At 45.5% G+C, this 71,455-nt stretch overlaps 3 protein-coding genes and 1 pseudogene across 6 annotated transcripts; 3 read left to right on the top strand and 1 right to left on the bottom strand.

The window, feature by feature from the left end:
• The first annotated feature begins 29,800 nt into the window (after positions 1-29,800).
• LOC119277790 (EKC/KEOPS complex subunit bud32-like) lies at positions 29,801-35,554 on the top strand. Of its 3 annotated transcripts, XM_037559116.1 has the most exons (8): positions 30,001-31,477; positions 31,883-31,941; positions 31,985-32,074; positions 32,152-32,265; positions 32,575-32,853; positions 32,964-33,077; positions 35,016-35,088; positions 35,196-35,554. In XM_037559116.1, exons 1-8 carry the CDS (start codon positions 30,058-30,060, stop codon positions 35,231-35,233), a joined length of 2,187 nt encoding a protein of 728 aa, XP_037415013.1. In that variant the 5' UTR covers positions 30,001-30,057; the 3' UTR covers positions 35,234-35,554. The 3 variants fall into 3 exon arrangements, with proteins under 3 accessions (XP_037415012.1, XP_037415013.1, XP_037415011.1); XM_037559115.1 differs by lacking the exons at positions 30,001-31,477; positions 31,883-31,941 and adding an exon at positions 29,801-29,969; XM_037559114.1 differs by lacking the exon at positions 31,883-31,941 and having other exon boundaries at positions 31,452-31,567.
• Positions 35,555-36,092: 538 nt separating this feature from the next.
• Positions 36,093-36,277, top strand: LOC119282861 (annotated as a pseudogene).
• Positions 36,278-36,582: 305 nt separating this feature from the next.
• Positions 36,583-38,571, top strand: LOC119277788 (DNA repair RAD52-like protein 1, mitochondrial). The gene is made up of 4 exons (XM_037559113.1): positions 36,583-36,933; positions 37,632-37,669; positions 37,765-37,859; positions 38,230-38,571. The coding sequence occupies exons 1-4, from the start codon at positions 36,644-36,646 to the stop codon at positions 38,371-38,373; spliced, it is 567 nt and encodes a 188-aa protein (XP_037415010.1). The 5' UTR covers positions 36,583-36,643; the 3' UTR covers positions 38,374-38,571.
• A 980-nt stretch (positions 38,572-39,551) lies between these two features.
• LOC119277787 (RNA-binding protein 24-B-like) lies at positions 39,552-46,280 on the bottom strand. Of its 2 annotated transcripts, none has more exons than XM_037559112.1 (6): positions 45,903-46,280; positions 45,567-45,699; positions 44,546-44,690; positions 44,100-44,136; positions 41,361-41,634; positions 39,552-40,942 (listed from the first exon to the last, which is right to left on the bottom strand). In XM_037559112.1, the coding sequence occupies exons 1-6, from the start codon at positions 46,083-46,085 to the stop codon at positions 40,917-40,919; spliced, it is 798 nt and encodes a 265-aa protein (XP_037415009.1). In that variant the 5' UTR covers positions 46,086-46,280; the 3' UTR covers positions 39,552-40,916. The 2 variants fall into 2 exon arrangements, with proteins under 2 accessions (XP_037415009.1, XP_037415008.1); XM_037559111.1 differs by having other exon boundaries at positions 39,552-40,922.
• Positions 46,281-71,455: the final 25,175 nt, after the last annotated feature.

Here is a 71,455-nt window from a genome sequence, read left to right as displayed (position 1 = left end):
TGTTGGAATTATATTAGCAGTTACTGCATGATTTATGAAATCTTGCAGATAGGATGTCAAAACATTGTTTCCTCGATGATATTCTTGAGGAAAGGTTGTATGTGATACAACCAAAAGGTTTTGTCAATCCTAAAAGATCCTAACAAGTATGCAAAGCTCCAGCAATCCTTCTAAGAACTGGAGTAAGCATCTCGGAGTTGGAATATACGCTTTGATGAGATAATCAAAGATTTTGGGTTTATACAAAGTTTATGAGAAACTTTTATTTCCAAAGAAGTGAGTGGGATCACTATAGAATTTCTGATGAGTATATGTTATTAACATATTGTTGATCAGAAATGATGTAGAATTTCTGGACAGCATATAGGGTTATTTGAAAAGTGTTTTTCAATGGAAAACCTGGATTAAGCTACTTGAACATTGAGCATCAAGATCTATAAGGATAGATCAAAAATGCTTACTAGTACTTTCAAATAAATACATACCGTGACAAGATTTTGAAGGAGTTCAAAATAGATCGGCAAAGAAGGAGTTCTTGGCTATGTTATAAGGTGTGAATATTGAGTAAGACTCAAGACATGACCACGGCAGAAGAGAGAGAAAGGACGAAGGTCGTCCCCTATGCTTCAGACGTAGGCTCTACAGAATGCTATGTTGTGTACCGCACCTGAAGTGTGCCTTGCCATGAGTCAGTCAAGGGGTACAAGAGTGATCCAGGAATAGATCACAGGACAGCGGTTAAACTAATCCTTAGTAACTAGTGGACTAAGGAATTTTCTCGATTATGGAGGTGGTAAAAGAGTTTGTCGTAAAGGGTTACGCCCATGCAAACTTTGACACTAATCCGGATTATTCTGAGTAGTAAACCGGATTCGTATAGTAGAACAGTTATTTGGAATAGCTCCAAATAGAGCGTGGTAGCTGCATCTAGGAGCTGACATAGAGATTTGCAAAGCACACACGAATCTGAAAGGTTCAGATCCGTTGACTAATAACCTCTCTCACAAGCGAGATATGATCAAACCCCATGGGTGTCGATTCATTACAATCACATAGTGATGTGAACTAGATTATTGACTCTAGTGCAAGTGGGAGACAGTTGGAAATATGCCCTAGAGGCAATAATAAAATCATTATTATTGTATTTCCTTGTTCATGATAATTGTCTATTATTCATGCTATAATTGTATTAACCGGAAACCGCAATACATGTGTGAATACATAGACCACAACATGTCCCTAGTGAGCCTCTAGTTGACTAGCTCATTGATCAATAGATGGTTATGGTTTCCTGACCATGGACATTGGATGTCATTGATAACGGGATCACATCATTAGGAGAATGATGTGATGTACAAGACCCAATCCTAAGCATAGCACAAGATCGTGTAGTTCGTTTGCTAAAACTTTTCTAATGTCAAGTATCGTTTCCTTAGACCATGAGATTGTGTAACTCCCTGATATCGTATGGAGTGCTTTGGGTGTACCAAACGTCACAACGTAACTGGGTGGCTATAAAGGTGCACTACGGGTATCTCTGAAAGTGTCTGTTGGGTTGGCACGAATCGAGACTGAGATTTGTCACTCTGTGAGACGGAGAGGTATCTCTGAGCCCACTCGGTAATGCATCATCATAATGAGCTCAATGTGACTAAGTAGTTAGTCACAGGATCATGCATTACGGAACGAGTAAAGTGACTTGTCAGTAACAAGATTGAACGAGGTATTGGGATACCGACGATCGAATCTCGGGCAAGTAACATACCGATTGACAAAGGGAATTGCATACGGGATTGCTTGAATCCTTGACATCGTGGTTCATCCGATGAGATCATCGTGGAACATGTGGGAGCCAACATGGGTATCCAGATCCCGCTGTTGGTTATTGACCGGAGAACATCTCGGTCATGTCTGCATGGTTGCCGAACCCGTAGGGTCTACACACTTAAGGTTCGGTGACGCTAGAGTTGTTATGGGAAATAGTATGTGGTTACCGAAGGTTGTTCGGAGTCCCGGATGAGATCCCGGACATGAAGAGGAGCTCCGGAATGGTCCGGAGGTGAAGATCAGTATATTGGACGAAGGATATTGGAGTTCGGAATTGTTCCGGGGGTACCAGGTGATGACCAGCGTGTCCGAAAGGGGTTTCGGAGGCCCCGGCAAGCGTTGGGGGGCCTTATGGGCCAAGGGGAGAGGGCACATCAGCCCACTAAGGGGCTGAGCGCCCCTCCCACCCCATCTCACATAACTAGGAGATGTGGGGGCGCCACCCCTAGGGCAGCCGCCCCTCCCGGCTTGGGGGGCAAGTTTCCTAGGGGGTGGGGGCGCCAAAACCCAACTAGGGTTTCCCCTATGGCCGCTGCCCCTCCCCTAGGGAACCGTAGGGCGCCTCCCCCTCCTCCATTCCCCCTATATATAGTGAGGGAGAGAGAGGGCAACCGCACCCTTCCCCTGGCGCAGCCCTCTCCCTCCTCCAACACCTTCTCCTCCTCCGTAGTGCTTGGCGAAGCCCTGCCGGAGAACCACGAGCTCCATCACCACCATGCCGTCGTGTTGTCAGAGTTTTCCCTCAACTTCTCCTCTCCCCTTGCTGGATCAAGAAGGAGGAGACGTCCCCGGGTTGTACGTGTGTTGAACGCGGAGGCGCCGTTGTTCGGTGCTTAGATCGGATTCGGTCGCGATCTGAATCGCTTCGTGAACGACTCCACCGACCGCGTTCTTGTAACACTTCCGCTTAGCGATCTTCAAGGGTATGAAGATGCACTCCCTCTCTCTCTCGTTGCTAGTATCTCCATATATTGATCTTGGTGATGCGTAGAAAATTTTGAATTTCTGCTACGTTCCCCAACAATGATGTGATATGGCCAAGACATGATGTGATATAAATATTGGAGCCATATGGTTGTCACTTTATTGTATGAAATACAAGAGCTATGTAATTGCTTTACTTTATCACTAAGCGGTAGCGATAGTCGTATAAGCAATGGTTGGTGAGACGACCACGATGCTACGATGGAGATCAAGGTGTCAAGTTGGTGACGATGGAGATCATGACGTTGCTTCGATAACGGCGATCAAAAGCACAAGATGATGATGGCCATATCATGTCACATATTTTTGATTGCATGTGTCTTTTATGCATCTTATTTTTCTTAGTACGGTGGTAGCATTATAAGATGATCCCTCACGAAAATGTCAAGGTATAAGTGTTCTCCCCGAGTATGCACCGTTGCGAAATTTCTTCGTGTTGAGACACCACGTGATGATCGGGTGTGATAAGCTCTACATTCAAATACAATGGGTGCAAGCCAGATTTGCACACACAGAATACTTGGGTTAAACTTGACTAGCCTAGCATATACATATATGGCATCGAAACATTGGAGACCGAAAGGTCAAATGTGAATCATATAGTAGATATGATCAACATAGCTAGTGATGTTCACCATTGAAGACTACTCCATCTCACGTGATGATCGGACATGGTTTAGTTGATTTGGATCACGTATCATTTAGATGACTAGAGGGTTCTCTATCTAAGTGGGAGTTCTTAAGTAATATGATTAATTGAACTTAATTTATCATGAACTTAGTCCTGATAGTTTTTGCATATCTATGTTGTAGATCAATGGCTTGTGCTACCGTTCCTTTGAATTTTAATGTGTTCCTAGAGAAAGCTAAGTTGAAAGATGATGGCAGCAACTACACAGACTGGGTCCGTAACTTGAGGATTATCCTTATTGCTGCACAGAAGAATTATGTCCTTGATGCACCGCTAGGTATACCACATGCGCCAACAACTACAGACATTGTGAATGTCTGGCAGTCGCGTGTTGATGACTAATCGTTAGTTCAGTGTGCCATGCTTTACGGCTTAGAATCGGGACTTCAAAGATGTTTTGAACGTCATGGACCATATGAGATGTTCTAGGAGATGAAGTTAATATCTCAAGCAAATGGCCGAGTTGAGAGATATGAAGTCTCCAACAAGTTCTATAGCTGCAAGATGGAGGAGAACAGTTATTTTAGTGAGCACATACTCAGAATGTCTGGGTACCATAATCACTTGACTCAGCTGGGAGTTAATCTTCCAGATGATTGTGTCATTAACAAAGTTCTTCAATCACTGCCACCAAACTACAAAGGCTTCGTGATGAACTACAATATGCAAGGGACGGAAAAGACTATTCCCGAGCTCTTCGTGATTAGGGCTGGACCAAAAGCTCGTAGCTCGCGAGCTTAACGAGCGCTCGATAGTTTGGCTCGTTAAGCTCGTAGCTCGCTTCTTAATGAACAAAGCCAATCATTGATTTTAGCTCATTAAGCTTAACGAGCGAGCTAATGAGTTTCACGAGTAGCTCGTTAAGCTCGTTAGTAACAACTCAACACATATTTTCATATTACATGACAAACTTTTTGTAGCACCTCAGCCCATCTATTTAATCTAATCGACATATGAGGCAACAAACTACTTTATTTCTTTTTGTAGTCACCATATTTCATCTTGAAAACTATACCTACACATTCATCATGTATATCGTAACACATTATAATTTGTTAACGAGCGCTCACGAGCTTAACAAGTTTAAAACGAGCCGAGCCGAGCAGGGTTTTCTGCTTGTTAATCTTAACGAGCTTAACGAGCCGAGCCTTAACGAGCACAAGCTTAACGAGTACGAGCTTAAAGAGCCGAGCTGCTCGTTAGTCCAGCCCTATTCGTGATGCTAAAGGCCGCGAAGGTAGAAATCAAGAAGGAGCATCAAGTGTTGATGGTTAACAAGACCACAAGTTTCAAGAAAAGGGCAAGGGTAAAAATAAGGGGAACTTCAAGAAGAATGACAAGCAAGTTGTCACTTCCGAGAACAAACCCAAATTTGGACCCCAAGCCTGAAACTGAGTGCTTCTCCTACAAAGGGACTGTTCACTGGAAGCGGAACTGCCCCAACTATTTGGTGGATAAGAAGGATGGCAAAGTGAGCAAAGGTATATTTGATATACATGTTATTGATGTGTACCTTACTAATTCTCATAGTAGTACCTGGGTATTTGATACCGGTTCATTTGCTCATATTTGTAACTCGAAGCAGGGACTACAGATTAAACGAAGATTGGCTAAGGACGAGGTGACGATTGCTACGTCTTGAGCTTGCGTTGGTTTTCCTCGAAGAGGAGAGGGTGATGCAGCAATAATAGCGTAAGTATTTCCCTCAGTTTTTGAGAACCAAGGTATCAATCCAGTAGGAGGCTTCTCAACAAGTCCCATGAACCTACACAAACAAATAAAGAACTCGCAACCAACGCGACAAAGGGGTTGTCAATCCCTTCACGGCCACTTGCGAAAGTGAGATCTGATAGAGATAGTATGATAAGATAAATATATTTTTGGTATTTTATAATATATATGCAGAAAATAAAGATGCAAATAAAAGTAGATTGGAAGCAAATATAATAAGAGATAGACTCGGGGGCCATAGCTTTCACTAGTGGCTTCTCTCAAGAGCATAAGTATTACGGTGGGTGAACAAATTACTGTCGAGAAATTGATAGAAAAGCGAATAATTATGACGTTATCTAGGCATGAACATGTATATAGGCATCATGTCCATAACAAGTAGACCGACTCCTGCCTGCATCTACTACTATTACTCCACACATCAACCGCTATCCAGCATGCATCTAGAGTATTAAGTTCATAAGAACAGAGTAACGCATTAAGCAAGATGACATGATGTAGAGGGATAAACTCAAGCAATATGATATAAACCCCATCTTTTTATCCTCGATGGCAACAATACAATACGTGTCTTGCAACCTTTTCTGTCACTGGGTAAGAACACCGCAAGATTGAACCCAAAGCTAAGCACTTCTCCCATGGCAAGAAAGATCAATCTAGTAGGCCAAATCAAACCGATAATTCGAAGAGACTTGCAAAGATAACTCAATCATATAAAAGAATTCAGAGAAGATTCAACTATTATCCATAGATAAATCTAATCATAAACCCACAATTCATCGGATCTCGACAAACACGCCGCAAAAAGAGATTACATCGAATAGATCTCCACAAGAGAGGGGGAGAACATTGTATTGAGATCCAAAAAGAGAGAAGAAGCCATCTAGCTAATAACTATGGACCCGTAGGTCTGTGGTAAACTACTCACAACTCATCGGAGGGGCAAGGATGTTGATGTAGAAGCCCTCCATGGTGGATTCCCCCTCCGGCAGAACATCGATGATGGCTCCAAGATGGGATCTCGCGGATACAGAAGGTTACGGTGGTGGAAATTGTGTTTCGGGTGCCTCCTAGATGTTTTCGGGGTACGTAGGCTTATATAGGAGGAAGAAGTACGCCGGTGGACGCCCGAGGGGCCCACGAGACAGGGGGAGCACCCTATGGGGGGGCGCCCTCCTATCTCGTGGAGGCCTCAGCTGCTTCTTGACTTGCACTCCAAGTCCTCTGGATCATGTTCATTCCAAAAATCACGCTCCCGAAGGTTTCATTCCGTTTGGACTCCGTTTGATATTCCTTTTCTTTGAAATACTGAAATAGGCAAAAAAACAGCAATCCGGGCTGGGCCTCCGGTTAGTACGTTAGTCCCAAAAATGATATAAATGTGTAGAATAAAGCCCATAAACATCCAAAACAGATAATATAATAGCATGGAACAATCAAAAATTATAGATACGTTGGAGACGTATCAAGCATCCCCAAGCTTAATTCCTGCTCGTCCTCGAGTATGTAAATGATAAAAAAGAAATTTTTGATGTGGAATGCTACCTAGCATAATTCTCAATGTAATTTTCTTTAATGTGGCATGAATGTTCAGATACAAATGACTCAAGATAAAAGCTTATAAAACATAAAAATAATAATGCTTCAAAGCATACTAACAAATAATCATGTCCTATCAAAATAACATAGCCAAAAAAGTTTATCCCTACAAAATCATATAGTTAGGCCATGCTTCATTTCCATTACACAAAATACTCCCATCATGTACAACCTCGATGACGAGCTGAGCAATTGGTTCATACTTTTTAGCGCGCTTCAGCTTTTCAACTCTTACGCAATACATGAGCGCAAGCCATGGACATAGCACTATGGTGGTCTAATATGGTGGTTGTGGGGACAAAAAGTGGGAGAAGATAGTCTCACATCAACTAGGCGTATCAACGGGCTATGGAGATGCCCATCAATAGATATCAATGTGAGTGAGTAGGGATTGCCATGCAACGGATGCACTAGAGCTATAAATATATGAAAGCTCAACAAAAGAAACTAAGTGGGTGTGCAACCAACTTGCTTGCTCACAAAGACCTAGGGCATTTTGAGGAAGCCCATCATTGGAATATACAAGCCAAGTTCTATAATGAAAAATTCCCACTAGTATATGAAAGTGACAACATATGAAACTCTCTATTATGAAGATCATGGTGCTATTTTTGAAGCACAAGTGTGGAAAAAGAGATAGTAGCAATTGTCCCTTCTCTCTTTTTCTCTCTTTTTCTTTTTTTTCTTTTTCTCTTTTTCTCTTTCCTTTTTTTTCTTTTTTTTCTTTTTTTTCTTTCTCTTTTTTTTATTTTGTGGGCTTCTTTGGCCTCTTTTATTTTTATAAAGTCCGAAGTCTCATCCCGACTTGTGGGGGATAGTCTTCATCATCCTTTCCTCACTGGGACAATGCTCTAATAATGAAGATCATCACGCTTTTATGGATTTACAACTCAAGAATTACAACTCAAAGCTAGAACAAAATATGACTCTATATGAATGCCTCTGGCGGTGTACCGGGATATGCAATGAATGAAGAGTGACATGTATGAAAATTATGAAGGTGGCCTTGCCACAAATACAATGTCAACTACATGATCATGCAAAGAGCAATATGACAATGATGAAACCTGTCATAATAAACGGAACGGTGGAAATTTGCATGGCAATATATCTCGGAATGGCTATGGAAATGCCATAATAGGTAGGTATGGTGGCTGTTTTGAGGAAGGTAAATAATGGGTTTATGCTACCGGCGAAAATTGCGCGGTAAAATAGAGGTTAGCTAAGTGGAAGGATGAGTGTGCGTATATCCATGGACTCACATTAGTCATAAAGAACTCATATACTTATTGCAAAAATTTACTTCGCCCTCAAAGCAAAGTACTACTACGCATGCCCCAAGAGGGATAGATTGGTAGGAAAAAATTCCATCGCTCGTCCCCGTCTGCCACTCATAAGGAAGACACTCAAAAGAGCACCTCATGCAACAAATTTGTCACACAACTTTTACCATACGTGCATGCTACGGGACTTGCCAACTTCAACAAAAGTATTTCTTAGTTTCATAATTATCCACTAGCATGAACTTAACATTACTACCTTTATATCTCAAAACAATTATCAAGCATCAAATTGATCCTAGCATCCAATTCATTTTCAATGATAGTTTTTATTATACCCAACTTGGATGCTCATCATTCTAGGACCAAATTTGTAACCATAGCAGATACCATGCTGTTCTAAAAGACTCTCAAAATAATATAAGTGAAGCATGAGAGACTAGCAATTTCTCCAAAATTAAGACACCACCGTGCTCTAAAAGATATAAGTGAAGCACTAGAGCAAAAACTATCAAACTTAAAAGATATAAGTGAAGCACATAGAGTATTCTAGCAAATTCTAATCAAATAGGCTTCTCCAAAAAGGTGTGTACAGCAAGGATGATTGTGGTAAACTAAAAAGCAAAGACTAATATAATACACGACGCTCCAAGCAAAACACATATCATGTGGCGAATAAAAATATAGCTCCAAGTAAGTTACCAATGAACGAAGACGAAAGAGGGGATGCCTTCCCGGGGCATCCCCAAGCTTAGGCTTTTGGCTATCCTTGAATATCTTGGGGTGCCTTGGGCATCCCCAATCTTAGGCTCTTGCCACCCTTTATTCCATAGTCCATAAAAGCTTTACCCAAAACTTGAAAACTTCACAACACAAAACTCAACAGGAAATCTTATAAGCTCCGTTAGTGAAAGAAAACAAAACCACCACATAAAGTACTGTAATGAACTCATTCTTTATAAACTATTTTACTAGCCATAGATGCATCAAAATAAGCAAACAACACACAAAAAACAGAATTTGTCAAAAACAGAACAGTCTGTAGCAATCTGTAACTAACACACACTTCTGGAACTCTAAAAATCCTACCACAATAGGAAGTACTGGAAAATTTGTTTATTGATCAGCAGCAAAAAGAATAAATGCAAAATCTCGTTTCTATGATTTATTGATTTTTTTTCTCATGAGCGCAAAGTTTCTATTTTTCAGCAGAATCAAATCAACTATCATCATAGGTTATCCTATAGGTTCTACTTGGCACAAACACTAAATAAAACATGAAAACACATCTAAACAGAAATTAGATGCAAAATTTAACACTAAACAGGAATAAAAACAAAGAACATAAAGAAAATTGGGTTGCCTCCCAACTAGCGCTATCGTTTAACGCCCCTAGCTAGGCATAAAAGCAAAGATAGATCTAACGAGTGCCATCTTTGGCACTTGATTCATAAGTAGCCCGCATGATAGATTCATCAGGTAATTTGACTTTCTTTCTTGGAAAGTGCTCCATGCCTTTCTTTAAAGGAAATTGGAATCTAATATTCCCTTCCTTCATATCAATAATCGCACCAATCGTTCTAAGGAAAGGTCTACCAAGAATAATAGGGCAAGAAAGATTGCAATCTATATCAAGAACGATAAAATCAACGGGCACCAAATTTCTATTTGCAACAATTAGAACATTGAGGGAGTCCTGGATTAGGGGGTGTCCGGATGGCCGGACTAAGACCTTTGGCCAGACTCCCGGACTATGAAGATACAAGATTGAAGACTCCGTCCCATGTCCGGATGGGACTTTCCTTGGCATGGAAGGCAAGCTTGGCGATACGATATGAAGATCTCCTCCCATTGTAACCAACTTTGTGTAACCCTAGCCCTCTCCGGTGTCTATATAAACCGGAGAGTTTTAGTCCGTAGGACGAACAACAATCATACCATAGGCTAGATTCTAGGGTTTAGCCACTCCCATCTCGTGGTAGATCTACTCTTGTACTACCCATATCATCAATATTAATCAAGCAGGAGTAGGGTTTTACCTCCATCGAGAGGGCCCGAACCTGGGTAAAAACATTGTGTCCCTTGTCTCCTGTTACCATCCGCCTAGACGCACAGTTCGGGACCCCCTACCCGAGATCCGCCGGTTTTGACACCGACATTGGTGTTTTCATTGAGAGTTCCTCTGTGTCGTCGCCTTTTAGGCCCGATGGCTTCTTCACTCGTTAACCGCGACGCGGTCCGGGATGAGACTTTTCTCCCCGGACAGATCTTCTTATTCGGCGGCTTCGCACTGCGGGCTGACTCGTTCGGCCATCTGGAGCAGATCGAGAGCTACGCCCCTGGCCATCAGGTCAGGTTTGGAAGCTTGAACTACACAGCTGAAATCCGCGGGGACTTGATCTTCGACAGATTCGAGCCACAATCGGGCGCGCCGCATTGTAATGATGGGCACGATTTAGCTCTGTCATTGGACAACGCCCAAAGCATCGCTCAGGTGTCCGCTCTGACCATTAGCTCGGAGCCCACTACGCTAGTCAGGGACGGACAATTAGACGCCACCCCGGAAACTGCAATCTCTACGGCGATAGAGCCGGATACCAGCCTAGTCCCTCGCAAGGCCCGTGACTCCGAGGTGCCGGACTCCGATCCGGACTCCGTAAATCCCGCACCTCTCCCGGTTAAGCCCGATTGGGCTCCGGTCATGGAGTTCACCACCGCGGATGTCTTTCAGCACTCACCTTTCGGCAACATACTGAATTCGTTAAAGTCTCTCTCTTTGTCAGGAGAGCCCTGGCCGGACTACGGCCAACACGGTTGGGACACGGAAGACGAAGAAATTTGTAGCCCACCCACCACCCACTTTGTAGCCACTGTCGATGATTTAACCGACATGCTCGACTTCGACTCCGAAGACATCGATGGCATGGACACCGATGAAGGAGACGATCAAGAACCAGTGCCTATAGGGAACTGGAAAGCCACCTCGCCATATGACATATACATGGTGGACACCCCTAAAGCGGGGGATGGCGAGGAGAAAACGGAGGATGACCCCTCCAAGGAGCAACCCAAGCGCCAACGTCAGCGGCGCCGCTCTAAGTCCCGCCAAAGCAAAAACAGCGATTCCGGCACCGGAGATAACAATACGCCGGATAGTGCCGAAGACAACCCCCTCCAGCAGGATTCAGTGCAGGAGAATGAAGAAGCCAGCCCTCGTGAGAGAGCGGCCGACAAAGAGGATGAGGACGACAATTACATGCCTCCCTCCGAAGACGAGGCAAGCCTCGACGACGATGAATTCGTTGTGCCAAAGGATCCCGTCGAGCAAGAGCGTTTCAAATGCAGACTCGTAGCCACGGCAAGCAGCCTCAAGAAGAAACATCAGCAGCTTAGAGCTGACCAAGACTTGCTAGCCGACAAATGGACCGAAGTCCTGGCGGCCGAAGAGTATAAACTAGAACGCCCATCCAAGAGCTACCCGAAGCGCAGGCTGCTTCCCCAACTTGAGGAGGAAGCAACTAAACCTACATCACCAGCGTACGATGCGCCCGATCGGCCACCCCGTGGCCGCGATAGAGAAGCCTTCAGGCCCTCGACCCAAGCCGCACCCCGACACCGCTCAAAACATACCAGAGTACGGGGAGACGCAACAGACCTGCGAGACATCTTGGAGAATAAGGCAAGGCAAACAAGATCGATCTACGGATCGCATGGACGCCCCGCTTCACGTGACGCTAGCCGTCACGCCGGACATAATAAGTATGGCCCGGCCGAATACAACAGACCAAGCTCGTCCGAGCTGCGTCGCGATATAGCTTAGTACGGGGGCGCCGCACACCCACTATGCTTCACAGACGAAGTAATGGATCATCAAATCCCCGAGGGCTTCAAACCCGTAAACATCGAATCATACGATGGCACAACAGATCCCGCGGTATGGATCGAGGATTATCTCCTTCACATCCACATGGCCCGTGGCGATGATCTACACGCCATCAAATACCTCCCGCTCAAGCTTAAAGGACCAGCTCGACATTGGCTTAATAGCCTGCCAGCAGAGTCAATCAGTTGTTGGGAGGACCTGGAATCAACATTCCTTGACAACTTCCAGGGCACGTATGTGCGACCACCAGACACCGATGACCTAAGCCACATAATCCAGCAACCAGAGGAATCGGCCAGACAATTCTGGACATGGTTCTTGACAAAGAAAAACCAAATAGTCGATTGTCTGGATGCCGAGGCCCTCGCAGCCTTCAGGCACAACATCCGAGACGAATGGCTTGCCCGGCACCTAGGACAGGAAAAGCCGAAGTCTATGGCAGCCCTCACGACACTCATGACCCGCTTTTGCGCGGAAGAAGACAACTGGCTAGCTCGTAGCAATAACATAAGCAAAAGCCCCAGCAATTCGGACAACAAGGATAACAACGGCAGGTCACGCCGCAACAAGCATAAGCGCCGCATTAACGGTGACAATACTGAAGATACGGCAGTCAATGCCGGATTCAGAGGATCTAAACCGGGTCAGCGGAAGAAGCCATTCAAACGAAACCCTCAGGGCCCATCCAACTTAGACCGGATACTTGATCGCTCGTGCCAGATACACGGCACCCCCGAACAGCCAGCCAATCACACCAACAGGGATTTTTGGGTGTTCAAGCAGGCAGGCAAGATAAGTGCCGAGACCAGAGACAAGGGGCTACATAGCGATGACGAGGAGGGGCCCCGGCCGCCGAACAACAAAGGACAGAAGGGATTTCCCCCGCAAGTTCGGACGGTGAATATGATATACGCAACCCACATCCCCAAAAGGGAGCGGAAGCGTGCTCTCAAGGACGTCTATGCGCTGGAGCCAGTCGCCCCAAAGTTCAACCCATGGTCCTCCTGCCCGATCACTTTCGATCGACGGGACCATCCCACCAGCATCCGTCACGGCGGATTCGCCGCACTGGTCCTAGACCCAATTATCGACGGATTTCACCTTACCAGAGTCCTAATGGACGGCGGCAGTAGCCTGAACCTGCTTTACCAGGACACAGTGCGAAAAATGGGCATCGATCCTTCGAGGATTAAACCCACAAAGACAACCTTCAAAGGTGTCATACCAGGGGTCGAAGCCAGTTGTACAGGCTCAGTCACACTCGAGGTGGTCTTCGGATCACCGGATAATTTCCGGAGCGAGGAGTTAATCTTCGACATAGTCCCATTCCACAGCGGCTATCACGCCCTGCTCGGACGAACCGCATTTGCAAAATTCAATGCGGTGCCGCACTATGCATATCTCAAGCTCAAGATGCCAGGACCTCGCGGAGTCATCACGATAAATGGAAACACAGAACGCTCTCTCCGAACGGAGGAGCACACGGCGGCCCTGGCGGCGGAAGTGCAGAGTAGCCTCTCAAGGCAGTTCTCCAATACAGGCGCCAAACGTCCGGACAACGTCAAGCGAGCCCGAAGTAACCTACAACAAATCCGGCTGGCACGTTCTGAGCAAGCATAGCAGTGCAGCCCCGACCCCAGCCCCCGCCAAACGACAATGCTGGTACCACGCGTACATAATTACGCCTTAGAGATACCATGGGCATAAGGGGAGGGGCACAACAACGGCACGCCCAGAATGCGGCTTAACCGCACTAGGGGGCTCCCTATTTCGCCGTTTTCCTTTTTTACACACTTTCAGGACCCAACTATTCGGAAGGCCTGTCCGGCAATACTATCACCGAACCAACGATGCAATAGCCAGGGAGGAAGCAAGCTACGTCAAAAGTCAAGGTGGTCTCTATAACGAGTTTAATACCTGTTTCTCTTACAATCCTGCAGCTTGCCCCTGAAGGGGAATATGTCAAATACTCCCATCTCTTGCTTACCGCACTTTTTGTACCGTTCTGCTTTCGCAGCAGCCCTTTTTAATAAACAATACATAGCTCTTACCTATTATTGTACTTATCTATTTTTATATGCAAACATGTTAAGTCATGACACTATGCAACCGTACACTTTGGCACGGATAATACACCAGGGGCTTACAACACCCCATAACGTGGTGTGAGAAGACCGAACACTCTAACAGGTGCGGCACCCCGAACTTATAGCACTATATGCATCGGCTCTGAATCATGTCTTTGGTCAATAGTTGGGTTTGCCCGGCTCCCATGTTTTGGTACCTTACGTTCCACATTGTTGGCTAAGGTAGCGCTGGGAGAACTACTGCGATTGTGCCCCAGTTGAGCTGGGTTAACACCTTAGTAGAGAAAGCTAAAACTGACTGTCATGATAGTGCGAGAGACCGGTCGATGTTCGCAAGGTTTTTTCGAGTCCTTAAAGACTTATGCCGCTTCAAGCGAGGAACCGGACTTATCCGGCCTAGGCGTGGATAGCGCCCCAAACTCGGTCTTCCGAATACTAGGGGCTTCGCCGAAATTTAAAATTATAGAATTCTATGGCTAAGTGAGAGTGATAAAGCATTATAAGTCCGACGGCCTGATTCGCTGAGCTGAACGCCTCCCTAGATGGACCCAAGAATGGGAACAAGAGCGCTCAGGTTTATCCCGAACACCCCATCACTCGTGGCATGGGGGTCGAAGCCGACGACTTGCATCTCTCAGATTTGATAAACGGCCGCACAGAAGGCAATATTTTAAATTAACAAGCGTTGCTTAACGCATATGAACAAAGCTTCAGCGTACAGGATAACAAATGCGAGTTTACTCAAAAATTACATCTTTGGAGCACTCATCCGCTATGCAGCGAGCACCCTTCAGAACGCCATTGTAATACATCTCGGGCATACGATACTCCTTGCCTGGCGGTGGCGCGTCAGTCAACAGCTTCTCCGCGTCTAGCTTGCCCCAGTGCACCTTAGCACGGGCAAGGGCCCGACGGGCACCTTCAATACAAGCGGAGTGCTTGATGACCTCAATCCACGGACACGCGTCCACCAGCCGCCACACCAGACCGGAGTAGCTCCCAGGCATGGCTTCTCCAGGCCACAGCTGAGCTATGAGGCCCTTCATGGCCTGTTCGGCCACCTTGTGGAGCTCAACCAGCTGCTTCAGTTGGTCGCTCAAGGGCACCGGATGTCCGGCCTCAGCATACTGAGACCAGAACACCTTTTCCGTCGAGCTCCCCTCTTCGGCTCGGTAGTATGCGGCGGCATCAGACACACTACGGGGCAGATCGGCAAACGCTTCTGGAGAGCTCTGGATTCGGGTAAGTAGCAGATAATTAACTTTTATATTTTTGCTTTGCATAAAGAATGCCTTACCCGCCGCTATCTTCTTCATCGCCTCGATCTCCTGAAGGGCCTTCTGGGCTTCGGCCTTAGCGGTCTTGGTACTCTCAAGAGCCAAGGCAAGCTCGGACTCTCGAGTCTTCGAGTCATGCTCCAAACTCTCGTGTTTTTCCACGAGAGCCTGGAGCTCTTGCCGCACCTCCGCCACCCGTGCCTCCTGCTTCTCTCGCTTGGTGCGCTCCAAGGCCACACTCTTTTCGGCCTTGGAGACCGCCTCTTTCAGGGTCGCCACCTTGGTCGTGGCTCCTGCAACATTAATGTTGGTCCTGTTATTATTTTGCAACCTAGTATTTCTATATACATTTACAGGAGGTACTATGTACCCTCTTTATCCTCGAGCTGGTTCTTGGCACGGCCGAGCTCGCTCTCGGACCGCTCGAGGCTTTCCTTCAATACATTGACCTTCGCAGTCAGTGCGGCAGAGGTCAGCAGCGCAGCCTACATTCCCATATTGACATATTTCTATTAGACTCCTGCATGTATCTTTTTCGATCCTCAGCTCGGCTTTTCTTTCCAAACACCGAACTGAGCATGAGGGGCTACTGTCTATGCGGTAATATTTTTTATATGTTTTTGAACACATACCTCAAAGCCCGTTAACAGGCTTGTACAGGCTTCCGTCAGCCCGCTCTTAGTGGACTGAACCTTCTGAATCACCGCACTCATAACAGTGCGGTGTTCCTCGTCGATGGAGGCACCGTTAAGCGCCTCCAGCAAATTGTCCGGCGCCTCTGGATGGACGGAAGTTGCCGGCGTCGCAGGCTCGCCATTCTTATGGAGGCGCCGCCTGTCAGACTCTGGAACAGCTGATGGTTGAGCAGTGTCCGGCCTAGGGCCGGACTTAGATCCCTCCGGGGCTTTACCCCCTTGGGCCTGGAGTCCGGGAGATCGCCTTGTGGCGCCTCCAGGACCACCTCCTCCTGGTTTAGTCCCTTTCGGGACCCCACCTCGGCGTCGTCCGCAGGGAGCGGGGAGGAGGCCGTCGGAAGCGAAGCGCTGTTCACATCCGACGAATTCAGGGAGCCGCTCGACGAATCACCGAGCTGAGCTCTGGGCGGACTACATGATTAAAATTCGGCGTTAGACATTACCAAGTAATAGAAGAGCGACGTGAGTCATTCGGGTAACCGGACACTTACGACTTTGCCAGGGGCTTGACCCTGGATGGCCATTCCTCCCCGCCGTCTTCGGCATCGGAGGCGTAGTCCGGCAGATGGGTCTTCCCCTTCTTGGACCCTCCGGCCTCCCCAGTTGGGGCGGCCTTCCTTTTCTTTCCTCCCCCCTTTGGAGGGGGAGAGGCTTCTTCTTCTCCTTCCTCCTCCTCGTCTTCCGAAGCGGAGGGCGTGTCGGGGTTGTCGGACGATGAATCCAACACCACCGGGCGCCGGGAACTCTTTCGGGTCCCCGTGGCCTTCTCCTTGGCCTTCTTCTCCGGCACCACGTGAGGTGCCGGAATCAGTAGCTCCGCTAGGCGTGCGTCTGCTGGGCCTTCGGGCAAAGGGGCCGGACAGTCAAACTGTTCGGATGTCCTCTTCCAGTCCTGTCAAAGGAACGGGAGTTTAGATCCCACATAAAGTCACACTATGAAATTCGGGTAGCCCGTAAGGGACTAAATGTAAGCTTACTTCGGAGGCTTGACGTTTGGTGCAGAATCCGCGATCCTCGGTGACGGGAGGGGAGACCTCGGAACTCTTGAAAAGCACCTTCCAGACGTCCTCGTGCTTCGTTTCGAAGAGCCGGGATAGAGTCTGGTGCTGGGCCGGGTCGAACTCCCACAAATTGAAGTCCCGTCATTGACACAAGAGGATCCGGCGGAAGAGCATGACCTGGACTATGTTGACAAGCTTGACCTTCTTGGTCACCAGGTCTCGGACGCAGGTTTGGAGTCCGGTCACCTCTTCCGGATTGCCCCACGACAGGCCCATCTCTTTCCAAGATGTGAGCCAGGTGGGGATGCCGGATCAAAATTCGGGGCCGCTGCCCACTTAGGGTCACGCGGCTCGGTGATATAGAACCACCCCGATTGCCACCCTTTGATGGTTTCCATGAAGGCACCCTCGAGCCAAGTGACGTTGGCCATCTTGCCCACCATAGCACCTCCGCATTCTGCTTGTCGGCCTTTCACAACCTTCGGCTTGACGCTGAAGATCTTCAGCCATAGGCCAAAGTGAGTCTGGATGCGGAGGAAGGCCTCACACACGACGATAAACACCGAGATATTGAGGATGAAGTTCGGGGCCAGATCGTGGAAGTCCAGGCCATAGTAGAACATGAGCCCCCGGATGAACGGGTGAAGAGGAAAACCCAGTCCGTGGAGGAAATGGGGAAGAAAAACAACCCTCTCATGGGGCCTGGGAGTGGGGATGAGTTGCCCTACATCCGGAAGCCGGTGCTCGATGTTGTCAGACAAGTATCCGGCCTTCCTCAGCTTTTTGATTCGCCCCTCCGTGACGGAGGAGGCCATCCATCTACCTCCCGCTCCGGACATGGTTGGAGAAGGTTGAGGTGGGAAGTGCGGGCTTGGGCGCTGGAGCTCGAGCGCGCGGGGACGGATAAGCAAAAGAGGAAGAAGGCGTGAATGGAAGGGGTGGATTCTTATCCCCTTATATGGGCGGCCAAAACTACGAGCCCCCCACCGGCCTAATAAAACTCGCTTATCCCCCAAGCGCCGCGGTTAATGGCGCGGTTGGGTTACCCACACCCATATTGATGAGAATCCCGGAATAAGGGGACACGATCTCTGCTTTGACAAGACGTGCCAAGGAAACCGCCTCGCTAAACGCGCTGAGGTGGAACAATAAAATGAATAAAAGCCTGGCCGTGGCATGATGTCACGTCGCGGAATACGTCAGCAGATCCGATTAACGCAAATATTATTCTCTCTACGGTGGAATGTGGAACTTATTTTGCAGAGCCGGACACTACCCTGGTGTTCAACATCTTCTATGAAATATTCGGAGGAGGAACCCGCATTGCAATGCCGAAGACAACTTGCGCGCCGGACTCGTCGTCATTGAAGCCTGGTTCAGGGGCTACTGAGGGAGTCCTGGGTTAGGGGGTGTCCGGATGGCCGGACTAAGACCTTTGGCCGGACTCCCAGACTATGAAGATACAAGATTGAAGACTCCGTCCCATGTCCGGATGGGACTTTCCTTGGCGTGGAAGGCAAGCTTGATGATACGATATGAAGATCTCTTCCCATTGTAACCGACTCTGTGTAACCCTAGCCCTCTCCGGTGTCTATATAAACCGGAGAGTTTTAGTCAGTAGGACGAACAACAATCATACTATAGGCTAGATTCTAGGGTTTAGCCACTCCGATCTCGTGGTAGATCTACTCTTGTACTACCCATATCATCAATATTAATCAAGCAGGAGTAGGGTTTTACCTCCATCGAGAGGGCCCGAACCTGGGTAAAAACATCGTGTCCCTTGTCTCCTGTTACCATCCGCCTAGACGCACAGTTCGGGACCCCCTACCCGAGATCCGCCGGTTTTGACACCGACAAACATCATTGATCCTTCCCATTGGCTTTTTAATGGTGGAATCCGCAAGGTGCAAATTTAACGAGCAATCATCAAGATCATGGAAGCCTAGAATATCACATAAAGTTTTCGGAAGCGTGGAAACACTAGCACCCAAATCACACAAAGCAAAACACTCATGATCTTTAATTCTAATCTTTATAGTAGGTTCCCACTCATCATTAAGTTTTCTAGGTATAGAAACTTCCAAATTAAGTTTTTCATCATAAGATTGCAACAAGGCATCAACGATATGTTTGGTAAAAGCTTTATTTTGACTATAAGCATGTGGAGAATTAACAAGGGATTGCAACAAGGAAATACAACCTTTTAAAGAACAATTATCATAATCAAATTCCTTGAAATCCGAGATAGTGGGTTCAATACTATTTAAAGTCGTGACCTCTCCAATCCCACTTTTACCAAATTTAGCATCAAAATCTAAAGACTCCGAATTCTTGGGACGCCTTCTAGGCAAAGTTGATTCATCATCAGTCCCATAATCATCAAAATTCATATTGCAAAACATAGATCTAATAGGGGACACATCAATAACTTTAAGATCCTCATCATTATTTTCATGGAAACTAGAAGAACACGCTTTTATAAAGCTATCTTTCTTAGCACACAATCTAGTGGTTCTTTCCTTGCACTCGTCAATGGAAATTCTCATTGCTTTGAGAGACTCATTGATATCATGCTTAGGAGGAGAGGATCTAAGTTTGAGAGAATCAACATCAAGTGAAAGTCTATCAACGTTCCTAGCCAAATCATCAACTTTGAGCAATTTTTCTTCAAGCAAAGCATTAAAATTCTTTTGAGAAATCATAAAATCTTTCACACTATTCCCAAAATCAGAGGGCATCTTATTGAAATTACAATAAGAATTATTGTAGGGATTTCCATAATTATTAGAGGAATTGCTAGGGAACGGTCTAGCATTAAAGTTTCCTCTATAAGCATTGTTTCCAAAACTATTCCTACCAACAAAATTCACATCCATAGATTCATTCTTATTCTCAATCAAGGAAGATAAAGGCATATCATTGGGATCAAGAGGAGTGTTTTTAGTAGCAAAAAAATTCATAAGTTCATCCATCTTTCCATTCAAAACATTGATTTCTTCTATAGCATGCACTTTTTTACTAGAAGATCTTTCGGTGTGCCATTGAGAATAATTAGCCATAATATTATCAAGAAGTTTTGTAGCATATCCTAACGTGATTTACATAAACGTGCCTCCCGCGGCAGAATCTAAGAGATTTCTAGAAGCAAAGTTCACACCGGCATAAAATTTTTGTATGACCATCCATAAATTCAAACCATGAGTAGGGCAATTGCGAAGCATCAATTTCATTCTTTCCCAAGATTGGGCAACATGCTCATGATCAAGTTGTTTAAAATTCATAATATCGTTCCAAAGAGTGATGATCTTAGCGGGAGGAAAATACTTAGAGATAAAAGCATCTTTGCACTTGTTCCAAGAATCAATACTATTTTTAGGCAAAGACGAAAACCAAACTTTAGCATGATCTCTAAGCGAAAATGGAAATAACTTCAGTTTAACAATATCATTATCCGTATCTTTCTTCTTTTTCATATCACACAAATCAACAAAATTGTTTAGATGAGTAGCGGCATCTTCACTTGGAAGGCCGGCAAATTGATCTTTCATAACAAGATTCAGCAAAGCAGTATTGATTTCACAAGACTCAACATCATTAAGAGGAGCAATTGGAGTACTAAGGAAATCATTATTATTGGTGTTCGAGAAATCACACAATTTGGTATTATCTTGCGCCATGGCAACAAGTAATCCAACACACAAGCAAACAGAAAATGGCAAACAGAAAAGAGAGGAGATTGGGAAAGAGAGGGCGAATAAAACGGCAAGGGTGAAGTGGAGGAGAGGAAAACGAGAGGCAAATGGCAAATAATGTAAATGCGAGGGAGATGAGTTTGTGATGGGTACTTGGTATGTCTTGACTTGAGCAAAGACCTCCCCGTCAACGGCGCCAGAAATCCTTCTTGCTACGTCTTGAGCTTGCGTTGGTTTTCCTCGAAGAGGAGAGGGTGATGCAGCAATAGTAGCGTAAGTATTTCCCTCATTTTTTGAGAACCAAGGTATCAATCCAGTAGGAGGCTTCTCAACAAGTCCCATGAACCTACACAAACAAATAAAGAACTCGCAACCAACGCGACAAAGGGGTTGTCAATCCCTTCACGGCCACTTGCGAAAGTGAGATCTGATAGAGAAAGTATGATAAGATAAATATATTTTTGGTATTTTATAATATAGATGCAGAAAATAAAGATGCAAATAAAAGTAGATTGGAAGCAAATATGACAAGAGATAGACCCGGGGGGCATAGGTTTCACTAGTGGCTTCTCTCAAGAGCATAAGTATTACAGTGGGTGAACAAATTACTGTCGAGCAATTGATAGAAAAGCGAATAATTATGGTGTTATCTAGGCATGATCATGTATATAGGCATCACGTCCATAACAAGTAGACCGACTCCTGCCTGCATCTACTACTATTACTCCACACATCGACAGCTATCCAGCATGCATCTAGAGTATTAAGTTCATAAGAACAGAGTAACGCATTAAGCAAGATGACATGATGTATAGGGATAAACTCAAGCAATATGATATAAACCCCATCTTTTTATCCTCGATGGCAACAATACAATACGTGTCTTGCAACCTTTTCTGTCACTGGGTAAGAACACCGCAAGATTGAACCCAAAGCTAAGCACTTCTCCCATGGCAAGAAAGATCAATCTAGTAGGCCAAACCAAACCGATAATTCGAAGAGACTTGCAAAGATAACTCAATCATATAAAAGAATTCAGAGAAGATTCAATTATTATCCATAGATAAATCTGATCATAAGCCCACAATTCATCGGATCTCGACAAACACGCCGCAAAAAGAGATTACATTGAATAGATCTCCACAAGAGAGGGGGAGAACATTGTATTGAGATCCAAAAAGAGAGAAGAAGCCATCTAGCTAATAACTATGGACCCGTAGGTCTGTGGTAAACTACTCACAACTCATCGGAGGGGCAACGATGTTGATGTAGAAGCCTTCCGTGGTGGATTCCCCCTCCGGCAGAACGCCGACGATGGCTCCAAGATGGGATCTCGCGGATACAGAAGGTTACGGTGGTGGAAATTGTGTTTCGGGTGCCTCCTGGATGTTTTTTGGGTACGTAGGCTTATATAGGAGGAAGAAGTACGTCGGTGGACGCCCGAGTGGCCCACGAGACAGGGGCGCGCCCTATAGGGGGGCGCCCTCCTATCTCGTGGAGGCCTCGGCTGCTTCTTGACTTGCACTCCAAGTCCTCTGGATCACGTTCGTTCCAAAAATCATGCTCCCAAAGGTTTCATTCCATTTGGACTCCGTTTGATATTCCTTTTCTTCAAAATACTGAAATAGGCAAAAAAACAGCAATACGGGCTGGGCCTCCGATTAGTACGTTAGTCCCAAAAATGATATAAATGTGTAGAATAAAGCCCATAAACATCCAAAACAGATAATATAATAGCATGGAACAATCAAAAATTATAGATACGTTGGAGATGTATCAACGATGCGCGTGAGAAATGGTTCCAAGGTTGATGTGATTGCCGTAGGCACGCTACCTCTACATCTACCTTCGGGATTAGTTTTGGACCTGAATAATTGTTGTTTGGTGCCAGCGTTGAGCATGAACATTTTTTCTGGATCTTGTTTAATGCGAGATGGTTATTCATTTAAATCAGAGAATAATGGTTGTTCTATTTATATGAGTAATATCTTTTATGGTCATGCACCCTTGAAGAGTGGTCTATTTCTGTTGAATCTTGACCGTGATGATACACACATTCATAATATTGATGCCAAAAGATGCAAAGTTGATAATGATAGTGCAACTTATTTGTGGCACTGCATTTGGGTCATATCGGTGTAAAGCGCATGAAGAAACTCCATAAAGATGGACTTTTGGAATCACTTGATTATGGATCATTTGATACTTGTGAACCGTGCCTTATGGGCAAGATGACTAAAACTCTGTTGTCCGAAACAACGGAACGAGCTAGTGACTTATTGGAAATAATACATACCAATGTATGCTGTCCAATGAGTGTTGATGCTCGTGGCGGGTATCGTTATTTTCCGACCTTCATAGATGATTTGAGCAGATATGTGTATATCTACTTAATGAAACACAAGTCTAAAACATTTGAAAAGTTCAAAGAATTTCAGAGTGAAGTGGAGAATCATCGTAACAAGAAAATAAAGTTTCTACGATCTGATCATGGAGGAGAATATTTGAGTTACGAGTTTGGACTTCATTTAAAACAATGTGGAACACAACGTAATGGTGTGTCCAAACGTCATAACCGCACTTTATTGGATATGGTGCGATCTATGATGCCTCTTACCGATTTACCACTATCGTTTTGGGGTTATGCATTATAGACAGCTACATTCACTTTAAACAGGGCACCATCAAAGTCCGTTGAGACAACACCATATGAACTGTGGTTTGGCAACAAAACTAAGTTGTCATTTCTTAAAGTTTGGGGATGCGATGCTTATGTCAAAAGGCTTCATCCAGATAAGCTCGAACCCAAATTGGAGAAATGTGTCTTCATAGGATACCCTAAGGAAACAATTGGGTACACCTTCTACCACAAGTCTGAAGGCAATATTTTTCTCGCTAAGAACGGAACCTTTCTAGAGAAAGAGTTTCTCTCGAAAGAAGTGAGTGGGAGGAAAGTAGAACTTGATGAGGTAATTGTACCTGCTCTCAATTTGGAAAGTAGCTCATCCGAGAAATCTATTCCCGTGATGCCTACACCAACTAGAGAAGAAACTAATGATAAAGATCATGAAACTACAAATCAAGTTGCTACAAAACCTCGTAGGTCTGGCAGAGCACGATCCGCACCAGAGTGGTACGGTAATCCTGTTCTGGTGATCATGTTGTTGGAAATATGCCCTAGAGGCAATAATAAAATGGTTATTATTGTATTTCCTTGTTCATGATAATTGTCTATTATTCATGCTATAATTGTATTGACCGGAAACCGCAATACATGTGTAAATGCATAGACCACAACATGTCCCTAGTGAGCCTCTAGTTGACTAGCTCGTTGATCAACAGATGGTCATGATTTCCTGACCATGGACATTGGATGTCATTGATAACGGGATCACATCATTAGGAGAATGCTGTGATGGACAAGACCCAATCCTAAGCATAGCACAAGATCGTGCAGTTCGTTTGCTAAAAGCTTTTCTAATGTCAAGTATCATTTCCTTAGACCATGAGATTGTGCAACTCCCGGATACCGTAGAAATGCTTTGGGTGTGCCAAACGTCACAACGTAATTGGGTGGCTATAAAGGTGCACTATGGGTATCTCCGAAAGTGTCTGTTGGGTTGGCACGAATCGAGACTGGGATTTGTCACTCCGATGACGGAGAGATATCTCTGGGCCCACTCGGTAATGCATCATCATAATGAGCTCAATGTGACTAAGTAGTTAGTCACGGGATCATGCATCACGGAACGAGTAAAGTGACTTGCCGGTAACGAGATTGAACGAGGTATTGGGATACCGGCGATCGAATCTCGGGCAAGTAACGTACCGATTGACAAAGGGAATTGTATATGGGATTTCTTGAATCCTTGACATCATGGTTCATCCGATGAGATCATCGTGGAACATGTGGGAGCCAACATGGGTATCCAGATCCCGCTGTTGGTTATTGGCCAGAGAGCTGTCTCGGTCATGTCTGCATGATTCCCGAACCCATAGGGTCTACACACTTAAGGTTCGGTGACGCTAGAGTTGTTATGGGAATTAGTGTGCAGTTATCGAATGTTTTTCGGAGTCCCGGATGAGATCCTGGATGTCACGAGGATTTCCGGAATGGTCCAGAGGTAAAGATTTATATATGGCAAGTCCTATTTTGGCCACCGGAAAATGTTCGGGATCTTTCGGTATTGTACAGGGAAGGTTCTAGAAGGTTTCGGAGTGGGGCCCACCTGCTTGGGGGGACCCACATGAACGTGGATAGTGGGGGCAAGGCCCCACACCCCTGGTCAAGGTGCACCAAGATCCCCCCTTAGAAGGAATAAGGTCATATCCCGAAGGGATAAGATCAAGATCCCTAAAAAGGGGGGATAACAATCGATGGGGAAGGAAATGATGGGATTTCTTTCCTCCCACCTTTGCCAATGCCCCAATGGACTTGGAGGGCAAGAAACAGGCCCCCTCCACCCCTATATATAGTGGGGAGGTGCATGGGAGCTTCACCCTTGCCCCTGGCGCAGCCCTCTCCCTCCTCAACACCTCATCCTCCTCCGTAGTGCTTGGCGAAGTCCTGCTGGAGAACCACGAGCTCCACCACCACCACGCCGTCGTGCTGTCGGAGTTCTCCCTCAACTTCTCCTCTCCCCTTGCTGGATCAAGAAGGAGGAGACGTCCCCGGGCTGTACGTGTGTTGAACGCGGAGGCACCGTTGTTCGGTGCTTAGATCGGATTCGGCCGCGATCTGAATCGCTTCGTGAACGACTCCACCGACCGCGTTCTTATAACGCTTCCGCTTAGCGATATTCAAGGGTATGAAGATGCACTCCCTCTCTCTCTCGTTGCTAGTCTCTCCATAGATTGATCTTGGTGATGCGTAGAAAAATTTGAATTTCTGCTACGTTCCCCAACACATGTTACTAGACCATGACGAACCTACGAACTATGAAGAAGCTATGATGAGCCCAGATTCCGATAAATGGCTTGAGGCCATGAAATCTGATATAGGATCCATGTATGAGAACAAAGTGTGGACTTTGGTGGATCTGCCCGATGATCGGTGACCCATAGAGAATAAATGGATCTTCAAGAAGAAGACTGACGTTGATGGTAATGTTACTGTCTATAAAGCTCGACTTGTTGCAAAGGGTTTTCGACAAGTTCAAGAGTTGACTACGATGAGACTTTCTTACCCGTAGTGATGATTAAGTCTGTCCAAATCATGTTAGCAATTGCCGCATTTTATGATTATGAAAACTGGCAAATGGATGTCAAAACTGCATTCCTTAATGGATTTCTTAAAGAATAGTTGTATATGATGCAACCAGAAGGTTTTGTCGATCCTAAAGGTGCTAACAAAGTGTGTAAGCTCTAACGATCCATTTATGGACTAATGCAAGCATCTCAGAGTTGGAATATACACTTTGATGAGGCGATCAAAGCATATGGTTTTATACAGACTTTTTGAGAAGCCTACAAGAAAGTGAGTGGGAGCTCTATAGCATTTCTAATATTATATGTGGATGCCATATTGTTGATTGGAAATGATGTAGAATTTCTGAATAGCATAAAAGGGTACTTGAACAAGAGCTTTTCAATGAAAGACCTCGGTGAAGCTGCTTACATATTAAGCACCAAGATCTATAAAGATAGATCAAGACGCTTGATAGGACTTCTACAAAGCACATACCTTGATAAAGTTTTGAAGAAGTTTAAAATGGATCAATCAAAGAAAGGGTTCTTACCTGTATTACAAGGTGTGAAGTTGAGTCAGACTCAATGCCCGACCACTACAGTAGATAGAGAGAAAATGAAAGTCATTCCCTATGCTTCAACCATAGGTTCTATCATGTATGTTATGCTATGTACCAGACCTGATGTGTGCCTTGCTATAAGTTTAGCAGGAAGGTACCAAAGTAATCCAGGAGTGGTTCATTGGACAGCGGTCAAGAACATCCTGAAGTACCTGAAAAGGACTAGGGACATGTTTCTCGTTTATGGAGGTGACAAAGAGCTTGTTGTAAATGGTTACGTCGACGCTAGATTTGACACTGATCCGGATGACTTTAAGTCACAATCTGGATACGTATTTTTATTGAATGGTGGAGCTGTCAGTTGGTGCAGTTGCAAGCATAGCGTCGTGACGGGATCTACGTGTGAAGCGGAGTACATAGCTGCTTTGGAAGCACCTAATGAAGGAGTCTGGATGAAGGAGTTCATATATGATCTAGGTGTAATACCTAGTGTATCAGGTCTAATGAAAATCTTTTGTGACAATACTGGAGCAATTGCCTTGGCGAAGGAATCCAGATTTCACAAAAAGACCAAACACATCAAGAGACGCTTCAACTGGAGACATAGAGATTTGCAAAATACATACGGATCTGAATGTTGCAGACCCGTTGACTAAGCCTCTTCCACGAGCAAAACATGATCAACACCAAGACTCCATGGGTGTTAGATTCATTACAATGTAATCTAGATTATTGACTCTAGTGCAAGTGTGAGACTGAAGGAAATATGCCCTAGAGGCAATAATAAAGTTGCTATCAAATGTCACAACATAACTGGGTGATTATAAAGATGCTCTACAGGTATCTCCGAAGGTGTTTGTTGGGTTGGCATAGATCGAGATTAGGATTTGTCACTCCGAGTATCAGAGAGGTATCTCTGGGCCCTCTCGGTAATGCACATCATATGAAGCCTTGCAAGCAACGTGACTAATGAGTTAGTTATGGGATGATGCACTACGGAATGAGTAAAGAGACTTGTCGGTAACGAAATTGAACTAGGTATGAAGATACTGACGATCGAATCTCGGGCAAGTAACATACCGATGACAAAGGGAATAACGTATGTCGACATTGCGGTTCGACCGATAAAGATCTTCGTAGAATATGTGGGAACCAATATGAGCATCTAGGTTCCGTTATTGGTTATTGACCGGAGAGGTGTCTCGGTCATGTCTACATAGTTCTTGAACTCGTAGGGTCCACACGCTTAACTTTCGATGATGATATGTATTATATGAGTTATGTGTTTTGGTGACCGAAGGTTGTTTGGAGTCCCGGATGAGATCACGAACATGAAGAGGAGTCTCGAAATGGTGAAGAGGTAAATATTGATATATTGGAAGGTTATATTCGGACACCAGAATGGTTTCGAAAAGGTTCGGCTATTTTCGGAGTACCGGGAGGTTACCGGACCCCCCGGGGAATTGTTGGGCCTACATGGCCATAGGAGAGAGGGGAGGTAACCCACAAGGGGTGGCCGCGCCCCCTCCCATGGGGAGTCCGAATTGGTCTAGGGGAGGGGCGCACCCCCTTTCCTTCTCCTCTTCCCTCTCACTTCCCCTTTCCCCCCTCCACGAGAAGGAAAAAGAGGGGGGGGGGCGAATCCTACTAGGAGTGGAGTCCTAGTAGGACTTCCCACTCCTTGGCACGCCCTTGTGGTCGGCCTCCTCCCCTCCTCCTTTATATACGGGGGCAGGGGGCACCCCAAATCACATCAATTGTTTAGACGTGTGTGGTGCCCCCTCCACCGTTTACTCCTCCGGTCATATTGTCGTAGTGCTTAGGCGAAGCCCTGCGCGAATCACATCACCAACACCATCATCACGTCGTCGTGCTAACGGAACTCATCGACTCCTTCGTGCCTCTACTGGATCAAGAGTTCGAGGGACGTCATCGAGCTGAACGTGTGTAGAACTCGGAGATGCCGTACATTCGGTACTTGATCGATTGATTCGAGAAGACGTTCGACTACATCAACCGCGTTAAGTTACCGCTTCCGCTTTTGGTCTACGAGGGTACGTGGACACACTCTCCCCTCTCGTTCCTTTGCATATTCTAGATAGATCTTGCGTGAGCGTAGGAATTTTTTTAAAATTGCATGCTACGTTTCCCAACAATTTATATCATAAGGATCATAGTACAAGCCACATACAAACCGACCTGGCAAAACTGAAAAGACAACAAAACGCTAGCCTTTGCACAAAGAAACAACATCCAAGAAGTAAAATTACAATCAAGACTGAAGAAACCTCTGAACTTGACACCAACGCCCGTCACCTGCCTCTGGAACCACAATAGCAGCCACCAAAGGAAAAAAATGACAGATCACCTTCACACCCGAGCTCGAAGTGGCTCCATCGCTGATTTGCAGCTTTGCAGACCTCCAAGGTGGTTCACCAAAAGCGAAAACCATTACCGTTGAATGAATCATACCGAAGCAACACCTCAGACACGTCATCGAACTCTAGATCTGGCACCCCCACACGACTAAGACGCCGGAGGAGAAAACCACACCTGCCATTCACGAACCACAAAACGCAGCACACGATCCACCATGTTCCAGATGCCGCTGATGCAGACCACAATCTGCATCCGCTCCTGGACTACCTCCCAAACTCCGAGCTGGTGCTAGAGCAAACGTCGTTGCAACGACGGAGCCCGAGGACACATGTCCACCACGGGGATGTTGTCGCCGCCACGCCATCCTTACTTGAACAGACTGATTTCCAAATCCATCCCAACCATAGGATTGATCGCCTCGTCAGAGTAGGATATGAAGAAACCTTATTCAGTGCCGCCATCGACGCCGCCGAAGCCAAGATGATGATTAACCTAAAAATCTAAACTACGAGAGTAAAAAAGATCCACACGCGTGGATCCTGCGACCCCCCTCACCACCGATGACTGAGGCCGCTGATGTAGGGGCGGCCACCGGCGTAGGGGAGCCACCGGAGGGCGGCGGTGGGGGAGACTCTTGACGGCAAGTTCACCTTTTCTTTCTTCGAGCGGAAGAAAGAAAAGCGAACCGTTTGTTTCTGTCTCTTCTAATCTTAATCTATGTGCAATGGCTCTTATGGCAATTGTTAGCACAAATGTGGTGATTTTTCTACTGTTTTTTTAGTTTAATATACACTCACCTGTAGGTTTTTTAAGTCTCATGTATTTTTTTAGGAAATTGTGAACTCTTGTTTTTTTGAAACTCTTGTGTGAAATAATTTTTTTCTCTGCACGTGGTTGGATTTGCTACGGGTTACCGGCCCAGTTACCCACCCAAAGGCCGTGTGGCCTAGGTTCTCCTGGTTGGCCAGCAGTGCTTCTGTTCCGAAATCCGAACCCCGCCGCCGCCGCCGCCGCCGCCTCCGCCCTCCTCCTCCGTCAGCCTCGCCCCGGAGCAGCGCGTCGTTGGCGGCGGAGGCCGTGTAAACCCATAAAGGTCAGTTCTCCACGACCCACCACTCCCCCTCCCTCTCTGCTCCAGACCAAATTGTGACCGTATTGGGTTGGGGATTCACCGGGCCGTGATGGCGACGGTGATGAGGAGATCAGTAACGGCGCTTAGCCTGAGCCAGAGCTCCCTTGCGCCATGCTCGAGGCTGGGACGCTGCCAAATCCGTCGCGCTATGTGCTCCGGCGCGTGGCAGGAGGGGGAGTCCGAGGCGGCGGTGCGCGATGTCGTGTGCTTGGGCTCCGGGAGCCTGGACGAGGTGGGAAGCAGGCTGGATCGCCTGAACTTTGCCATATCGCCGGCCCTGGTCAGGCGGGTGATCGACTCGTGTAGCGAGAGGAGTGATTCGGGGAGGAGGCTGCTGCGGTTCCTGTCGTGGTGCCGCTCCAAGGATCCTGCCGGATTGGGGGACGAGGAGCACGACAGAGCGGTTGCGGTGCTTGCACGGATGGGTGACCTCACTGCGATGAAAATCGCCGTTGGAGATGGGGAGAAGGATGGCCGGAGGATGGCCCCCGAGACGTTCACCGCTGTGGTCGAGGCTCTTGTCAAGGCAGGGAAGGAGGATGAGGCTGTTAGGTTGTTCAGAGGCTTGGAGAGGCAGAAATTGCTGCCTCAGCAAGGCCCGGGTGCTGGAGGGGAAGGCATATGGTGCAGCAGCCTTGCCATGGTCCAGACATTGTGCATGAAGGGCTATGCTCGTGAGGCACAGGGCGTTGTGTGGCACCATAAGAGCGAACTCTCAGCTGAGCCAATGGTCAGCATCGTTCAGCGTAGCCTCCTCCATGGATGGTGTGTCCATGGAAATGCTAAGGAAGCTCGGAGAGTCCTTGATGATATCAAGTCCTCAGGCTGCCCATTGGGATTGCCGTCATTCAACGACTTCCTAAACTGCGTGTGCCATAGAAACCTCAAGTTCAATCCTTCTGCACTTGTTCCTGAAGCTATGGATATCTTAACAGAGATGAGGTCCTATGGTGTCACCCCTGATTCGTCCAGCTTCAACATCTTACTGTCTTGTTTGGGACGAGCAAGAAGAGTGAAAGAAGCATACAGAATCCTCTATTTGATGAGGGAAGGAGAAGAAGGGTGCTCACCTGACTGGGTTAGCTACTATCTTGTAGTTAAGGTCCTCTATTTGACCGATAGAATTATCAGAGGGAAAAGGCTTGTAGAAGATATGCTTGAAAGTGGGGTGCTTCCGACAGCAAAGTTTTTCCATGGCCTCATTGGCATCCTTTGTGGGACAGAGAAAGTTGATCATGCTCTTGACATGTTCAGAATTATGAAGAGTTGTGAGTTAGTGGACACTCCTACATATGATCTGCTTATAGAAAAGCTTTCTAGGAACGGTAGGTTCGAGGTTGCAAAGGAGTTATGGGATGATGCTACTAAGAATGGCATTGTGTTAGGGTGCTCATCGGATCTGTTGGATCCCTTGAAGACAGAAGTATTCAGACCAGTTCGTCCTGCACAAAGACAGGCCTCTCAGAACTGTAAGAGCTTGATTCGAACTAAGAAGGGTACTGCTGCTGGAGCAATAAATAAGTAGGATACTCTGTCCCAGGACAAAGCAGGGAGTCTAGGTACTATGGGACTAGTCAACTTATCCGAGCATATTTGCTTCTAATCCTTTGGTTTGGAACTATGTGATGATGAGTTGATGACCCTTGTTTCTGTTGTTACTTAATAAACTTAATTAATCAGTTGTCAAATCTTTCCTGAAACTTACATGTAATTACCCTATTTTTATGTGGAATTCCATGACTACTGTTTTAATAAAGTCAAGTGAACTTACTATAATTCAGTGAAGCTGTTACTTTTGCTTTTAGTATTTTATTGCCGTTCTGACCATTATAGTAGTTTGCAAAAATGACTGGCACTCTGGCAGTATTGTATAGCAACTGTCCTTATGTTGAAGTTCTCTATCATAAAGTATACTGTTATGATTAGTTTTTTTGTTTGCTGACCTTTCCCCCTTTTCTTTATTGTCACTGTTACAGTTCTGTTTTAAGCGCATATCGAATTTTATGGACATATCTCAGGAGCAACAACAAGATTTTGGTGTGCTACTAAAGCAGGGGGCTGAAGGAGTGAGTCAAAACTCCAGACTTATATAGTTTTAGTTTCTCCCTTACCTGTTTTCAATAGTTTGTTTGCTTGTTTGCAGAGGGTATTTGTTTCTACATTTGTTGGACGAAAATGCGTAATCAAAGAGCGCTTCTCAAAGAAGTATCGACACCCATTGCTGGACTCAAAGCTGACTCTAAAACGCTTAAATGCTGTTAGTCTCCTTAACCTATGTGCTTTTCTTTTGAGATAATCTACCCCTAACAGTTTTCTTTACGTTAAGATTAATTTTACAAACATTCTTTCAAAGATGAATAGTATTGATACCAAATTTCTTTCTTATTTTGTTTATCAAGCAGCAAAGAGTTTCATATGCTTTTCAGGATAGAATTATAACTCTTGTACAGTTTCGTAATGAAAGAGAATGATAGAATCATAGAGTGATCTGTGTTCACGTGTTAGGTTGTAACATGTACAAATGATATTAAAACTCGGCTTACCTCGGTCTCCCTTCCATTTGTAGGAAGCTAGATGCATGACGAAAGCAAGGCGGCTTGGTGTTCCTACACCAGTTCTGTATGCTGTGGACCCTCTTCCACATACGTTAACCTTTGAGTTTGTGGATGGCTTGTGCGTCAAAGATATTCTTCTTGGATTTGGGTCAAATGGGATAAATGAAGAACGTCTTAATGACATTGCCATACAGATAGGGAATGCAGTTGGCAAACTACACGATGGAGGTCTTGTTCATGGTGATTTGACAACTTCAAATATGATGATCAAGAACAGCACCAATCAACTGGTATGCACAACATTCTTTGTTTTTCCCTGTTTTAGTTCATCTATTTACTGTGTTAACTTAAAAGTTTGCATCTGGCTATCAATTTACCACGTTATATTTTCATTTTGCAGGTTCTTATTGATTTTGGTCTGAGCTTTACATCAACTATTCCTGAGGACAAGGCAGTGGACCTATATGTTCTTGAGAGAGCCTTGATTTCCATGCATTCTTCATGTGGGGATGTGGTAAGCGAATTGTGTAAATCATGTACACTAGGATATTTTGTGTCTTTGTTTACTCCAAGTCATGACTCTTACCACATCAATGATGTCCTAAATGTGTCCAAAAACTATTAATTACTTCTTTGTGGAGCAAAAGGTATATAGGGGCTATTTTTGCAAGTAGCTCCTCCATATATAATTGCATATATTTTTGCACAAGGTGTAGCCCTTTTTTGTGGAAATCACCATTCGTGCTATTTATTCATAGAGTTCAGGGATCTGAGCAGAAAACAGTACCCAGAATACAGTCTGGTGGAGCATGAGCCCACACCTTACACAAATCATTATTCACTCCCTCTCTTACTAAAGCATGAGCAAGTACCATTAGCCGATCGCCGAACCTAGCTAACTTTGAAGTCCATTCGAGTGCGCAGCAACTCTTTCAGCTCCTGATTGATTGGCCCAGCGGCTGACAAGTTCTTCGTAGGATCATTTAGCATACTTACCACAGCCTTGCAATCCATCTCGACATGAAGTTTCAGAATGTTCATCTCCATTGCAAGCTTGACAGCACGCCGGCACGCGAGAAGTTCAGCAACCTCGGGGTTGGAAACCGAAGGGAAGACATGGCAGGCACCCCCTTTGAATGCGCCGTCGTGATCCCTGAAGACCATGCCACCGGCCCCTTTGTCCCCAGCTTTTGATATTGCACCATCCACATCGGCTTTCATCCACCCGATCTCAGGTGGTCGCCATCTTTCCGCTGTCGCCTGATGCATTTTCCTCTCCTTGTTTCCATGGACTGACTTCCAGTCCTCCATATGGGCCATCACCAAACCTGCTATCGCATGTGCATCTGCGATCTTCTTGCCTTCACGCGTATCATTCCTTGCTAGCCAGAGTGCATAAACACCCTGCACCATTGTGGCTCTGTCCTCTTCTGAAGTGCCAGCAAACCACAATGGCAGCCATCTAGATAGTGCACTCTGAGAGCCTGCCGAAACCGGCAGGATCGCCACCGGAGCTCCCAATTCCGAGCGCATGAATTTCCAGAACAGTGCTGAGGACATTCCCAAAACCTATGGTACAGCGTTTCCTCCCTACCACATGCAGCACAAAGCACACCCATCTTGATACGTCGATGAAGGAGCTTGGCTCCAACAGCGAGCTCATTCCGCATTAGTCGCCAAGTATGAATTTTTGCTTTATTTGGAGTGCCTGTGTCCCAAAGGGCAAGCCACTCCTTGTGGTCGGCGACTATCGAGGAAGATTCCGGTCATCCAGTCTTCACACGGTTCTTTGCTATGCTCAGGTGGTGCTGACTTGACAGTAAACTGTCCATTTTTGAAACACTTCTAATACTATATTCTATAAATAAAAAATATGATGGTAAAAACATGAGAACTGATTATATTGAAACTTGAAAGTATGTATATATAATGATCGACATACTCCCTCCGTCCCAAAATTATTGTCTTAGATTTGTCTAGATACGGATGTATCTAATACTAAAACGTGACTTGATACATCCGTATTTAGACAAATTTAAGACAAGAATTTTGGGACGGAGGGAGTATTAGCATTACTTTCAGTCGGTCAACATAGATATACTTGCTCATACTAGTATGCAAGTTGCCTCATGTACACCATGCAGTGTCTGAAATGACATACATATTCAGAGACCACAAGGTTAAATTAATTTGTCAAAATTGTTATTCTGCAATTGTTAGTACACCTGCTCCATTTATCTTAAGGAAATATTCATGTCTTGTGTGTGACTTCCTAGCCGGTTTTCACACCCTGCCTTAGAAGAATGGTGTTCCAAAATAACACGGGGTTTGACAAATCAGAACATATTAGCAGTTAGTCCGATGCCATGGGATTTTCCCTGCTCGGCATGGACTGCCTTTATTACTATTCCAGTTTTGTGGATAACAGCCACCCATTTTTGCTTTGAATTAGATGGAGAAGATCCTTGCAGCGTACCGAAAAGCTTCAAGGCAGTGGTGCGCCACTACGAACAAGCTAGCTCAAGGTACGATACATGGTCATGGCCCTTCTGCAAAGTATGATGTCCATTTGCTGTCTTGTGTTAACCTAATCCCTTTTGGCCTGTTTCTGTTCTTCGCATGGATTTTTCAGTCAGGCAGCGGGGCAGAAAACGAACAATGGTTGGGTAAAACTTGACCCGGAGATGCTGAATGCAACGAATTGAACCTGCATTACCATCCATTGTCTGTGTTATTAGTTTGCACGTAGTGGTTCAGCGGAATTGGCTCTTGCAGAATTTAAATGGACGTCAAGTGAATCATTTGTAACACTGCTTGTTGTACTTCCGTTAGGAATCATATATCTCCCAACTCTTTAACTTGTGAGTTTTGGATGATCGTTGTGTATCTTAGTGAACCGATGCGTTTACTTTGTTGCGGTGCATCTCGTGAAATGTGAATTGATGTAATTTATTGAAACTACAACTATGTGTGTTCTCCGCGTTAGCCAAAGTTTGGACGAAAGTCAATCTCTGCCGCACCAGTGTTATACTGCCAAATCACTTTGCGCCGAGCAGCAGCTTGAATCATAGTGATTTTCCCACGAATTTTCTGCGTCAGAGAAAAATTTCCGCACCACTTCAACTGTTTTTTTTTCGGTGAGGAAATCATCACTTTTTTTAACGGACAGGAAATCATCATTTTTTCTCAAATACGCAAATCATCGTCACTTTTTTTGGAGACACAGGAAATCATCACTTGAATTGTTTTTTAGGCAAACTTTGAATTGCTAAAAGCCTAAGTTACTCCAACCTGATTGCCACCGGGGCCCACAACTACTGTTTTTCCTTTCTAGACGAGAAGAGGTGCCCGGAACTGGTGTCCAGAAAGGCCCAATTCAGCAGGATATTTGCCCAACCCGGAGGCCCATGTGAAGTCACGCGTAGCCAGTTCACCGTCCTCGCGACTCGTTTAGTACCACATGGCCTAGCGAGGAGGAAGCGCAGCGCAGCGAGGCTATAAAGAGCTGGGGTGGCCACCTCTACAACTCATACCTTTCTCGGCCTTTTGGCTAAGATCAAGTGTAGTATCTGTTCTTATCAGTTTAATATCTGATATGTGGGTCATGTGCCCACAATGATGTTAAATTTATTTTTTATGGGGAAGGGTCCACCACAACGGCTTGCCATTGGGATCCTCGGGTGTTGCACTACAGTCTGGGCTGGCGCACCCCAACCAAATCAATTTAAATTTTATATTTAAGATTTTCAAACAGAGTTTGATCTAATAATGATTATTAGGCAGCATTATTAAGATGTCATGGGATTAGCTGGTGAAGAGCAGCACAAACTTTGCAATTAATGTTTCAGTCGGTTTAATTTAATTTGTTGCACAAATAACAGGGCCAAATTTGTTCAAAAACGATTTGGATTTGTAAATCTCACGAAGATTTGACACCAAAATCAGATTCTGGCACCAAAGTCGACAAAACTTGGTGGGGAATTTCCAAGTTCCGATATATCTGGGACCCATCTTTCCCCATTCCCAAAACCCAACCAAACCCCTCTTCCTCCTCGCCTCTCCCCCTCCGCCTCCCCCACCATGGCCCCCGGTGCCCTAGCCCGCCTCATCATCGGCCGCCGCGCAGCGTCCCCGCTCCTGGCGCGCCCCTTCGCCGCGAAGGCCCGCGCGCCGCAGCGGGCGCCGGAGCCTGAGCCCCTGTCGGAGGAGGACGACGACTTCACCAGCGGCGGGGAGGCAGCCCCCATCCCCACCGAGGGCATCAGCAAGCCGCTCGCCGGTATCCTCAAGGAGCTCGGGAAGAGGGTTCCCGAGTCCCTCCTGAAGACCCGCCTCGAGGACAATGGCTTCGCCCTCAAGTACATCCCATGGTGAGCCTCCTCCGTCAGTAGTGATCATTCACGGAACGCTAGCTTCTAGTGCACGGTGCGATTTAGGTCTGGTTAATTTGGGGATTCCTGCTTGCTTCTAGAATGATGATTTGGTGGTAGTGGTATATGCAGATTTATGCATAATCATTAGGTTATGTTGAGCACTGTCCTTTACTCCGCAGTTTTGTGTTAAGATATGGAATTGCATCTAAGGTCAAACTCAAAGTGTCGCTTACATCTGTAGTTATTTTCCCAGTGTTGCAGTTGGTGATTTTTCAATAGAGGTAAAATCAATTTGGATGCCGACGAAACCTAGTTAGGGCGAGGTTCATCAGAAAAACTTGTGATCAATTAATGCGCACTGGCTATTGTTGTCATTCGACTGTGCTTGCAGCAGAAAATCAAGAGGACTGTTATGCATAGCACAATGCCTTTCAGTTTGTAGAACGATAACTGTATTAATATAACTGGAGAGCATTTCCTATCAGATAAATAAACTGAACGCCGCATCATTTTGGTGTTTGTTTGTCCTCCTGAGAACCTTAGAACCCTTGGAAGACTAATTTAACCCGTCATTTTTCTATTTATTGTTTGATGAAATTGCTTCAATTCACATGATCATGAACATACATGCTGTATATGTATTTTTAATCTTGTGTACTTGTGAGTTGTGACCTCACTTTTTATGCCTTGTGCAGGCACCTTGCTAACAAAATTCTGAATGCACACGCTCCAGGTAAATTTCTTGACATACTATATCTATATGTCCTTTTTAGGAGGACGTAAAATGCATTCCCTATTTTCCTTATACCATTTTGTAACCCTCTGCAGAATGGTCTGGGGAGGTTCGCAACATTGTCTACTCATCTGATGGGAAATCTGTATCTGTTGTCTACCGTGTGACTCTCTATGGAACTGATGCAGAGGTACCCTTCTTTGCCTGGGAGTTATAATTGGTTCAGTTTGTTGGATCTTGGTTTGGGTGTACACTGATCTTGTCTACTCGGTTTTGGCGTGTATAATCAGTTCTTTGATCATGGACTATGCATGCTGGAAAAGTATAGATGGATCATATGATTTGTATGTGGAGTGATGTAGTGAGCGGCCTAGCTATCACTCAATGTTCGATTATTGATACAAACTCATCTCTATTTTTGCATTACATAAACTGATAGTTTAAGTATTCTACATTCCAGTTGGTGACAGATTCTTGTGATAAACTGCTGTAAATGTACGTGGTTTTTCTCAAGTAAGGGCTACATCTAATGTATTTTTTTTGGATATGCTTATTTTCAGATCTACAGAGAGGCTACTGGAACTGCTTCTGTTGAGGATAAAGGCTTTGGAGATCCTGTTCAGAAGGCTGAAGGAATGGCTTTTCGCCGAGCTTGTGCCCGCCTTGGTCTTGGACTTCATCTCTATCATGAAGATATGTCATAGATGTTTGTGGTCTGGACTTCTGCTTCATGTCTCTTAGTGCGCAGACACTTGTCGTTCAGTAGGCTACCCTTTTGTGCTGAACATGATATGAATGTGCCAGCATATAAAACTAAGTATTCTAGGTTATCGTTTAGGTGACTAATGTAAGCTACTAAGGTGGTTGCTGCTCTGAATGGTATGCTTATGATTGAACCAGCATGTTTCATCTTCTAAATTTCTTTCTCCACCAATTTTCAGGGAAGCTTGATTTCTATGTTTTCTGATAATATTCTTTATCTGGATGCTCATATACGTGCTAGCAGGTTGCTTATTGAGGGGATACATTATGCATGTTGTTCATTGCTCCTTTAGTTGCTAAATAACTATTTGATCCCACATTGTCCTATGGCCATATCTTCTATTTGTTGTCAGGTCAAAGCTTATATTTTCGTTGACCTTATATTAAGGACTGGTGACTTGTTTCCTTTTTCAAAAGAACAATTCGTTTCATGATATAACATGAAGCCATTCGGGGCCATGCCGTCTGTTCTTGTCATCTTAACATATAACTTCAGAATGTCTTACTAGCACCCTACAGGTTGCTAAGAATGTACTCCCTCTGTCCGGAAATACTTGTCCGAGGAATGAATGTATTTAGATGTATTTTAGTTCTAATTACATCCATTTATATCCATTTCTACGACAAGTATTTCCGGACGGAGGGAGTAGTTATTATAAGCTTTTTTGCGTCATTGTCATAGAACTGTAGAATTTGGCATGTAGTTATTATAAACTGGTTATTGCCATCTTCAAACTGAATTGGGCACATGAATGGTCTACATTGGTGCGTAGCTGTCAATGGACATGTTTTTCTTAATATCGTAGACTCGTAGTACTCTGAACATATTGTCTATTCAGCATGGCTTCCTGTAAAGTCCTTACTCTTGTGGGAACGTTGGTACAATCTCTATAGCTGAGAAGGTGCCTGGATTGATTTTCTTCGAAAGGAACCGATGACCAAACGATTAGCTCACCAATGTCTGGAATTCGTACATCTAAACTACTACTGGACAGGTATGAATTTTGCTTTGAAACTCTCAACCGTCAAGTCTGCATCTGATGCATCATATAAAGTGAAGGGAGAATGTTGTTAACACATTTCACATTATTTCTTTCATTTACTATGTAAGCAGACAAAATTAGATAAAAGACCATTGAATAAGAAATGTGCAACATAACAGGTAGATTTTACATTGCATTATATGGCGAGCTACCATGTCGATAGAGAAGGTACTGTTTATAGACTGACAGAATATTTAGCTAGATCCGACTGATAAAACAGTAAAGTGTTCCTGCCCTAGAAGTGGCGTAGTACTACTTTATTATTACAATCACCGTGACCGATAATATTACATTAAAAAGCATCAAAGCCTCTCTGCACACAGAGAGAAAGAGAGTGGGTCCCGGACCTAACCATGGTAATGACATTGGGGAAGATGAACATCTAGATGAGTGGGTGACCCAAGACAATAAAAATATGCCTGGGTCCATTGGGGTTATTGAGTTGCACAGCAGTGCTTTGGTATCTCCAAAGCCTTCTTTGGAGTCCCATCACTGTGTTACAAATGGCAGGAGGTAGTGCCAAGTGCCAAAAACTAACATTAGCACTCCTGAACCTGTCTCTCATGAGGGGCACAGGCTCTCCTTAGAGCCTGAACCACCTGATGCAAGCTATAAAGTGAAGGATAAAGAACTGTTAGTTGATGCATCTACTCAGTGCATAGAAAAGTTAGAGTGGTTGGTTACACAAGAAGTTATCACAGGATGTTGTTGTGAAGTTGCTGGTGGTGGTGGGGAGGGGGGTGCGACTATGCGTGGAAATGAAGTTATAGACTGGTCAGATGTCAAATTTTATTTGCTCTAGATAACACCCATGAATAGAATATTAGGATCTGCTAAATGCCTCATGCTTCAGCCAGAAGCACTTGGCCTAAGCTAAATACAGTATGAATTCCACTGATGAAGTTTTGGAGTGGCATGCTAGCTCAATTGGTTGTCTACATGTCAGTTTTGTCCAATTTGGATTGTATCAGCATGAACCCTCCCTGGGGTCATGCTTGATTGTTAGGGTTGCCTTTTACCGTAGCCATCTCTTGCTAGGGCTCAAATTAACTCTCTTGGATGAAGTCCTTCCTTGGACTGGTTAAACGGCTGGTTTGCGCCCGACTGTTAGTACATCCCCTTCCTTGGGGCATCAAGCTTTGAGCCCATCCTGGGGCTCAAGCTGGTCTCCAATCATCACATAACCATGTGGGATATGGAGAGAGAGGGGCACTTACGTGATCCACATGGGATCAACATTGGTGACACCCTTTGGTGTTAGAGATGGATGCATGGACTAACACATAGGAAATAAAAAAGAGACGGTGACGATGAGGATGGAGACCGTGGTTAGGCCAAGGATTGCTCTGGAGCAGCAGACACAGCAAAGTGCGAGGGGACGAGCCGGTAAGGATGAGCAGCCTGAGTTGGACTTGGCAAGGTTGGTGCTGTGAGAGCCATAGTCATGCCTGTTTAATGGGGATACACACTGTCAAGATATTAGTACCAGAACTGAGCAGAAAGAAAGTAAATCTACTAATTGCTGAGAATATAATGGGCTATCTTTGCAAATGGATTATATTGCCGACAAATCCATACCAAAAGCTAACTTGTTCTTAGTAATTCGCTAGAGCAGACTGAGATATATTATATTGCAATATAAGCTACTACCTCCGGTTCATAATAAATGTTGCAGTTTTGAACTAAACCCAGTTCAAAACTGCGACAGTTACTTTTGGATCGGACGGAGTAATAATATTTTGGGTAGCATTTTCTTTATCAAGAGATATACGTCATTAACTCTATATAGTTCTACTTAGCTTTATTTAGCTAGCCATGGTAGGGGATTGAATAATGAAAGCCAAACATTTAGAAAGTACTAGTTGTATACAAGATGCTAGTAGTACCTGCTTGGGCTTGAGGACTCGCTGCAAGTGACAATGGCCCTCCATATTGCTGTGCAAAGCCAGTTACAGCAGCAGCTGTAGAAGCCACAGTTGAGAAGGGGAACATCTGTGGGAATTGCATGTTGTAGCCCTGTCCACTTGCATAGTTGGGCGTAGTGCTTCCGGACTGCCCAAACTGGAAGTATGGATAAAAGGGACTGGTTCCAGTCACCATGCCAGTTCCTGCTCCTCCGTAAAACGGGTACTGGTTTCCTCCATAGATGTTGTAGTAGTTCTGATGAACAGAAGGAGAAACAGACATAAGTATTATGCCATGATGTCTGTTAGGATATCTGTTATGTACAGGTTAAGTAACCCTTGAATTATGTTTGTATGCAGTTTGCATTTGTTTAGCTTACAAATAGATTTTAATTTAAGTATTCATGCTGTTACATTTCTGTCAATTTGCTTGCTTACCGCCCAAAGTTTCACCAGATAGTGCTTTGTGTTAGTGTTTCTGATATTGTCGCATTCGGCACATAACAGTAGTATAGCATCTATTGATTAGAAAAAAGATTTGTGGTCTAATTTTCCCAACTTTAAGCATTCTCAGAGGCCAATAGTGCTGTGATAATTACCAAGGGATCTTATTCCCGCTATCTTAATATAGTTGCTCATAAACCATGCTCTGTTACACAATGCCAGTATATATACTATCCTGCTATATTAAAATCAGTACCATCTCCCTCCTTCCCTCTAGTTCTATTGCTGTAGTGATATGCCCCAGATCTTTTGTCTACCTCACACCTATTGAAATTCCTAGATTTATACATCTTTCTATTTGACTCCAAACTAACAAAAACACTGGCCTGTAGAACAGAGGGGCTGCTGGCTGGCTGGCTGCCTGCCTCTGCATGTGCCATCTGCGCTGGATCCAACTGGGCCAGAGGCATAGCTGAGTGTCGCAGGCACTAACTGTAAACCTGTGTGCACTGGCCTACAGGCCGGTCCAAGATTCACAAGATTCAGAGTCCCAGCTGGTAATTTGGGTCCTTTATATGCAGCCAAACAGAGGTAAGAGGTTGCGGTTTGGATAGACTCGGGGCATGGGGACACTAGCATGTGCCGCCATAAGTTTATTGGGTTAACAGGGCGCGCTGTTGATGGAAAGATGGATCAAGTGTTTAGCAGGTTCGGTCTAGACAGCCAGGGCCCATGCCATGTGCGGCTGTACAAGGTAAGATGGAAGTTGATAGGACCACAAGGCACTATATGTACCTTTAGCACTGCACCTTTGATCATATGCAGCCATTTTTGGAGGGAAAATAGAAAAACAACCATCTATCCTTGTGTAGAAGTTATACTTAGCATGGCAACCATACCTGTTTGAAGAAAGGGAATGGTTTGGAAGGGTGGTTAAGAGGCTATCCGGGTATATTACTGTCAAACAACATGGAGGGCAGCTAGGCATAAGATGGATATCTTTTACGAGCAGTTGCCTCATGTTTGTTTGTTTGTGCTAAGAAGTACTCTCTGTCACAAGAGTTTTTGCAACTAAAAATTGCTTCAGTAGCACTGTGCTGGTTGTACACTTGTGCTAGCCTATGCTTTTCATTTTACTGTGCTCCTGGGTCAAAGGAAAAAGGAAATCTATACTTTTCATTTTCACCAAAGGAAGAAAGAGAAATCAGTATCAGCAACAGAACAAAACGAGTAGGCCATGCATCATTTATGTTGAGGATGTGACAGTTGTAATGGTTCAGTAACATCCAAATCACAAGGAGAGTTGAGATTTTCCAATAGGAAAGTTGAGACATGACTGTGGATATGACATCACTGTTATTTTATCTCCAGGTAATTGTGATATTTATCTAGTGGTAGAGGGTTACTACGATTTATTATGCATGCTCAAGCCATTGCTGGTGATAGCTTACTGTTAATTCTGGGGTTTCCATTAATATAGAAACAAAGCACGCATTCTGTTTTAAGTTAAACCTGTGCAGGGCTTATTTGCAGCACAGACAAAGGGTGCTAACACCAATCCTCCAGTTTGGCTTGAAAGTTAGCAGTTGCAGAGGCAAAATGGTCAGCATTTTTCTTTCTTTCTTTGGTTATGGCACATCATTGCATTTTATGATCCTGAAGCATATCTTATGTAACATGAATACATGATGCTCACTCTTAGCCAAATAGCAATTATGTAGTGCTATTTTTCATACATCCCTTTACCACATATAGTATCATGGTTCTCATGATAAAATGCATGATGCATGCATTCTACTCCCTCCGTTTCTAAATATTTGTCTTTTTAGAGATTTCAAATGGACTACCACATACGGATGTATATAGACATATTTTAGAGTGTAGATTCACTCATTTTGCTCCGTATGTAGTCACTTGTTGAAATCTCTAGAAAGACAAATATTTAGGAACGGAGGGAGTAGGAAACAGTTAAATATACTGGTATGACGAAATGCAAACTAAATAGTAGAGCCGTATGTGCTTTATCTTTTCTTTTTCTCGTCTTCACAAATCAACCTCACTGAAATTAATGATAGAACTTCAATTTAATATTCCCTCCGTTTCTAAATACAAGTCTTTCTAGAGATTTCAATATGGACTAAATACGGATGTATATAGACATATTTTAGAGTTTCACTCATTTTGCTCCGTATGTAGTACATATTGGAATCTCTAAACGGACTTATATTTAGAAACGGAGGGAGTATAACTTATTACTTATGCAAAGATTGAACTTACTGCAGGATAACCGTAATCTGGAGAATAAGGAGAGTACCTGCAGCAGTGAAGGAGAAAGAAGCATTAGTTATGTTTTTACAAATTAATCATGTTGCATTAAATTATGTATACTTGATAGAACCAGCTAGCTTAGCGTGTGTGTGTGTGTGTGTGTGTGAGAGAGAGAGAGAGAGAGGAGCAAGAGTGTGAGACTGAGAGGTCATGTACAGACGTGCAGGGGCACTAGTGCACGCTCTGCCACTTTTATGAGTGAGTATGTGTATGAGAGAAGTGTTTGCAAGCTAAAAAGTTACACGCCAGTCGCCATTGACCAAAGATAGCATGGTCACAAACTCACAATGCACATGTCATGCATGTGATTAGCCCCTCGTCACAGCTGGTCCATAGACACTTTCCATAGGTTCCTCACCACATGAGAGAGAGAGAGAGATGAGAGAGAAACTTACCCATAGACATGGTAAGGGAGGCCTTGTGGGATGGCATAATGAGGGAAGGTGGCCTGCGAAGGAAAAGCTGCGCCCAGCGCACCTTGGATCCCCGCAGCCTGCTGCTGCCCAAAGGACTTCATCACTCGAAAGCTCCTAGCGCCTCCTGTAGTAAAATCATCAGCAAAACAAAAGTTAGTACTCCCTCCGTTAGGGAGTAGCCCTAATTTTTTTAATTACCCACATTACTCGCTAACATCATCAGCAAAGAGACACACTTCTGTAAAAGCAAGGGATGCACACTTGTTCCGATGCACCTCTCATGAAATTTATATTCACGGTCATGCCATGGCTCGGTCTTCTGAATTGCAAGACGACATAATAGAAGTAAAAGATTCTCGAATCTGGCATTCATCTCAGTTGGATTTTATTATTTAACCCTAGGGTTTTCTAATTAACTTTGCACATTATCCGAAACGAGGCACTTGTTCCGAGGATAACTAACAACTTTGCACCTCTAATGTTATTTCGCCTTTATCTACTTTCTGCAGCAAGTAAATGCTCAGAGGATATCCTGTTAAGGCCACTATTTAATTTTCCAGCTGCAAAGCAAATGGCAGCGACGTTGTTGTGCTTAGGAAAATCAGGTTGCACTGAGCTAAAGATAGCCATTTTAAGCCACTTATTCTCTACTAAATGCCAGAATAAGATCCTTATGGACCTAATTGAGCTCCTTTATACTAATTGCACGAAGGTGCTTTTGCGCATAAAATCATAACAGCTAAGCTGGTTATCATGAAACTATATACTAGCTAGAGCTCACAGAGAAATGAAAAGAGGTGCCAGTGCATCTATAATGATGACGATTACTTTTCCTTTTCAAAAGCTTTTAGCTAGTGATAGTTGAACTGCGCTCAACTAATTAAAGAGAGGGTGTCATCAAATAAAGGCTTTCAATTAGGATACCTAGCTATTAACTCTTCTCTAATGTTACTTTGTGTATGTAGCTAGCAGCTGGTAGAGAGAATGGGAAATGTCTAACCGTGCTGTGGGGTTGGAGGCCTGGATCTCTGCACCCCAAGGGAAGCCAGATTGCAGTTCGCCCTCCTCCCGTCGATCACCGGCGCGGGGTCGACGCAAGACCTCATCGCCGATTCCGGGTCCCGGAAGGTAACCTACAAAACCACCAATTCACAGTGCACCCATTCATACTGCAGCTCAAGCAAACAGAAAAAGTATGTGTAGTGCAGCAAAGAGAACACTTGCACCAGCTAGAAGCTTAATTCTGCTCCCAAGCTCAACTGCACTGAAACTGGAAGGGAAGGGAAAACCAGCGAGAGTGTGTGTGTGCATAGTAGGAGGTATAGAAGAAGCTTACAAATCCGTAGCCCTTGGATCTGCCGGTGTTCTTGTCGGTGATGACGACGGCCTCGAGGATCTCCCCGAACTGCTCGAAGTACTTCCTCATGGTCTCCTTCTGCGTCTCCCACGCCAGCCCCCCCACGAACACCTTGGTGTAGGTCGTGTCCCCGAACTGCCCCATCACACTCGGCGGACTCATGGCGATGCTGCTACCTTCTCCTTCTTCTACCTCAGCACCAGAGGGGAAGCAACTAAAACCAGCTGCAACTAAGGATCTGAACTGGGCTAGGACACTAGCGGCTCTTGTTAGAGGAACGGAGGGAGGGAGTGAGGAAAAGCTAAAGGTTAGAGGAGAAAGGGGTGGGGTGGGGGAGAGAGAGGGGAAGGGGGTGTACAGGGGAGGAGGGGCAAATATATACTGGCGCTGGCTATAATGCACCATCCATCCTTGTCCTTTTGGTCCAAGCCATGCTACCCCTCCCAGTATAATAATACTGCGCGCCGGGAGACACACCCACCCCCGCCCGCCAGCCCGCCAGCCGACGGCGGAATGACCGGAACGCCCCTGTCCCAGTGAACAGCTGTTACAGGGTGTCGTTAGGCTGTCCCTGTCCACGGAGTGGCAGAAACGGAACGGAGCGGCTCGGGCGCGGGATTCTGACGGGAATTTGGGGGCCTCGCCCGCTCGGTCGGTACCTGGAGGTGCTGGTCTTTGCGAACTTATCCGATTCTCTTCTTTTTGGGAGTATTTGGTTGGACTAGCTACGAGTCGATCGTCATGGCTAGATGGAGGATAATCATGGGTGATCGGCCGGTGACACGAACGTGAGGGGAGCAAACTTAGCAGGGTTCTTGCTCGCGTCCAATAGAACAGGGCGTGGGGTGGGTGGGGTTGGCCGATGCGAAATTCCGTGCTGTTCTGTGACACAACACAGGAGGTTTGTATAGGTTCGCCACTGCGACAATGACATGTCTGCGGCTCCAGGTTAGTTCTTGGCTATGCTATCCACGTATCGTTTATGAGTACTCCTTTATTAATGTTTATACGTAATGCTTTGCTTCCGTGTTACTAGTTCTTTTTGTTGTCGCCCTTGGCTCGTCTCTCCGACCCGCCAATATCCTAATCCACTACACACAACGTTGGTCCACCAATCGTCGAAAGTTAGGTTGTTTTCAGTTAAAGTTTAATAGGCGTGTACTATCCATCTGCGAATGAAAATCAGTACTAGAACAAATGATTGGAAATTATCGTGAGAGCTCGTACCCCTAGCCACTCCGAGAGCAAGAGCTGATGTGCACTGGCTGGCAGCCCGAGGGGGAACGCATGATGTGCCATCAGATCTGATCTGGAGATGGACGGCTGGGGCTGCCCAGACCAGTTGGAGTGGCCGGGGACAAGGACGCTGTGCCAAAGCTTTTGCGCGGCCTATCAATCTCTATTCTCTAGTGTCTAGCTCCTACAAACTATTTATCTCCCTTGGCCTTGAAGCCACCCCTGATAACAACAGCGCTGTCCATCCATCACTTGTGTCAATATCTCAGACAGCAACAATACAATCTCCGACGCCCGTGTGTATGCATATATGTACCTGTCCATGCAATATCTTGATCGCTGCTGACTAATGGTTGTGCCTTCCTTTTCACAGACGATTAGACGAATTATGGGAGAATACACGGAAATATGACAGTTTGTTGCTTGTGGTGAGTGGTGACAGTAGTAGTAGTAGGAGCTGAATTATTGAATCATTTCACGTGCAACTCCTGCATTGATCCGAAATGGCCAATTACTGTGTCTAGACAGAGAGATTCTCCCCTGAGTTGGAGAATGTATATATGATAAAGTTGCTGATTGGGAATATTACGGAAATCAATGAAGAAAGGTGGAAAGTCCTTGTCTGCTTTAAGAAGGTTGGCAGACGATATGAATATGAATATCAGTCTGGCTCTGGCGGCGATGTATGTATATATATATATATATGGCCTGGCTTTTAGCCGACGGAGAGTGTAGACTTGGGAGTGACTTGTGGCCGCCCAGCTTACAATTCGGTACAAAGTGCACACCTTATTTGGGGACTGCATTTGGTGGCAAATATTTCTTTCCGGGAAGGCAATCATGGTCCTTTTGATTTAATAACGCCCAAAGCAGTGGAGAGCTTCCTGAAAGCAGTGGAGGAGAAGAAATCATTTTGTCATCCCAGCTTAAATCAGGGAAGTATACTACGTACTTGTGTGTGTTATGTTGTTATCAGTTCAGTACTTATTGGTACTGCATTTAGGATATGGCGACACTTGCAGTATTCCAGAGAACCTAGAAACTCCTTTTCGTCCACCCATTGTATATATGCTTATCCCGCCTAATCATTTGGCCACCTGCTCTCACTGCAAAGGGAATCTTTTTATACGCTATCTGCTGGAGTATTTTTTTTCCCTCTCGGAGCAAGGGAGGAATCTACTAGGTTAATGGTCCAAGTTTACATAACCTCTGACGTGCTTCAGAGTGTTGGATTAACTACTCTGTACGTCTTTTGTTGACCGGTTTGACCGGGACCGGCCTGGAACAGGGAGGGACCCCGGCGTAATTTTCAGCTTGCTGTTGTTGCTGCAGTTGCGGTTGCGCTTGGACCGGACTGGACTGTTGCTTCGCACCCAATTTATCTCTTTGCAGCAGCTTGGAACTTTGGATGCTCTGAGCCTCAAGCAAAGCAGGATCCTGACCTCACCTCACTGTTCATCTTCGTGTGGTTGCATCACCGGTGCGGACGCGCGCGTGCTACGCAAGGCCGAAAGCCTTTCGAACTCAAAAGCTCCCTGGCTTCTTGCATGAGATGAACTAACATTTTTCCTGTGATCAGTTATGCATCGCATATATAGACTCTCAAGTCCTAACTGTATTTACCGGCATGCATTTTTTCGTTTGGAATTTGGTCACGGTCCAGCCGGTGAACAAAGAAAAAGAGCACTGGCGCTCGGCGGCCAAATTCACTGTTTTGACCATTTTTCTTAACTTAAGCATGATTTGACCTTATGTGCAAAAGTTTTTCGGATCTGACCCTTTTTCTACCGCCATTGTCTATGGCGGTAGGGTAACACACCCTACCGCCAAGGCCTTTGGCGGTAGGACTTACTTACACCATCACGCCCGTTCGATGTGAAAAGGACCTTACCGCCATGGTCTTTGGCGGTAGGGGCATGCATGTAATTACAATAAGGGCACGCATGCAATAAAAGATTTATTTTTTGCAAAAAGGACCCTACCGCCATAGGCTATGGCGGTAGGGTTACACGTCCTACCGCCATTGACTGCGGCGGTAGGGTCGAGGGTGCAGGTAAGTCCTACCGCAAAAGGCCTTGACGGTAGGGTCAGATCCAAAAAACTTTTGCAGATAGGGTCAGATCGTGCTAAACTAATGAAAAAGGGTCAAAACCGTGAATTTGGCCGCGCTCGGCGGCAATGAAGTCTGCAGCCCTGCAGCATGGAGAAAGGTGGCACACCATATGCGTCCATGCTGCGCATGCGCAGCGCTTCGGATTCCACTGGCGCTCGATTTTTGGGCGGTGCCACTGACGTAGGAACGGCGGGCATGATAGTCTTCCCGGCGAAAGAAAAGGTTGCCTTGTTCGAAGACAGATTCGCCTCAACTTTTTCTGTAGGGGGAGCAATGAATTCTTGGCTGTCCCTTTCATTTGGTAGCACCCGGATGGCCTAGCACCGGTCAGCGTCTGGTCTAGCCAATTCTGTTGCCTGGTACAGCTGGGGTGTTTGGTCCACGTTACCATGATTTGGATACGAGGATTGGACCATGGATTGGGGCGTAGCAACGGCCGATCCGAAGGACGGAGGGCGTTCTCCGTCCTGCCAATTTCATAGAAAAACACAAGAACAGAGATCTTATAAAACAAGCTCATCTCTATCATCTACTCCCTCCGACTCCAAAATAGAACCACACGTTTTTCAAGCGTAAACGTTGACCGGCAACTAGACTAATGATATATACCACGCTAAAAAAAGAAGAGGAGTATGTTTTTGTTCCCTCGAGTTTCCCAAAAATATAGACTTGATTTCTCAAGATTTTTTGGTACACATTTGGTCCTTCCAGTCTCAACCGGGTAAGTTTCATCCAAAACCAGATTTTGACATGCTCAAAAAAAAAACCCAGATTTTGACAACATTGACCGGGTTTGACCGCAACGTAATTTGTGCTTGATGAATAGTAAATTCAAAAAAAGAAGCAAAAAAACCCAGAATACAGATTTTTTTTTTGGTATCCAATATGCTTGGGGTGCGCAACGTGCTTGCAATTTTTTGTGATGTTAGGACACTTAAGGAGCTATGGCAAAAAACCAACTGTAAATATGCTCTAGGTGAACAGTAAATTAAGAAAAATAGCAAAAAAGTTTAGAAAAAATTGAAGATTTGGGGAAACCAAGATTCCACGGTGCGATAGAAACATGCAAATTTTAGTGGTCAAATGACATCCGAGGAGTTGTAGCAAAAAAATGGCTACTCTTTTGTGAGCCATTTTTTTGCCACGAGCTCCTCGAATGTCCAAAGAGGAAGAAATTTAGCACCCGGCTTGCGCACCGAAGTATCTTGAATGCTAAAATATATCGAGTTATTTGTTTTTTTTCTATTTTTTTGAATTTATTGTTCACCTTGAGCATATTTACATTTTTTCATGAGCTCCTCGAGTGTCCAAACAACACAAAAAATTGCACACACCGAGCATATGTGATTTTTTTTGCTATTTGTTTTTGAATTTACTGTTCATCAAGTATAGATTTGTGGCGGTCAAACCCGGTGAACATGCTCAAAATCTGGTTTTGGACGAAACTTACCAGGCTTTGAGACTAGAAGGGCCAAATGTTTACCAAAAAATATTGAGGGGACAAATCTGTACTTTTGGGGAACTTAAGGGACCAAAAACATACATTTCTTTTGAAAAATACCGACGCTATATTATATGTTATGCATTTTTTAAAGGCCTAAAGGCATCTCCAACGCTGAACCTCAAACCGCCCGCATCCGACCGGACAGAGCTGTCCGGATCCAGTTTGCCATCCAACATGGTACCCCTATCGGTCTGTGGAGCGGTCCGAAAGACCATTCTCCCACAAACCGGAACCAAACTAGGGGGGTTATGGGAGTGCAGATCGACGCCGCATAGGACTCCGACACCCCTGGCCCACTCAAATCCTCCTCACGGTCCACTTTTCTTCCATTCCGCCCTTGTTGTCCCCTTGCTTTGCATCCGCGCCTCCTCGTTCGACGCCGCCAGTGTACCTCTCCGTCCGCCGTCCACCCACGACCCCTCTGCTGCCAGGTACCATTCACCCCTGCCAACGATGCCCATGCCGAGCATCATGCCTGACTTTTATCTACTTGTTGTTTTCTAGAGTAAGCACGATGGTGGGGTACCCGGTGAAGGAGGATAAGTTGTTATACGATGCGTGGTTGGTCGTATCCGCGGACTTTGTAGGCATGAAATCAAGGGGCTCGATCTTTTGGCAGCACGTGCATGGTTCATTTCATGTGCGAGAGCACTTCACGCCCTATGACATGCACATCATCCATGGATGCAATGTGAGGTCGATATTGCATCGATGGTACACCATGTGTGACTCCGTCATGAAGTTTTGTGCCGTAGTTGAATGAGTGGAGACAATGTGTACATTGGGCGCATCAACCATGGAGGTTGTAAGTTTTGCTTATTGTTGCTCTACTGTTGGTTAATCCGTTCATTCACTCAGTGTTGCTCTGCACATTGTATAGCCTGCACACTTTTCCGTGATGTACTACAAGACCGACGGCATTTAAAAGCACAAGTGCTCCCTGGGTGATTTTGGTAATTTATGTCAACATATCTCTTGTTGGACTAATACTTTCATCCAGTATATTTCAGATAAGTTCAACAGTGGAGTGGCATGGACAAGAGGATGTGGAACCCCTTCAAGATGCTAAGGACAAAGGATTGGCTCAAGCTCAAAAGCTCAGGACTCTACATTTTCCATTTTAGTGACCCAAGATCACATTGAGTCTATAGGAAAGCCAATACTATTAAAAGGGGATGAGGTGTTGCTTAATGGCTTGCTTGCTCAAAATGCTTAGTGATATGCTCCAAAAGCCCTCAACCACTTTCGCATATCCACATATGTCCAAAACCAAAAGTCAAACTCGGCCCCACCGATTTGATCCATCCGGCGCCACTGAGTTCAATTGACATAGCCGCTGCCAGAAACCCTAGTCTTTTTGGTCTCACCGATAGGGATCTCGGTCTCACCGAGATGGGATTGCAAACTCTCTGTTTCCCTTCGTAACATTTCGGTCCAACCGAAATGAGTGATCGGTCCCACCGAGTCTGCAATGCAAACTCTCTGTTTCCTTTTCGTAATGCTTCGGTCCCACCTAGACGAGCGAATCGGTCCCACCAAGTTTGCGTGAACAACTCTCTGGTTAGCTTATTACCAAAGTCAGTCCAACCGAGATTACGTTATGCCCTAACCCTAATGACATCGGTCCCATCGAGATGACATGTCGGTCCCACCGAAATTGCCTAACGGTTACATATGTACTGAATCGGTCCGACCGAGTTTTCTGATTCGGTCCCACCGAGTTTGGTATAATGTGTGTAACGGTTAGATTTTGTGTGGAGGCTAAATATACCCCTCCACACTCTCCTCACTCGTAGAGGAAGCCACCAGAACATGCCTACACTTCCATTACCCATTTTCTGAGAGAGAGCCACCTACTCATGTGTTGAGACCAAGATATTCCATTCCTACCACATGAATTTGGATCTCTAGCCTTCCCCAAGTTGCTTTCCACTCAAATCAGCTTTCCACCAAATCCAATCCTATGAGAGTGAGTTGAGTGTTGGGGAGACTATCATTTGAAGCACAAGAGCAAGCAGTTCATCATCAACACACCATCTATTACCTTTTGGAGAGTGGTGTCTCCTAGATTGGTTAGGTGTCACTTGGAAGCATCCGACAAGATTGTGGAGTTGAACCAAGGAGTTTGTAAGGGCAAGGAGATCGCCTACTTCGTGAAGATCTACCCTAGTGAGACAAGTCCTTCGTGGGCGATGGCCATGGTGGGATAGACAAGGTTGCTTCTTCGTGGACCCTTCGTGGGTGGAGCCCTCCGTGGACTTGCGCAGCCATTACCCTTCGTGGGTTGAAGTCTCTGTAAGTGCATCTAGTGCCACCCCTAGTTGGTTTTGGAGTATTGATGACAAACCTGGTTAACGGACTAATGTGTTTGTGAGAATTGCAGGATAACACAAGTAGTAGTCCCTCATTGATTCGGTTTACCTACCGGAGATGACCCCTAAAAATGTGTGAAGACATTGAAGACAATGGTGGTCTATGAAGATATTCACATTGAAGACTATGCCATGAGAAGACGTTGAGTGAAGACTATGGAGCACGAAGACTTAGTTGTTTCGTTGTTTCCTTTTTCTTCTTTGTTGAGTCATAGGAATCACCGCACTGTTAATTGGGGTCCAAGTGAACAAAGTCAGAGTGACTGAAGTGATGCTCAACCAAATCCTATGTCTTCGAGCGAAGACAATGAGAGCAAATCTTATCGAGAGTCGGATAAGTCAGCTTTACCTGTAGCCCAAGTCAAGCTGCTGCGTGTGTTTGAAATCTTACCGTTGCGACCCGTGTCAGTTCCTTAGTGACCCAGGGTCATTTCGGACAAATCAGGTCGGGTTGCCCAGTGGCTATAAATAGCCCACGCCCTACACCATAAATTGGTGGCTGCTCAGAGTTAGATACGACTTTTGTCGTTTGAGAGAAACCCACCTCCGAAGCCTTTGAGAGAGAGAATCCTTGCAAGGACAAAGCCCAAACCACTCAGAGCCCAAAGAGTGTTTGGCATCACTAAAGTCTTTCTGTCCGCGTGATCTGAAGACTTGTTACACTTGAGGACTGTGAATCCTCCAGCCGGTTAGGCGTCGCGTTCTGAGCATCCAAGAGTCATTCTGGATTGCCGGTGAACAAAGTCTGTGAAGGTTTGGAAGTCTACCTTGAAGACTTACCAGAGTGATTGGGCGGGGACTAGGTGTCCTTAGCTCAAGGGGAATAAGGTGAAGACGCGGTCTTTTGAGTTAATTCTCAGCCCCCCTAACCAGACATACAGTTGTCACAGCAACTGGAACTGGTCGAACAAACCACTATCTTCCTGAAGCTACTGGTTCTATCTCTCACTTCTCTTTACTTATAGTTTGTCTTCGTGAAGTCATTGCCTGCTTGCATAATCTGTTTGACTTCACTGTGTGACTACTTGTCCTGATTGGCTTCATACTATCTTCCACCCTGATCCTTTCTACCTAGCTGCTAATATTCTTCGTGCTTTCACTTCATTGAATACTTGACTATGGCTTGTCTAGTGTAGTCTACCTTCCGCTGCATACGAATAGTGTTGTTTCTCCTGTTTGTCTTTGAAACTCTCATGTTTTGAAGACTTTCATAAAAATCGCCTATTCAGCCCCCCTCTAGTCGATAACTAGCCCTTTCAATTGGTATCAGAGCAAGGTACTCCCTTGTTCTGTGTGATTCGGTTTAACCACCTGGAGTTTTAGCTATGTCGACTGCAGGGATAATCAAGGTCTCCACTGCGTGTCCCATCTTTGATGGCACTGAATATTCCTACTAGAAGAATAGGATGTGCATGCATCTTGAAGCCATTGATGTCGATCTGTGGTATGTCGTCAAGAATGGTATTCCCAAGACTGGTGAAGGTGTCACCTCCGCTGATGTGAAGAAGTTCATTCAACTGGACTCTACCGCCAAGAACATCATCTGTGGTCATCTGACCAAAGGGCAGTATGGACGTGTGAGCGCTCTGGAAACGTCAAAGCTAGTCTGGGACTGGCTCTCCAAGGTCAATGAAGGCGTCTCAACACAACATGATCAACGAATCAGTACTCTTCGCAACCTCTTCAACCGCTTCAAAAGACACGACAACGAGAACGTCCAGCTCACGTTTGATCGCCTCACTGATATCACCAATGAGCTCCGTGCACTCGGTGCAACTGACATTACGAAGCATGAAATTGTGAAGACACTACTAAGATCTCTTGACAGCTCATTTGACACCTTAGCCCTGATGATACAAGAACGCCGTGATTTCAAGACACTCGATCCGTCTGACATACTCGAGAGGCTCAACACACATGAGTACCAGCTATCTGAGAAACGAGATATCTATGGCCCCAACTATGGCCGAACTCGTGCCTTGAAGGCAAAGGCTGCGGCTTCCTCATCTGGAGAAGAATCTGACTGCAATTCTGATAATCCTGAAGACATTGGAAAGGAGCTTGCTATGCTTGTGAAGAAGTTCCAGAGATTCACTAGGAAGAAAAACTTCAGAAAGTCTTCACGATCCAGCTCAAGGGACGATGAAGCTTCCACCTATGACAACAAGAAAAGAACCCGTCACAAGTGCAAGAAACCTGGCCACTACATCTCTGAATGTCCATAGTGGGACAATGAGAATAAGAAAAAGAAGAGCAAAGAATATGATTCTGATGACAAGAAGAAGAATAAATCCTCAAAGTCTTCTTCCAAATCTTCCTCTAAGTCTTCATCACACAAGAAGAGCTCATCAGGCAAGGCACGTGCTTTTGTTGGCAAGGAAATGGATTCAGAGGAGGAGTCTACTTCTGAGGGGGAAGTGGTGGAGTCTAAGGAGGAGTCTGACTCTGGTGTCGCAAGTCTAGCTCTAGCTACAGCCTACGTCGCCAAGTCCATCTTCAACACTGAAGACAATGGCTCCGTCACCAACGCTGATGACGAGAACGACTCGACTCCCACCTATTGCTTCATGGCACGTGGTGCCAAGGTAAACTCTCGTAATGCTTACTTTCAAACATCAAGTGAAGATGACTCTGATGATGAATCCAAACCTAGCTACAAAAAACTTGCTAAAATTGCAACTGAACAATAGAAAGCTCTGGATCATATTCAAAAACTGTTAGACAAAAGCGATGACCTGTTGGACGCAGAAATGACTAAGACTCAGTCCTTAATTGAAGACATAAAAAATCTTCATGTTAAGTACCAGGAACTTGAAGGTCGTCATGAAACCCTCTCAACATCTCATGAAAAGCTTTCCTACGATTATCTTCAAAGGAAGTAGTAACTTGAGAAATTGAGATCGGATCATGAAGATCTTCAAAAGGTGAACGAGTCACTTCGCGCTCAACAGATCAGTCCCGCTCAGGAAGGATTTGAACCACCATGTTTAAAATGCATTGAGCGTGATAACGCTGTTTCTGTTGCTGGATGTTCTACTGCCACTGTTGCAATATCTTCAACTGCTAATGTGGTAACTAACCCCTCTACTGAGGATACCACTACTATTGCTAATGAGAATGCCAGGTTGAAGACACTGCTTGAGACAGGGATGTACAAAAGCCTCAAAGGGCATCAGACATTATGTGATGTCCTCAGAAGGCAGATTCTGAACCGAAACCCTAGAAAAGAGGGTGTTGGGTTCAAGAGGAAAATGAATGTTGATGGGTCGTACTGGAAGCCTGAGCAGTACCCCCAAACCACATGGGTTGCTGCAACTGCAAAGGAACCTTCAGTAGATCCATCCACCTTATCTGGTTTCACTTGCGCTAACCCTATTATCATTGATGAATCCTTTGATGCAAACTATAAACTGTTTAAGAATCAGAATGGTGAAGTGTTTGCCAGGTATATTGGTACTAACTGCAGGAATGGACCACCTATGAAGAAGATATGGGTACCTAAAAGTGCTCTTGAGAATCTTCCAGTGAATGTCATCATGACACCACCTGTGAAGAAGACAAACCCCATACCAAAGGCTTCATATGGACCTAAAGCTTCATACATACCGTGGACTCATACGAGTCACCCTAACGTTAATGTTTTGCAGGGAAATCATACTCAGACCCATGAATATGAGCGTGTTTCATTAAACCGCTATGTTCATAGAACCAAGAACTTTTCTACTTATTCACATGAGTATTATTCACCCCCTGCAAGGCTATTTACTAGGGCTCAGAAGCCAAAATTCTCAGATGCTGCACTTAGACTCATTGCTTCTAAGCCACCCCTGAAGATGTGGGTGGTTAAAAAACTTAACTCTCTTTTGCAGGGAAAGGTCTCCAGCCGGAAATCAAAAGCATCCAAAGCTAATGCTGGAGACCTTAAAAATCTTGTTGGGCGCAAGATAAAATGCCCAAATGGTCTTACTATGTATTTCAGTCCAGATTTTCCTGATACTCATCCTGTCTATCCTAACCAAGACCTGAATTTCCATGTTCCACTTGTTCGTCAAATGTTTTTGCTTCACAACTCTCTTGGTGAAGCCTATCCCCCAAACTGCACTGTAGGCTACGACACCTCATGCTTCAGAATGGATTATGGACAGTGAATGCACTAATCACATGACTGGCGATCGAAGTCTTCTGATGGATTCAACGCTGCGTCCATCAGACAAGAGCCACATCACATTTGCTGACACTGGTAAAAGCAAGGTATTGGGTCTAGGTAGAGTTGCAATATCAAGGGATCAGCACATGGATAAAGTGATGCTTGTTGAATCCCTTGGTTTCAACTTAATGTCTGTATCAATGCTTTGTGACTTAAACATGATTGTGCTATTTGGAAAATATCGCTGCCTTGTATTGATGGAATCTGACAAGTCTCTAGTCTTTGAAGGATATCGAAAAGATGATCTGTATATGGTAGATTTCTCAGCAGGTCCATAGATGGCCGTATGTCTTCTTGCAAAGGCTTCAGAATGCTGGCTTTGGCATCAAAGGCTAGGGCATGCATGCATGAAGAACTTGCACATTCTCGCAAAGAAGAAGCATGTTATGGGCATCGAAGGCGTCAAGTTCAAGAAGGATCATTTGTGTGGCGCCTGCGAAGCCGGAAAGATGACAAGAGCCAAGCATCCCTCGAAGACAATCATGACCACGTCTCAACCCTTTGAGCTGCTGCACATGGACTTATTTGGCCCTACTCACTATTCCACTCTTAATGCTACTACTTGCCTCTATGGCTTCGTCATTGTTGATGATTACTCTCGGGTGCATATAATCCTCTACAAGACTGAAGTGCAGGATGTCTTCAGACGCTTTGCCAACCGTGCCATGACGAACTACGGTGTCAAGATCAAGCACATCAGAAGCACAAGGTACTGAGTTCAAGAACACCAGCCTCGACCTCTACCTGGATACCATGGGTATCACTGATGAGTTCTCTGCTCCTTACACACCTCAGCAGAATGGCATCGCCGAGCGCAAGAACAGAAGTCTTATTTAGATGGCCCGAACAATGCTTGATGAGTACAAGACTCCACGGAAGTTCTGGCCTGAAGCCATTGATACTGCTTGCCACATCATCAACTGCGTTTATCTTCACAAGCTTCTGAAGAAAACATCCTATGAGCTCCTAACTGGTAAGAAACCCAATGTAAGCTACTTCAGAGTATTTGGTGCTAGGTGCTGGATCAAGGATCCACATCACACGTCAAAATTTGCACCGAAAGCACATGAAGGTTTTATGCTTGGTTATGGAAAGGATTCGCACTCCTACAGAGTCTTCAACCTCTTTCACTATAAAGTGGTTGAAACTGTGGATGTGCGGTTCGATGAGACTAACGGCTCGCAAAGAGAGCACCTGCCAAATGTGCTAAATGAGTTATCCCCTAGCGAGTCAATCAAGCAAATGGGGACTGGCGAAATCATACCCTCTGAGAATCTGTCTGAAGAGGAACTTGTCATTTCTGCACCTAATCAACCTGAAGGCAATGCTCAGGCTGAAGATAATTCCCCAAATGATGACAATGATCAGCAGGAGCAAAATCTTCGTCCTGCTCATCCTCGTGTTGCAAATGAAGTACATATTGAGAAGATGATCGATAGCCTCAATGCACCTGGTCCACTCACTCGTTCAAGAGCCACACAAAGAGCAACACAACTCACCAATTTCTGTGGACACTTTGCATTTGTCTCAATCTCAGAACCCACAAAAGTGACTGAAGCCTTTATGGAACCTAAATGGATTCAAGCAATCCAAGAAGAGCTTCAACAAACTGAGTTTAACAATGTGTGGGAACTGGTCAAGCGTCCTAATCCTCGGAAGCACAATATCATTGGCACCAAATCGATATATCGCAACAAGCAAGATGAACATGGTCAAGTGGTCAGAAACAAAGCTCGTCTTGTTGCTCAAGGCTACACTCAAGTGGAAGGGATTGGCTTTGATGAAACTTTTGCTCCTGTGGCAAGGCTTGAAGCCATTCACATACTGCTTGCCTATGCAAATCATCACAACATTCTCCTATATCAAATGGATGTGAAGAGTGCTTTTCTCAATGGAAAGATAGAAGAAGAAGTATATGTTGCACAACCTCCTGGCTTTGAAGATCCAAAACATCCTGATATGGTGTACAAGCTCAACAAGGCACGGTATGGCCTCAAACAAGCCCCTCGCGCTTGGTATGATACGCTCAAGGACTTCCTGAAGAGCAAAGGCTTCAAACCTGGTTCACTGGATCCTACTCTCTTCACGAAGACATATGACGGTGAACTGTTTTTGTGCCAAATATATGTGGATGACATTATCTTCGGCTGCACCAACAAGAAATACAGTGATGAGTTTGGTCATGTGATGCAAGAGCAATATCAGATGTCCATGATGGGTGAACTGAAGTTCTTTCTGGGTCTCCAAATCCGTCAACAACGCAACGACATCTTCATCTCTCAAGAAAAAAATCTCAAAGATTGCCTGAAGAAGTTTGGAATGCAAGACTGCAAAGGATACACGACACTAATGCCAACCAAAAGTCATCTGGGTCCCGATGACAATGGTAAAGAATTCGACCAAAAGGTATACCGCTCCATGATTGGTTCTTTGCTTTATTTATGTGCATCTAGGACAGATATAATGCTTAGTGTTTGCATGTGTGCACGATTCCAAGCGACACCAAAGGAATCACATCACTTAGCTGTGAAGAGAATACTTCGATATTTGGCTTACACCCCAACACTAGGATTATGGTATCCAAAGGGCTCAGAGTTTGATCTAGTTGGATTCTCGGATGCTGATTATGCTGGTGACAAGGTTGATCGCAAGTCCACATCAGGCACATGTCACTATCTGGGACGATCACTTGTCTGTCGGTCTTCAAAGAAGCAGAACTGTGTATCTCTCTCCACTGCTGAATCCGAATACATTGCTGTTGGATCTTGCTGTGCTCAGCTTCTCTGAATGAAGCAAGCTCTCAAGGACTATGGTATACACCTGAAGAATGTGCCTCTCTACTGCGACAATGAGAGTGCCATCAAGATTGCCAACAATCCATTTCAGCACTCGAAGACAAAGCATATTGAGATTCGTCATCACTTCCTTAGAGATCATGTTATGAAGGAAGACATTGATATCATCCACGTCAACACTGAAGAGCAATTGGCTGATATCTTCACAAAGCCCTTGGACAATGCAAGTTGCGGTGTGAGCTAAATATCTTGGAATCCTCAAATGTCCTGTGAATGGGACACACATCCTAATACTTATGCATTTTGATGACTTAGATGTGCAACACACGAAGTAACATATATCTTCAATCAATGAAGACATACATTCCAAGTGTGAATACATTAATGAGGAATTTGACTTCGGAGCGCCATGATAATTGTGCGCCGTGTCTGGGTCTAATACTTCCTATACGGTGGGTAACGCCACCACCAAACTTTTGTTTGAAGTGCTTCTCTTGGCGTTATGTTTGCATAGTCTTCATAACCGAGTTGTCTTTATTTCTGTCATGTATTCAAATTTATCTTCATATGATTGATTTGGCCTTAAACTAGTTGCATACTACTTGTGTTCTGTCCTCCACAGCATTCACTTATAGTTATGACTTCATGTTGAATCTTTTGATCTAAGTGAATGTGATCGGACCCTAACCTATCTATGCTTCTACCTCAACTCTATCTGTCCAAATCATATGCATTCTATTGAAAACTGTCGATTGTCTTCACTGAACCTTGTCAGCTGAAGCCAATCTGACAAATATTTATGTCTGTTTTAAAGCGCTATTTTTATTACCGGAAATCTGAAGAATTCGGAACGACCACCCCGACAATCCAGGCGTGCGTGGGAACATGGAACAACTACCCAGGAGTTGCATGCACGCCACGTGTCATTCAAATGCGAATCGCCAGGGGCACCTGCGTAATTATGCTGTGTTGTCCCTTTCCTTATAAATGCACATCCCATCGCGGTCAATTTTTTTCTTCCACCTCGCCACCTCCCTAAAACCCTAGCGCCATCGCTAGCACTCGACGACGCCAGCGACGAAGCGCTTAGCTGCCGCGACTTCTCCGACGTCGTCCTCACGTCGGCCGCGGACCTCATCTTCTCCGCCGCCGCCGTAGCCGTCTCTCATCGCCAAGTTAGGGCACGAGAGATTGAACTGCTCGGCCTCAACTTCCCCTCCGTCTAGCAGTTCTTCCTGTGGTAATTAAAACTCTCTTTTTACTGTCTTTTTGATCTGATAGATTCATCCTTCCTTACCAAAAGTAGTTTCTACATCTCCAAAGTTGAATCTGTCTCTCTCTGCATCTCATAATGTGCCTAGTATGTTCACTTATGCTTCATTACAAGTTAGATTCCTCACTTGTACTTATTCCTGGATTTGTATAACTCTGGAACCAACTCACATCAAATAAGTGAATGTCTTCGGGTTATGAGGTCAATGTGTTCAAACTAATTTATCTTCAAAATCATATGAGAATGCATATGACCTCTTCCCCTTCCCTCGCATCTCTAATGCTGTCACAGGTACATGTCCGTGGGAGAATCCCTTGGTTCTCATAGTCTGCATTCATTTGCAGAATTCTTGCAGAGTCACATCAATTCACCTGAAGCAAGTTCTTGTCTGACTAGCCGCAAGAAGCCTTTGCAAGTTCTGAAGCCTTTCAGGTTAAGCTTCATGGCTACTGAGAAACCAGCAAGAAAGGGTGGAAGAAAGCGTCGTGGGAACACTTCCAAGGATTTGCCTCCAGATTTGCATGAGCTGTACAAAACGGACCCTGAGGAAACCTATACTGGTCGCAAGAATTGCATCCAATGGATCCGAAGATACTGGGATGAGGAATGGTTCAAGTACCGATTTATCACTCAAGAATATGCTGAGAAGAATGCCATCAAGCGACCCTGGGGAGATATTCTGTATAAAAATCTTCAACCCAGAACCCAAGCTGAAGCCATTGAGCAAGGCTTCTATCCTTGCATGGTTCACAGACCAGAGCCAGAAAATGCTGACCCTTCTTCTCTGCTGTGGTGTCACGAAGACCATATCTTCAAGCGCAATTACCAGTTTGCCAAAGACTCAGCTGTGCAGAACAAAAAGGATTTCGGACTTGAGTTCAACCCTGGTCCGTCCTCTCCACGGGATGATGGCACCCGTGAAGCCAATGAGAATAGGATCGGTCCCTTCTACAACTTTGAAGGCCTCCTCGCTCACATCGCTGTACAAGGTGCAAATGTGGATCATACTGATGATGGTGCTGACACTGATGAAGCTCCAGCTCCTACTCCTAAGCCAAAGAAGCAGAAGAAAGCTAATGCTTCCAAACCCACTGCTGCACCAAAGGCTTCTCGAGTGAAACCATTGGCAACTTCCCCTCCTGCTCCAAGCAACGCCTCTGAAGATCTCTCTCGCGTCTCCAAGAAGCGTGAGAAGCCACAGAAGAAATCTGTACAGAGACACAGTCAAGCACTAACACCAGCTGCCGTTCCGAGGAACAAATCTGAAGCCATTGATTTGTCTTCAGATGAAGAATTTGGTGAGGATGCTCTTGAGCAGCTGATCAAGAGCAAGCAAGAGGCGAAGATCTTCAATGATCTGCCCCTCTTTGATGTGAATATCTTACACAATTTCATTGATGAATGGTTCGACAATCAAGATCTCAGCTTTGATGATCTTCAACTCCACATTGGCATCAGCGTCGCCTTCCAAGGCGCAATTGCTCTAGAGCTGGCTCTGGCCCAGCGAATTGTTGAACTGAAACACAAGATTGATTTTGAGAAGGAACAGTTCAAGAAGCATGTGGCCAAGCCGAGTGTGGCTGATGTCCAGAAATTCAAGGTGATGCTCAATGACCTCAAGGAGGCGTTTCGCAAGAAACGTGAGGAAGCTAAAGGCTCAAGAGAGCGCATGGAAACTCTTGCTGCCAAGTGTGTTCAGGCTTACAACGAAGCTGAAAAGCGCAAGGCCCTTGGGCGTCCTGGTATTGACCCCAAGATGGCTGCCAAGCAAAAGAAGAAGTCTGCCGTAGCCCCAACTGATGCTACACGGTGGGAAGAACCTCGCATTGTCTTCCCTGCCAGCATGACAGGCTCGAAGCCTAAGGTCTCTACAGTGGCTTCAGATCAGCAGAAGACGAAGACAGCTGAAGCCGAAGCCAGAAAGCGCAAAATCAAGCGCACTACTGATGATGCACCACCCCCAAAGATGAGAAAGACCAAGAAGAAAGATCGGGCTGCTCCCAGAGAGCCCCTTGTTGTTGAACCCATTGCTTATGCTCCCCCTCCATCCGACAATCAAGAGCGTCAGTTGATTGTACCTGAGCTTGCTTCCATAGAGGCTTCTGAAGAACAAGAAGTTCCAGTCGTCGATCCCATCGCGACTGAAGACATTGGTCCCCAAGACAATGTAGAAGATGATGAAGTCCTTCCTCAGATTAAGAACCCCACAGTATCATCGCGTGTTCACACGAACAACGACCTCATCAGTATTGGTCGTCCTTTGACGCCAATCACGCAGGATGCTTCATGGGCTGATCGCCCCCAACCAGCTACCCCAGTTCAAGACTCCCCAAGTACACCTCATCCTGCACCAACGCAAGGTACCAGTCCAATTGTTAATGACGACAATTACATGGAGACCACACCTTCACCAAAAGCGTCGCCCGTGTTTCAATGGCTTCGCGAAGGCCTGAGGCCTTCGGTCTCCATGTCAACTATCACAGAAGAGGATTCACACCAATCCAGCTCAGTGGCACGTCAAGTGTTTCCTGAAGACAATCCTTCTGTGACGGTTCCTGTGCCCGAAGCTAATGCTTCTGAAGAGATTCCGGCTGCAGCAGCCGTTGAAAGACAAGAAGAACATGTTGCCTCACCACCCACAAATCAAGAAGTTGTTCTCGAGGAGAACGTATCTGTGCCAGACCCTCCAGCTACACAAGTAGAGGTTGAGAATACTGAGGCGGCCACCAACAACGCCACTGAAGCCAATGATGTTGTCATAATTGAAGACAATGTGGCGCCTCAAGTCAATACAATGAATGAAGCCAATGTTGCACCTGCATCCAATGTGCAGCCTGAAGCCAATGCAAATGCCACTGCTCCTGTTCCGCCTCCAAGGCCACACACAATTGAGCATGCATTCTACCAAGGCGAGCTTGTTCCCGTAAGATGGCCAATTTTGGTTCCTCCGCCTACTCCTGGACCACAATTTGACTACCATGTGGAGCATAGGCCTCAGGTTCAAAAGCCAAAACCAAGACTGCCAAGATTCCCAGGTTCTGCATCAGCACCAGGCTCATTCAATGTCAACGGCTTCATTGCACACAACACCTTCTTCGATTCTGGCAAGAACCCATATTCCAAGCCAAGAATCTCATCAGATCGGTTCTAGAGCTACCAGCAGCGCAGCTACTACTCCTGCATTCTATACAATCAGGAGCGCATATTTCCTCATATGCGTCTGGACACTGAAGCCATTGCTGGTTTTCCCTGCCTTGAAGAAGCCCTAAACTGCTTTCGTGATGCTGGTCTTCTGGAGTTTGTCACTGACAAGGAACATTGGAATGAAGATCTTCTACTGCAATTCTATGCAACCCTCCACATTTGTGGCTACAACAGGGATACAACGACATGGGTCCTTGACTGGATGACGGGCAACATTCATCATGAAGCCAACACCTTTGATCTCATTGAGCTTACCGGCCTCTCCACTCCAGGCGAACTGTATGAACCAGGTTGTCAGCTTCACCGCGATGCATTGGAGAGCATCTTTCAAAAGCCTGAGCCCAACATGAGCCAGATGCTTAGTATGATGAAGCCACTGCCCTCGGATGCTGAGTATCCCAAGGAATTCCTTGTTGAAGACCTTGAGTATCTGCCACGCACTATCTATCATATCATTCGGCGAACTCTATGGCCGATCAAGGGGCATTCCTCCTCAGCAAAGCTTGAAGGTGCAATGAAGACATTGGTCTTCTACATACTCAATGGAAAAAGCTTCAATGCTCAAGATTTCTTCATTCGCCAGTTTGCTGCATCTGGGTCTGACATTTTCGGTCTGAAATTTTATGCTCCTTGGGTTATGCGTCTGATCAAGCTGCACTCTGCTGTTGACTATCAGCCCTCTGCTCGCAACCATATTATCTTCCTGCCAGAGGTTGATATGTCAGTCGAAGCCATTTACCCAGAGCCTGCCAAGGAAGCGTTATATCTTCACAATGTAGATCATCAGAGTTTCTCTTAGGATGTTGAAGGTGTTCAGGCTGCTTCACGTGTCTATCCATTGGCCGGAAACACACGCCGTGCATGTACTGAAGCCACGGAAAACACCGCTGCGCCAAGGCCTCGCAAGCGATCCCGTGTACTCAATGACCGAGAGCTTCTTGTGGCCCTGCATCAGAAACAAGACAAGCATCACTTCTGGCTGAAACAACAGATGCAAAGCCTCTTGGTGGATGTCAACCGCATTCGTAATCTTGCCACCAAGAACGCCTTTGTCACTCATGAAACCTGTCGGAGGACTTGGAAGGGTTTGACACTACTCAGTGCTGAAGCTGATCTTCAAGACGATGGATTCACTGAAAGATTCAAGTTTGATTCCACTCCTCCAAGGAATGCAGTTTTACGTCGAACCCCATCTCTTGAAGATTCAGAGTACTCTTCATCCGCAGCAGTACATGCCAGAGTCATTGATGAAGCCTATGATGCTACTTCACCACCGCCGACATTAGCACGTATCAACACTGCACTGAGTTCTTCTACACCACCAAACCTACACGTAGACCCTGCTGCTTCACCTACTCCTCAAGGGAACGAGTAGAGCCTATGTCTTCAAACCTTTTTGGTCCTTACTGATAAAAGGGGGAGAAGCATGGGTTGATTGCCTTCAAGCGGGTCCTGATGGGTGGTTGATATACTTTTTGCCTAGTGCTTACAACTCTCGATTTGCTACATTTGGTTCTTTGAGTTGTAACACTTAAACTTGATGGTCGTCTGCTATTTTTTCTGCTATTCCGTGTGATGCGACGATAAATTCCGCATATACTATGATAAATCCCGCATGAACTCATTCTGCAGACGTCCATTTGTCATTATGCATATCATTATTCCTGTATATCTGTTTATGCATGATGTATTGTCTTCATACGGTGAAGAGGATCTCCACAAATACAACCTGCCATGTGCATTTGCATTCCAACGCAAAACATATATATGCACATCTTCAGGGGGAGCCTTTTTGCCATCTATGAAGACAATATCTTAATCCTTACAATTTCACATACTTTTATCCCCGTTGAAAACTTCAACTAGTTTGTCATCAATCACCAAAAAGGGGGAGTTTATAAGTGCATCTAGTGCCACCCCTAGTTGGTTTTGGAGTATTGGTGACAAACCTGGTTGAGGGACTAATGTGTTTGTGAGAATTGCAGGATAACACAGGTAGTAGTCCCTCATTGATTCGGTTTACCTACCGGAGATGACCCCTAAAAATGCGTGAAGACATTGAAGACAATGGTGGTCTGTGAAGATATTCACATTGAAGACTATGACATGAGAAGACATTGAGTGAAGACTATGGAGCACGAAGACTTAGTTGTTTTGTTGTTTCCTTTTTCTTCTTTGTTGATTCATAGGAACCACCGCACTGTTAATTGGGGTCCAAGTGAACAAAGTCAGAGTGACTGAAGTGATGCTCAACCAAATCCTATGTCTTCGAGCGAAGACAATGAGAGCAAATCTTATCCAGAGTCAGATAAGTCAGCTTTACTTGTAGCCCAAGTCAAGCTGCCGCATGTGTTTGAAATCTGACCGTTGCGACACGTGTCAGTTCCTTAGTGATCCAGGGTCATTTCGGACAAATTAGGCTGGGTTGCCCAGTGGCTATAAATAGCCCACCCCCTACACCATAAATTGGTGGTTGCTCAGAGTTAGATACGACTTTTGTCGTTTGAGAGCAACCCACCTCCGAAGCCTTTGAGAGAGAGAATCCTCGCGAGGACAAAGCCCAAACCACCCAGAGCCCAAAGAGTGTTTGGCATCACTAAAGTCTTTCTGTCCGCGTGATCTAAAGACTTGTTACACTTGAGGACTGTGTATCCTCCAGCGGGTTAGGCGTCGTGTTCTGAGCATCCAAGAGTCATTGTGGATTGCCGGTGAACGAAGTCTGTGAAGGTTTGGAAGTCTACCTTGAAGACTTACCAGAGTGATTGGGCGGGGACTAGGTGTCCTTAGCTCAAGGGGAATAAGGTGAAGACGCGGTCTTCTGAGTTAAATCCCAGCCTCCCTAACCAGACGTATAGTTGTCACAACAACTGGAACTAGTCGAACAAACTAATGTCTTCCTGAAGCTACTGGTTCTATCTCTCACTTCTCTTTACTTATAGTTTGTCTTCGTGAAGTCATTGCCTGCTTGTATAATCAGTTTGACTTCACTGTGTGACTACTTGTCCTGATTTTCTTCATACTATCTTCCACCCTGATCCTTTCTACCTAGCTGCTAATAGTCTTCGTGCTTTCACTTCATTGAATACTTGACTATGGCTTGTCTAGTGTAGTCTACCTTCCGCTGCATACGAATAGTGTTGTTTCTCCTGTTTGTCTTTGAAGTATTAGCAGCTACGAGGCGCCGCAAGCGCCGCGCGAAGTCCCGCCTCGATAAAAACGACACCCATACTGACCCAGCCTTAGAGCAGGGCGAAGCAGTGGATGACGCACACGCCACCAAGCAACCATCCGAACAGGATGAATTGGACAAGCAACCCATCCCCGGCGAAAACAACAGTCCAGATGATCTCACGCCGGACACATCACCGGAGCATAAGAACCTTCATAAAAGGCTCATCGCCACTGCAAGAAGTTTGAAGAAGCAAAAGCGGAAGCTCAAACAGCGGAGGACGCACTCAGAATGAGATGGAGCAAAGTACTCAATACCACAGATAAATACGGCGATAGTCACCAAGCAAAGAGCTACCCGAAGCGCAAGCTGTTGCCCGAATTTGACGAGGAGGCCGTAGAGCCCCCACAGTCAAGAAAGAAAGAGGCCGCCTGGCCGGATAGACGACCAGATGACAGGCTAAGAGCGGCAAGCGGCGCCGCACACAAGCCGGCACACGATCCACATAAGGATCCTTGCAAAAAGGATGGCCCGGTCAGGTCCATATATGGGCCAAAAAAGAAGACTCCAGGGAGCAACACAACCCGCCGAGTGTTTGAAGACAATGGCACACCTAAATACAGGGGCGCCGCACACCCACTATGTTTCACCAATGAGGTACTGGATCATGAATTTCCAGCCGGATTCAAACCCGTAAACATAGAGGCATATGACGGAACAACAGACCCCGGAGTCTGGATTGAGGATTATATCCTACACATACATATGGCCAGAGGAGACGATCTCCATGCCATAAAATACCTACCCCTCAAGCTCAAAGGGCCAGCTCGGCATTGGCTCAAAAGCCTCCCAGAAAATACCATTGGAAGTTGGGAAGAGCTCGAGGATGCATTTCGAGCAAATTTTCAGGGGACTTATGTCCGCCCTCCGGATGCAGACGATTTAAGTCACATAACCCAACAGCCCGAAGAGTCAGCACACAAATTCTGGAATAGGTTCCTCACCAAAAAGAACCAAATAGTCGACTGTCCGGGCGCCGAAGCCTTAGCAGCCTTTAAGCATAACGTCCGAGACGAATGGCTCGCCAGACACCTCGGCCAGGAAAGACCAAGAACAATGGCCGCGCTAACAAACCTCATGACCTGCTTTTGCGTGGGGGAAGATAGCTGGCTGGCAAGATGCAACACCAGCGACCCGAGTACATCCGAGGTCAGGGATGGAAATGGGAAATCACGACGCAGAAAAGATCAGCGCTGGAATAAGGAAAATGGCCCAAATAGCACGGCGGTCAACGCCGGATTCAAAGGCTCTCGACCGAATAACAAAACACTGCCTCTTAAGGACAACAATGATGAGCTATCCAACCTAAACAAAATCTTGGATAGGATATGTCACATACATAGTACCCCCGGGAAGCCTGCAAACCATACCCACAGAGATTGTTGGGTCTTCAAGCAGTCCGGCCGGCTTAACGCCGAACACAAGGGGCTCGACACACCAAGCGAAGACGATGACGAACCCCACAAGCAGCATGCCGGAAAACAGAAGACTTTCCCACTAGAAGTCAAAACAGTGAACTCACTTCATGTGATAACAAGGAAAAATAGTGCGGCACCTGCTAAAACACGCGCCGCACGGTCCACCCCAGCAGAGTCCCGAAATTGGATGTTTAAACCAATTACTTTCGACCATCAGGATTACTCCAGTAGTGTTCGAAATGCAGGAGGGACTGCTTTGGTATTGGATCCCATAATCGACGGACTACAATTCACACAAGTCCTAATGGATGGCGGCATCGATATAAACCTGCTATACCAGGACACCATCCGCAGAATGGGGATAGACCCTACCAAAATTCGTCGTAGCAGCACTTCCTTTAAAGGAGTGACGCCAGGCCTTTACGCCAATTGTACAGGCTCCGTACTACTAGAGGTTGTGTTCGGTTCATCCGACAACCTCCGTCGTGAAAAGCTCATTTTCCATATCGCCCCATTCAAAAGTAGCCATCAAGCACTACTGGGACGCGAAGCTTTCGCCCGCTTTAACGCAATACCGCATTACGCGTCTCTTACGCTTAAAATGCCCGGTCCACGCAGCATAATCTCATTAAAGGGCAACCCCGAGTGTTCCTCGACCACGGAAAACGTGAGACTGCCTTGACAGCCACACACTAATCTGACCTTGCTGGTCAAAGCCCCTAAAAACAGGTCATTCAGACCTCGGACATGGTTAGGCGAGTCCGGCATAAATAAACAAGGGGCTTCCCAGCCGCATACCCCTTTACAAGGGGCTGCACGTATAAACAATGAGAGCCAATAAAGCTCAACTTCATTCATCTTCCAAATCATACTTTATTTTAAATACACCTTTTGCACGATATTTTTTCCAAACTAAGTTCTTCTCTTTTACAGATGAAGCACGTGCTACACCCGTCCAGGATACAGCACAACGGAGACACGTGCGCAGACGTGCAGCAGGGACCCGTTGCAAGGATTCTTTTCAGATTAAGACCCTACGTAAACCTTTCTTACTGTCTCTTGTTGATACACATCCCCCGGTATCCTACCATAACCGAGGAGGAGGCTGGCATTTTGGCATCGGCCGAGTCAGAAGTTCTCGCCCGTACCTGGACACTAGGGGCTTAGGGCATTGTTCTGCCCGGTATCATAAAGACCGAATACCTCAGGGAGTGTTCGGCGTCTCGAGTTAGGCCTTATATGCATCAGCTCCGAATCGTGTCTTTGGTCAAATGTTGGGTTTGCCCGGCTCCTGTGTTTTTCTGCCTTACATTCCGCTCCATCGGCTAACGCGACACCAGGAGAACTACTGCGATTGTGCCCCGGTTCGGCCGGGCGAGCACCTCAGTAGAGAAAGCCGAAAACTGACTGTCATGATATAGCGAGAGACTGGTCAACCACTCGATCGACTACTGGAATGTTTAGAATTCCTCCGCTTTTACGAAGGACCGTTTCCCGGTCAGGCACATACGCGCCCCGAGTTCGAAGAGCGCGGTGCCTCTAGGGGCTATATAGTAGCCCCACCATCGAGCTCCTATGGCTAAGTGAAAGTGATAAAGCATTATAGTCCGGTTGCCTAGTTTGCTATGCTATCACCTCCTTCAAAGGACCAAGACGCTGGATTAAGTGTGAAAAAGCGCTTTTTTTGCAAACACCCCCGCACCATGTGCGTGGGGGCTGAAGCCAAAGACTGCCATCTTTCAGGTTATACATACATATACGGCCGCACAGGAGATAGTTCAATACTTGAACGCACAAGTATAAAAGCCGTTACATTATAAAAATGATCTCATTAATCATACATGTCATTTGAACATAACATCTTTCGAGCACTGCGACTCTATTAAACGAGCGCCCTGCAGGACTTCCTCAAAATAGTGCTTGGCCGGTAATCGGCTTTTGTCCGAACCCCGGGATGCAACATTGGTGGCATCCATCTCCGCCCAGTATGTCTTAACACGGGCGAGAGCCATCCGTGCACCCTCTATGCATGCCAACCGCTTCATCACCTTGATATGCGGCACCGCCCCAAGGAATTGCTGCAACAAGCCAAAATAACTCTCCGGCTTGGGCCTTTCTGGCCACAGATGAGCCACCACATCCATCATGGCAAGTCCGGACAATCTGTTCAGCTCAGCCAAT

This window comes from Triticum dicoccoides, chromosome 3B (assembly GCF_002162155.2).
Source record: "Triticum dicoccoides isolate Atlit2015 ecotype Zavitan chromosome 3B, WEW_v2.0, whole genome shotgun sequence".
Taxonomy (NCBI): domain Eukaryota; kingdom Viridiplantae; phylum Streptophyta; class Magnoliopsida; order Poales; family Poaceae; genus Triticum; species Triticum dicoccoides.
Note: the sequence above shows the minus strand (reverse complement) of the source record. Positions and strands in the feature narration are given on the sequence as shown.

What these genes read in the sequence shown, in the direction of transcription:
- LOC119277790 (XM_037559116.1), top strand. Translation starts at nt 30,058, where the DNA reads ATGGCGACGGTGATGAGGAGATCAGTAACGGCGCTTAGCCTGAGCCAG. An exon ending in TAAAGCAGGGGGCTGAAGGA is followed by an intron (nt 32,075 to 32,151) that starts GTGAGTCAAAAC and finishes GCTTGTTTGCAG; the next exon opens with AGGGTATTTGTTTCTACATT. An exon ending in TACGAACAAGCTAGCTCAAG is followed by an intron (nt 35,089 to 35,195) that starts GTACGATACATG and finishes TGGATTTTTCAG; the next exon opens with TCAGGCAGCGGGGCAGAAAA.
- LOC119277788 (XM_037559113.1), top strand. Translation starts at nt 36,644, where the DNA reads ATGGCCCCCGGTGCCCTAGCCCGCCTCATCATCGGCCGCCGCGCAGCG. An exon ending in GCCCTCAAGTACATCCCATG is followed by an intron (nt 36,934 to 37,631) that starts GTGAGCCTCCTC and finishes TGCCTTGTGCAG; the next exon opens with GCACCTTGCTAACAAAATTC. An exon ending in TCTATGGAACTGATGCAGAG is followed by an intron (nt 37,860 to 38,229) that starts GTACCCTTCTTT and finishes GCTTATTTTCAG; the next exon opens with ATCTACAGAGAGGCTACTGG.
- LOC119277787 (XM_037559111.1), bottom strand. Translation starts at nt 46,085, where the DNA reads ATGAGTCCGCCGAGTGTGATGGGGCAGTTCGGGGACACGACCTACACC. An exon ending in GATCCAAGGGCTACGGATTT is followed by an intron (nt 45,700 to 45,902) that starts GTAAGCTTCTTC and finishes GTGGTTTTGTAG; the next exon opens with GTTACCTTCCGGGACCCGGA. An exon ending in CAGATTACGGTTATCCTGCA is followed by an intron (nt 41,635 to 44,099) that starts GTAAGTTCAATC and finishes TCTGTTCATCAG; the next exon opens with AACTACTACAACATCTATGG.